This window comes from Thermobia domestica, chromosome 11, assembly GCF_964235325.1.
Source record: "Thermobia domestica chromosome 11, izTheDome1.hap1.1, whole genome shotgun sequence".
NCBI classification, from domain to species: domain Eukaryota; kingdom Metazoa; phylum Arthropoda; class Insecta; order Zygentoma; family Lepismatidae; genus Thermobia; species Thermobia domestica.
Window position 1 is genome coordinate 217,013,836 of NC_137464.1, and position 72,089 is coordinate 217,085,924.

The 72,089-nt window shown below is 37.6% G+C and overlaps 1 protein-coding gene and 1 pseudogene across 1 annotated transcript; both read left to right on the forward strand.

The window, feature by feature from the left end:
• Positions 1-6,469: 6,469 nt before the first annotated feature.
• On the forward strand, positions 6,470-48,502 carry LOC145664735 (multiple inositol polyphosphate phosphatase 1-like). Its single transcript, XM_081731623.1, has 8 exons — positions 6,470-6,760; positions 19,821-19,949; positions 22,012-22,190; positions 24,702-24,818; positions 27,367-27,517; positions 35,467-35,567; positions 37,668-37,777; positions 47,238-48,502. Exons 1-8 carry the CDS (start codon positions 6,598-6,600, stop codon positions 47,728-47,730), a joined length of 1,443 nt encoding a protein of 480 aa, XP_081587749.1. The 5' UTR covers positions 6,470-6,597; the 3' UTR covers positions 47,731-48,502.
• Positions 48,503-57,808: 9,306 nt separating this feature from the next.
• On the forward strand, positions 57,809-59,327 carry LOC145664736 (tubulin beta-4B chain pseudogene; annotated as a pseudogene).
• The last annotated feature ends 12,762 nt before the right edge of the window (positions 59,328-72,089 follow it).

Below are 72,089 nucleotides of genomic sequence, written 5' to 3' on the forward strand. Positions count from 1 at the left end.
ATAGATATACAGTAATCAACATTCGTCATATCAGTTAGTTTTGGTATTGCCTACAAGCGAAATAACTGGCGCCAAAGAAGAATTTTAAAAAAATCTTTGTTTGGTACCAACTCAATATAGGGGGACTGAGATTAATTCGCCATTTTTCATCATTATCCACCACTTACATGAATTTTTACATTAAAATTACAATATTATTAAAGAATTTATTTATAACTTAATTCAGTGATATAGACGATTGAGACCTAAGTCTGCATCTGAAAATAGATAAAACCTCAATTGATGTTAAGAAAGACAAGGAGAAATGAACATAGTATGTGACCAAAAATGTCTATAGAATTAGGTTAGTAAAAAAAATACCTAGTAACCAAATTTGTGATCAATGCATGTTATGGTGTATTAAATAGAATAGGGGGAACAAGATGGCGACGGACATCTTTACATCTGGAGTATCATGCTCCTTTAATTGTGCAATTGTGAACTCGTACATAATTTTAAATTTTGACAAAATTTAGTTTCTTTACAATTTTTATATATTATTACATCTTTTTTATGTCCTGAGCCTCTAACCCCCAAGTAATTTTACAAATTGTGTGAAAACAAATCTATTTAGAACAAGCGAATTCGTCCATTTTGGAACGCGCCATTTTATTCAAATCTACGTTTGCAAAAATAATTAAAACAAATTTAGTGAAGCAGTCCACTGGGCTATAAGGCCGGACTTTCTTTATAAACTTCCCAAAAGGGAGATAACTAGAACTAAATAGAATAGAAAGAGTTTTAAACAAACTAAGTACAAACTAGTACTTTAAATTGAAGATGATATGAGATATAGAATAACTAGGCCTAGGAGGTAAAAGTAATCTTCACATATCTTCCGCCAATAAACGGTTATATGAAAATAAACGACATAGTTTTGTCATTACACAAAAAAATGTGAGTAATTTTCTTATGATTATTAGCTCCCGTTGTAAGCATATGGCCCAGACAGCATGTTTGCTTGCCGCAAGCTTGCCTGCCGCTTTTATTTGATTTTATTTCGCTTTGGCTTATACACAAAAGCTTATTTCTGCTTAGCGCAAGCTGTAGTGCGGGCAACCCACGCTTCACTTGCGAGACGCTTTTCTTTAGATTGAAGTAAAGAGCCAGCGCGCGTTCGATTTTCAGTTGTTCTCAAAAACCACGTGACGCTGACCTCTTAACTTTCGGCGACAAGGTAGTGTTCGCGTTGTTAGCGTCTTGTTAGCATTCAGCTTGAATAAAGGACAAACTTAATTATTTTTTTTTAATTGTGCCGTCTAGTACTCTAGTACTCTAGTCCCATGTACCTATAATGTCGCTCTTTATTTCCTCATATTTCGGTAACCATGAGGCATAACGAATTGTAGTATTTATGTATAAAGCATAAATGTGAGCATAGATGGCAGCAGGTTTGAGCCTACTTATTTCGCGAAAGAATACAGAACTGTTGGAGATATTTTAATATAAACTTCAAGTTTAACTTACAATATAAACTTCATCTGAACACTGTGTTTAAAGTATAAACATTTTTCTGCTTTTTTATATAAAAAGGTAGAAATTTCAAGTACTCGCGGCTAATATAGCGATATATTAGATATTTGTAAGAAGCAACGGTGCGTTGCTTATCACAACTAAAACGTAAGAAGTATGCTTATTTTGATGTTTTGCAGGAGCGGATCGGAGACTTGGGTATTTTCACGGTTGTGCATTTGCTTTAATAATTGGGAAGATGAGGCGACAATATATTGTAGCAAAGATTTAGTCACACAGTTAAATTATGCTCATTTCTTACTGTTTTATCTAAATTCGCTTACTGCAAGCTTCCATATAACTTGTTTGGCGTATGTTTCGCTTGCATTAAGCTTATTAAAGCTTGCCATTGATGAGAATACGCTTATATTGGCTTGCGTTTGAGATAATTTGACTTGTGTTTAACTTGTGAAGACAAGCTTGCCCCAAGCCTTTCCCAGATGTAACTAACTAGCTTGCCACAAGCTTGCAGCAAGCTAATTGGATTGCATAGTATAGCTTGCGGCAAGCTAATTGACCTTGCGACAGCAAGTTTGTGGCAACTTGCAGCAAGTTTAAATTGCTGTCTGGGGGGAGTTTATAGTTTCATTCTAGGTGTATATGTGGATGAATGGTAGGCTACTTTATTTCTCGGTAACTACTGGTTGGATCTGAACCAAATTTGATGCACAAGTAGCCGAGCTGAGTGAGGGACAGGCTTGGCTCGGTTCGCGTTGTATGTGGTATTTTGTTCCTTGGCAACCACTTGCCGCATGTGAATGAAATTTAGTGGTTAATTAGCCCATCGTGTAACGAATAATTCTTGGCCGATCTAGATCAGGAATAGACGCTTGTAGGTGGTACTTTATTCCTCAATAACCACTGGCCGAATCTGAACAAAGTTTAGTGGGCACAACTTTTCCCGCTTTGAGTTTCTGGTTCACCGACTGCATTCTGCTTATTTTTTCTTGTATTCTTGATAGGAAGAACATAATATTTAATCGCTTCCCAAGTAGCATTGATGTTGTCCCAACGAACTTACGACTCGTGTATAGCCCGCTTCCCCCAGTTCTTTGCCACCGGAACTGGAAGAGTCACTACTACTACTACTACTACTGCTACTACTAATACTACTATTACTACTACTCTTCAGTAGCGTAGCCAGGATGTGTGTTTAGGAGGGGGCAAGTGCTGTTATAAGTACATATAGAAAAATTACAAACAAAAATATATATAAACATAAAAACATATAAAAAATTACAAACATCAAAGTACCAAAGTATATTGTCGGACCTCTTTGGGGGGCGGCCCCTCTGGCCCCCCTTCCCTACGCCACTGCTACTACTACTGCTACTACTATTACTACTACTCCGACTACTACTACCACTTATATCGAGAACAGAACCCAACCAACCCCTGCGGGGCTCCTAACCCGTTCCTACTACTACTACTACTACTACTAGTATTGCTATTAACTACCACCACTATTACTTCTACTACTACTACTACTGCTACTACTACTACTACTACTACTACTACCGGTAGTACTACTTATACTAAAGCCTCCTTACCACAAGATTTACATCTTAAATCTTTATAACATATGATTCCGATTCATTATGAACTAATATGAACCGTTAGAATCACTATGATTCGTTAAAAATCACTGGGGGGAGCGGGCTATATTCAATACGAACTTACTGTTCCCCCAACGTTACAAATGAAATTTTTCAGTTTAATGTCCCACGATTATGTCCTTTAGGCTAAGGGAGACGGATGATTAAGGCAAGTGAATGATGATGTAGAATTGGTGGAATGAAAATGTGGGAGGAAATGGAAGTACCCGAGAAAACCCACGGAGTCCACTACTAACTTACTTGACCGGGAATCGAATCAAGGACCCCTTGCACTACAGGTAAGCACTTTACCACTGAGCCATTTAAGAAAGAAAGATCAATCCATTATTCCTCAGTTTCCTGAGTACCCAAGTTTTCCTCGCATTGGGATTTTTAACCCTTACCAAGGTAGACAGAGACACAAACAGAACGAGTACAGTTAAAATTCTAAAGGCTCTCCCACCTGGAATCGAATCCGGGACTATGTGTACACCAAAGGCCCACGCGCTAGCCACTAATCAAGCGGGGAAGGTTAGTATTGTGTCCCGAAATTTCAATAGAGAAATAAGAGCAGAGCTGAATTGCTATTGAGACGCTGAATCAATTTTAGCTAAGGAGTTCGATTTACTAAAACTCTTAAATATTTACTCCGTTCGTCCATCCAGGAGACAGAAATACCTCAAGAACTACACCGTGGGAATTAAGCTCGTTGATGAAGGTGATAAACAAAGCGAAATGGTAAAAATCAACCATTTCCGGTTTTCCGCTGATCACTATAGAGCGAAAACGTTAGTATATGGCGAGAAGCGGTTTCAGCAATCAATCTTCTCAAGAATACATTTCATCTCCAAACTCTCTACTGAACCCGGAAGTAATAGAAATCCAATACAAGTTGTGGTTTCCATATTGATCTACATACACCAGAAACAATAAAAAATAGAAGCGTTTTATAAATCGACTTAGCATTATAAGAATAGGTACCATCGTATCTCTTAATCCTCTATTCAAACTGCAAGTAGCAAAAATCAACCACTTCCGGTTTTAACGTTGATCATTACAGAGTAAAAACTGTAATAGATAGTGAGAAGTTTTTCTGCCATTGATTTAACGTCCTGAGAATATACTTTGTACACTCTAATCTCCCTACTAAAACCAGAAGTGGTATAGATCTACTATCACTTCCGGTTTCAATATTAATTGATAAAATATCAAACCATTATTAAATTTTAAATATAATAAAAGCGATTGTAATTGCAACACTAAGGCTTGTAAGTAGGGTTTGGAGGATGAGGAGAATCGATTCCCGGTTGGAGAACTCTCAAATTTGAATGCATTACGGAAGTTCGGATTCCACATTAAACTGTAAATCCAAGTCTTATATAGCCTCGGTGCTGAAAAAGATGGTAAAACTCCGAAGCAAGCAAAACAACAGACCATCGAGTTTTATTTTTTTTTTAAAAAAAGTAAAGAAGAAAAAAGAATGAATATGTATCTCCTGGGATTTAAAAAATGAACTAGAAATATTAAAATTTTAAATTCAATTCTCTGTTCGTCGCAGATCTGTTTGTTTATTTGTATCGAAATAAGCTATGAAAATTTCATGATTGCCATTATATATATATCAAAATAATTAAGTAAAAGTGTAAGGGTGATGAACCTCCCTTAGCTACCTGTCCCGACTTAGCTACGGATCTTTTTTGATAAGGCACACTCAGAATTTTTTGTTGGAAGTTGGATCCAATAAGGTAAACGCGCCTGAATTCGGCATACCTGTGCTTAAATGTTGTGAAATAAGCGTAAGATGTCATCCCTGCGATCGTGAATAGAAGTGGCAACATTATGGGAGTGTCTTTTCTCGTGTCAAAAGTGCGGTTACAGTAGATGAGTCATATGTATGGAGAAAAGAAATACATTGTTGTGTGTATGATACACTCTTCGAGAAAAAACACATAATCTTAAGGAAAACATAAGACTGCAAGTTATTTTCCTAAGATTTTTATTAAAGTTAGGTTTGATTCAAGCAAATAGTAGTACTTTAATGTTGTAAAGGAGTTTCAATCAGTGCGTTTTGTGTTCTTCTGTGAGGACAAAGGTTGTGATGGAACATGAACGGGAGATTGTCGAAAACACGAGCCTTTATTTGTAACGTGAACCGGATTTCGACAAGGTTGTCGAATTCATGCTCAGTAGTGCAAATATAATTTTAACTGAATATCTAAACGTACAAGTATGTTCAAAGTCTTTCATAAAGCTATTTGTTGCATAATTCTCCGATAGTTGTAATCTCAGGTCGACATGAGATGTCGAAATCAGGTTCCAGCATGTCGAATTGAGGATCATCGAAGTAACTACTCAGTTCAGAAAATTTAAGTTCTGTTCTTTTGTCCGTCTGATTATTTCTGCATAATAATAAAACAATATTTGAAGCTGAGAAGAGATTACTATTACTAAAAATGCAGACTTAATGTTTTACATGGATATAATTGAAGCTGTCGAATTCAGGTACCGCAACTGTCGAAACCAGGTGAAGTGTGTCGAATTCGGATTCCATTGGCGAGTTCCAGTTTTATAAAAATTTCTAACATTAACACTTGAGTCTTGAAGTAACTTTTAGTATTAATAGGGACTGTACAGTTCAAGGAAAAAATGGACCAACACCGACCAATAGTATGGCCACAATAGGCGATTGATTTTTTAAAAAAGTCCTTAACCTGTCGAAATCCGGTGCGTTTACCTTACTACAAGTTTTGGGGGTGAGGTCTAATATTATAAACCACTACGTCTATGTAGTATTGAACGGGTATTATTCTGTTACCGAAAAGACTATAAGTAATTGCAAAATACTCCCATTTATATTTTCAGAAAAAGAAATGATAGATTATAAGAGAAAGAGTATAGATGAAGTGTAAGATCAAATTTTCATGCTACATAAATCATTTTCCTGTTAAACAAATATAATTTTATTGAGAAAAGGTACAAATGTGTGTTGTTAGGAAGTTCTTTTATTTTCTTTTTTTTCTTTTTTTTTTAATGGGAAGGAGTGCGGACCCGGTAGACTCCCCATGCGTGCGCCTCTGCCACACGATCATAACGCTTTTCCACTTAGCTACTACCGTACTTTTTTTCTGTCGTAATATCATTAGTTTACCAACACATTTTACGTATGATTACATACTCTAACAAAAAAAGTATAAGTATTTATTTAACCCTAAAATCTGTAAAAACAATTCCTTAGTGGAAAGTTATGGGTCCTAAAAACAAATTTGATTTGACGTCAGTCAATTGGAAAGCAGATGGCGTTGCTAGTAACCAAAATCAAACATTGCATTGTGTGCAATTGAGCATATAAGGTAGCAGGGGTCAGAAGGAATCCAGTAACAGTTTGGAATCGTCTTATCATCGTGCTGCAGGTTGTAGAGGGGAAGTATCGTTGAGTGATTTTTTCTTTATTATGATTGTGTTCGCAATTGTCTTCGCTGTATTATGTGAAGGATACGTAACTGAGTCAACACAACACTGCTACGCCGATGATAAGGATCCCTACTTGTTTCTAGGGACGAAAACTGCCTACAATTTCGTAAACAACAAGGACACCAAAGAAATAACTATTCCAGGTACGTTTTACCTTTTGTCCAAGTTGAATTTGCAAATATATTGTAATATACATAATATGGATTGATACTTTTAATCGCAAGAGAAGGATATAGCTTACCTACTCACCATTTTACCATGGTCAAATTACATTAGTTTCAAAGTATACATATATAGGATTCACGGACGTCTGCAGACTTTTCGTAGGAGGGGGCAATATTGGTATTTTCCTTTTTAATATACATGGTTCGTTTGCACATAGGGGAAGAAAAAGGACGTGGAAAAGTCATCCAAGAGCTGATTTCTATTGTATCATCCCCGTATTCATGGCTTATTTTTCAGCAAGAACTCAAATGTTCTCGTATTTTGTTATCAACCTAATATCATGTAACAGATATTTTTATGACAGAAATTGTAAAGAGATAGAGAATATTGTTCATGCCTGAACCTTACTTAAGATAGATTCTTTCGACTTCACAGAAGGGACCATAGCCCCCTCCTACTGCCTTTACCACTTGTGCATGTCCACAATAGGATTAGTACAGTACCGGTATATCATTGTTCGACACTTCAGCATAGTATCAATTAACTTGTTTCATTATTACCAATGGTTTGTAAACATGGCATTTTAATCCTACAAGTACACACTGGAATCGGTTGGATTCCGACCACGTTTTAAATTTAGGCTAGACTAGACTGGTAGCCTAGACGGGTAGAAGCTTCCAGAATGCTAGCCCGTTCACCTTTGGTGTGTTGAGGTCCCTGGTTCGATCCCACCTCGTGTCAAGTGAACTTTGTGCTGGACAAACACCGTGTGCATGGGTTTTCTCGTGGTTCTCCCGTTTCCTTCCACTTTCTTCATTCCACCATTTCATTCATTTCTCTTCATCACAGTCTCCAGGACCGGCCCTAGGCAATTTGACGCCCCGTGCAATGGCATAATTTGCTACTTCCCCTTTCTCTAGAAAGAACAAATCTTAAGAAGCCATGATTTTAAGTATGCTACCTTATGAAGAACGAAGGAGAGGGAGAGTGCACTCGCACTCAGAAATATCTAAACACTACAAATATCGTTGTCTGTTTTTTCTTTAATAATCTATTGTGCTAGTGAAAGATAAAGCAAACACACCTGCAGAGGAAAGAAGGTAATCCTTTTTATAGAATCCAATAAAGAGCTTCAATCTTATTACATCAGTTTGCAGTTCCAGTACAGGTAGCTATTTTATCTTTATTTCTTGATTTTCCTTCTACAACCGTTAAAAAGGTTATAGTTAAGAAGAACTGAAAAACTAAATAGAACGGGTGTTCGCTGCTGTTCGATAATTGGGCTCTTGTATTTTACAACAATCAAGCAATTCACTCTGGAATTAATTTGACCATCTGTTTTAGCACTATCCGTGTGACAAACTAATGCAGCCTAAACATGATTTATGAATGTGATATTCAAATAGGATGTCAACTTAATAAATTTAACTGCCGTAATCATGAAGTCTGTTTCCAAGAAATATTTATTTTAAATAATATAGTAATGAGAGATTTTGTCGCCCCGTGTAAATGCACGTGTTGTGTATATATGGTAGAGCCGGCCCTGACAGTCTCCTTTAGCCTGGCGGGCATAACTGTGGGGACGTAAAACTCAGATTGCATTTTTTTTTATGCTGTCCCACACACATACAGGTGGGTTGGTTCCTTTCTTTATTCAATTCACGTGTGACTCCAAGTGACAGCGAGTGAAGGCGGATTAGTAGCCAGGTTGACTATTAGGACTCGATGCGGACGCGGACCAGTGTTCTAGAACCCTGCGTGGACGAGAGTCAATTTAAATTCAGTCCTCAGTCTCAGCTTTTGAAATCTTGATCATAATTTATGTACGTGCTAAATCTTTTAAATTTATGCTATGATGTTACGAGCGGCATATCTGTTTACATATAACATCTGCAGCACTACACAGTTGGGTTTATTTGGAATCTAGCACCATGGGGGCATGGGAGCTTAGTCGTAAACGCTTATCCCTCGTGCGTGGGGTCCTTGGTTCGATTCCTGGCCAAGTAAGATGTGGTGGACATCATCACAACATCGTGCTAGTGTTTTTTTTTTTTTCGGGGTGCTTGCGTTTCCTCCTATCTCATTCCACCAATTCTTCCATCGTAATTCCCTTCCATTAATCAAAGTCTCTCTCAGCTTAATTGAGCATAATCGTGGAACGTTAAATGCGAAGATTTTATTTAATTTCGAATCTTAACACCGATGTAGATCTGCACTTTTTTTTTTTTTTTTTTAAAGCAGTCGTGTTGATTGTGACAGGGACAAATAGCCTACATACTGCTCTCCGTTTATTTCGTTTCTCGATTATTATTAGTCCCTTATCGCCTATTGATGTTAAGATTTCATTTCATTGAAATACATTTTACCTACACTTTCAAAACGGAAATAGTATTTTATTGGTTCGGTTATTATTCATTATTTTCACTGGATTGCCTATTTAAAATGGTGGCTCAGTGACACTGCGCTCATGTCTAGTACGAGGAATACCTGAGTCAATCTCAGGTCGTGAGAATTTGTTTGAAAACGTCGGGGGGGGGGGGGCTTGATTCTGCCAATTGTTTCATACTCATTGATGTTCATTAATATGATCCGTCTCTTTATTCACAGAGCATAAACGTGAAACGCTAAATTAGAAAGGATGTCGCTTTGATTGGATTGTCCCCTAAAAATGGGTTATTTAACTATGCATTAGAAGATAGAAATGATTCATTGATCCATAAACCACTCTTCCTGTTTATCGTATTACGTGTTAAAGTAATCCAGTGCGGATTATTACAAATTTCTTAACTGTGTTATTTCATGTTTCTTATATCCTCAATCTCTCTCTCCAAACTCTCTTCATATTTGAATTCCATATACCTAGTTCCAGGTATTTCATATTGAAATTACTTCTCCTAATAATCTTAAGCATATCGATTAACTCTTTGCAGCACGGTGTTACTAAAACTTTATCTAAAAGGTGGTATAAGTACCACCATGCTGCAAAGAGTTAATCTCTCTGATACCGGATGACTTGCATCTATTGTGAAGATCTGTGTTGCTCAAAGGAGGACACGGCAACTCAATGATTGAGCGCTTACCTTTGGTGCTTGGGATCCCTGGCTCAATCCATGGCCCAGTTAATTTGTGGTGGACAACATCGTGTCCGTGATTTTTCTCGAGGTACTCCCGTTTTTTACATTCTCATTCCACCAATTCTTCCATCATTCATTTGCCTTAATCCGTCTTCCTTAGCCTAAAGGGCATATTGTGCGATCTTAGAGATATTTCATTTACATCGCTCAATATCCTCTCCCCCGTGTCTTTCTAAGATGAGTCACAAGTTTGGATACATCCTTTTAAGTTAGCGAAAAAATTATCAGTCATTTCCAAAGCTTGAGTGCGAGTCTCCTTCCTTGAGTGCGAGAACATAGAATATGACTGCTATAGCGGCAGGTTAATTTCTTTTCGAAAATCTTCCCTGGGCTTCCCCAGAATCAGTTGCTCTGTACATTCTGTAGAAAAAAGTATTTTACGTTTCAGAAATTTCCAAACTTGATAGATTTAGACTTCAATATATATAGAGTTGTGCTTATATTTATTATTATTAACAGAGGAAAATCATATTCACGAAGAAATTAAATGTCGACTAAAAGCAGGGAATTCGTGTTACTATTCGGTTCAAAATCTCTTGTCGCGAATTCTGTCGAGGAATTTGAAGCTTAAAATATATAAAACGATAATCATGCCTGTTGTTCTGTATGGTTTCGAAACATGGTCGCTTACTCTGAGGGAAGAACATAGACTGAAAGTATTTGAGAACAGGATCCTGAGAAGAATATTCGGACCCAAGAGGAACGAGAATGGGGAATGGCGGAAGCTTCATAACGAGGAACTACATAGTTTATACGGTTTACCCAACATTGTTAGGGTCGTCAAGTCTAGGAGGCTTAGGTGGGCAGGTCATGTAGCTAGAATGGAAGAAAGTAGAAACGCCTTCAAAGTCTTGACTGGTAGACCCATAGGAAAACGACCATTAGGAAGACCTAGGCGCAGATGGGAGGACAATATTAAGATGGATCTCGCAGAGATAGGAATACAAAGTAGAAACTGGATGCAATTAGCTAAGGATAGAAGTCAGTGGAGAGCTTTTGTGAACGCGGCACTGAACCTCCGGGTTCCATAGGCCATAGAGTTAGTTTTATTATTATTATTATTATTTACACGCGTATCGTGTAGAATTGACAGCAATCTGTTTTATCAAGATGTTTCTTTTTACGAAAATTGTAGTGCATCTTGGCGTGATTTTGAGACATTTGAGTGTTCCTACAGTTTCATAGGTATTTTTTCGTGTGTAAGTGTATAGCGCACGCGCCTTTGATGTGGGAGACCCTGCTTTGATTCCCGGCAAGATCTCACGTGGTTAGGATCCCTCCTCAAACTGTAGATCCACGTCTCGCATAGTCTCGTTGCTGAAAGGGACGGTAACTAAAAATAAAATAGTATTGTTATTGGCAGAAATTACTGTTATTCAAATAGCAAGTACAGATACTTGTAAGTTTAATGCAAACATCTTTTTTTAAAAAAAAACAGTGCTACTTGCAAATTAATACGAAGTTGGACCATCTTTTGACCTCATAATAGCTCTCATGCGACGTGGAATGAAGTGTAAGAGGTCGTGACTGGTAGCAAATGAAATATTACACCTAGGGATGCGCACGAGACGAGTCGAGACAGGATTTTCCTGACAAAATTCGAGTCGAGACATCACTTTTACAGCACATTTTCGAGTCGAGACAGCCACAAATCTTGTCTCGTGCGCATCCCTAATTACACCATTCATCATGCACTACATCGCTGAGAGAGGAGAAGGGCGGAAATCTGGGCGGATTCGTGTCTTCAGAACAGTTCACAAATGTTCAATTATCTTCAAATTCGAGGATTGCGCAGGCGATGGGGACGAGCCAATTTCTTCCCGATGTTCCACAAGCCACACCACAACAGCTTCAACTATGTGAATGGGCGCATTATTCTGTAATGTGGAGTCCTCGTACAGGTAGATCTGGACCACAAGATGAATACGCTCCCCAAAAATAGCGACATAATCACGGGCTGTGATGTGATCGTAAGCGTCAGCACAATATTCGCTGAAGACCAGGATATTACGACCTACAGCATCACTGAGCCGCCATATTTCTTGCTTTGGTGGAGACACTGCTGATCATACTCCTAATTGGACATCTACCAAACACAAACAAGACTCGTAGTTTTAAATAAGGTAAACAATAACTTATTCGATTATATAATACGTTTCTAGTCATCAGTACTCCTCGTTGCATGTTCGCGGCACTATTAGCGTCGTGCTAAAGCGTTACGATCCCTTATCAGCGGTTTTGCGCCCGCAACCTGACTTAACATGTCTATAGTATGTAACTAGCAGCAGACTGTGATTATCGAGATAAGCTGTAGATGCTGCGTGATTTCATCGTTCACTTACGTTCTACGATTGAGTGATAATCCGCTTTAATCTTCGGCCGAACCTGTCACTGAAGGTTTTCTTCCGCCCACCGTTCTTCTTCGCCGATATGGTTTCTCATCACTTTTGCAGTCCGTCATCACCTTGGACACTTCTTTGCGACACACCAAACACACCACTTTCGTCACGCTCGCACTACCTAACCAAGCGCCAACAATTTCCCCTCTTTACAAATTAGAATGTCGTTCTATTGCTTTTGCACCCATCACCAGCAAGAGCCCGGTGCTGAAGTTGCCATCCGACCGTTGACAACCCAGACATCTGATGCGTTTCCAAATCTAGATGTTTCCGCTAGGTTCATAAGTACGAGGGGGAGTCAAATGAAAACCTTAATTATTTTTTTAAATATTATTTATTGGTCACACAGGGTACACAAGTAAATTACTTTTCAACATAGTCCCCTCCTCGTTCAATGCAAGTCCGCCAGCGCTTCGGAAGAGCCTGAATACCTGCAGAAAAAAAAGTCTTGGGCAACGTCGCAACCACTCGTGCACCGCGTTGCGTGCCTCTTCATCGGAGTGGAACTTCCTGCCGCCACTCCTTGCTTGCTCGCTTTGTTTCAGGCTGATGGTAATGCACCCATGTTTCGTCACCAGTGACGATTCGTGACAGGAAGGCATTACCGTCACGTTCAGCACGCCACAAAAGGTCTTCGCACGCATCAACACGTCGCTGTTTCAGTTCAGGCGTCAGTTGTCGGGGCACCCATCTTGCAGACACCTTATGAAACTGGAGAACATCATTTACAATATGATGTGCCGATCCATGACTCATGTGTACACATGCTGCAATTTCGTCTATTGTCACACGGCGGTTTTCCAAAACTATGGCTTCAACGGTGCATGTGGCTAGTGGGGCTGCCATTTTGGAACTGTTGTTGCGCCGGTGTTTGTGCATCTGCCAGCTACTGCCACCTAGGAGACATCCGGCATACTATCGTAAACAGGCATGCCAACTTACAGCTCACTGGCGCCATATGCGGATTTTTATTTCTACTTTTATGGTTTTCAGTTGACTTACCCTCGTATCTGTAGTATAAAAATATTTTGGAAGTATCTTGTGACTTCTAGCTTTGGAAAAGCTCTTTGACTTAATTTAAACTTACTTGATTTTACATTTGTCCCCTAAATCGGTTTTTCCGTAGTTGTATTTGCTATCGTACTTCTCAAATCTATAGGATATTCCCATTCCGTGCAATTATTAAATAAAATAATTAAGAATAAGAAGCTGAGTACACGTTAAAATTTTTCAATGATCTTGTTCCACTGTTTGGGGGCCTCGGTGGCTCTGGCTCATTGGTAGTATTCACCTCTTGTGCAAGGGGTCTGTTGTTTGATCTCAGGGCGTGTGAGATTATAGTGCAAATCTTGTTCGTTGGGCTCTCGTTTTCTCCCACACTTTCGTTTCACCAACTATTTCATAATCGCTTTCATTAATCATTCATTTCCCTTAGCCTAAGAGCCATAAACGATTAGCGTTAAACTTAAAATTTGAGTTCATTTTGTTTCACTTTTCATGTTGTTGGGCAATTCTAGAAATTAAGAATGACAAACGTACCCTACAACCATACTACGATCTCAGTAAAGACTGAAATTTGCCTGATAAATAATCCCGTAGATGCATATAGCCTAACACCTGTTATAACGAGGGGTCCCTGTTCTATTTCTTGAGTACACTCGATCGAAAAAGTGTAAAAGCTTTTTTAGGGCAGAAATCCTGAATGAGGCTTTCCTGAGTTTTCCTCATTCCTACCAGGGAAAAGCTGATTGGTATCTCACATAATAGTTTCAGTCCGCTTCCTTCCTTCCCCATTGCTTTATTCCTCCCCAATTCCGCGGGCATTCGCGACGAACGTTACCCCCTCATACGTAATGGGCTAACATGGCCATAGACGCAAAGCTCAGAAATCACTCTATGAAGATATGGACTATCTGAAGTCAATGGGCCTTATGCAGAGTCATTTTGACGCGTCATTATAGTCATACTAAAAAGTCCGACTAACATATGTTTCCTGCAGTAGTCAGGCCTTTAATATGACGCTAATCATACGTCAAAACGAGTCTGCATAAGGCTCAATAAGATTGAGGAGGGGAGGGAGAATAAACATGCGTGGCCTAGGAATCTGTAGTTTTGTTCTCCACGAAACTCGACTGCGTGAATCGGGATTTATTGGAGTTCAAAACTATTCTAATCTCTCCCTGGTGTAGTGATTCAACGCCTTTTCGATTTCCACCATACTGAGTTTGTGTGTTTCCTTGAAACATTTTCTCTAGTAGTTAAGCAGAGCAGAGTGTATACGAAAGTATGACGTATATACGCCTAATAGTCCAACACATTCTCTCCTTAAATTTAAGAAAGAACGAAAGTACGAGGGCCACTATTTATATGTTGAGCCTTGGCAACACGTTCAAAAACCATATTATTGGAGGTTTCTCAAGAAGATTGGAAAAAATGCTTTGAGAAATGGTTCGAACGAATGCAAAAGTGTGTTGATCATAAAGAATATTTCGAAAAACAATAAATCAATTTTCAATTACAAATTACTGTTTCTTTCAGTTAGACTCAAAATATAAATAGTGACCCTTGTATATACAGGACTAGCTATACACTGTATTTTTTGAAAGCGATCGACCATGTACTCACGAAAAGATCTAGCATTACATCACTGATTAAGAATATCGGAAAGCCACCATGTAGCAAATTCTGTCACTTTGATATTCAATAGTTCAGGAAAAGACGCAATGAAGTTTTCTCTTCTCTCTTTGTGGATGGAATTTCCAAAATTGGTACGATATAACTACTTTCGGTGATAAAGGTGTTCACCATTATTATTATTATTATTATTATTAGTAGTAGTAGTAGTAGTAGTAGTATAATCTTCTATCGATCAGTATCGTGGATAGTATGAGACTATTTAAAAAAAAAAATCCTCTGACCTCTAGTTAAAGAAACTCGTTGACGTGTTTAAATTTACTGACCTCAAACTTATCTCTAGTAACTTCTCCCAAAGTAAAACGTGTTTCATACTTTTATTCTTCGTATCAAAAACTCATAAATCGTAACCAGCGCCTCAAACTACAATAATTGCAAAGTGTATCTTTGGCGTGAGAGGCATGTTTCGATTCCCGGTGAGAGCTCATGTGGTTAGGATTCTACGTTAAGCTGTAGGTCTAAATGCCATATAGCCTTGACACTGAATGTACAGCGGGGGACACTTCTAAATGGTACACCTTAGCCGTAAATCTCCATATGGCTGTACCATTTAGAAGTGTCCCCCGCTGTACATACCTCTGCACGCCAATTATCCAACCAACCAACTCAAAAGTTTTAAATTAACACACAACAAACGCACACATTCTACTTTACTATGATTCATATCTTTAAAAATCCACTATCTACCCCAAAGTTTTCCGCCAATATACCAGGAATAGGGATACGTAAATGTGCTTTTACTCTTGAGTTCTCTATCTGACTAACAATAAAACATTCTCACGACACTCCAACGTGAGAGTAAATTTATCATGAAAATTGTTTTCATAAGGTTAATACAAAATGACACAGATGTTAAATGTAAACGCATTTATAATACTCGCTTCATTGATCATGTTCATACAAAATTTTCTACTTGATGTGAGATTCGTGCATATACCTGGCAAAACTGACTGCATAAATAAACAAGAGAACGCAACACAAGCTCAAATGCTCATCTACGGGAGAATTCGCACAGCTTCCTCTATGTCGACTAGATTGTATTGAAATGTATAGGCTCCTGTGTTACTCCATTCTTCTCAGATACATGTAATTTTTCAATGCTGTTTCGCAAGTCTGAACTCTGGTGCTTGGGGTCCCTAGTTCGATCCCAGCTCGCACCAAGTGAACTTTGTGGTGGACAAACACCGTGTGAGTGGGTTTCCTGGGGATTCTCCCGTTTCCTCCCACTTTCTTCATTCCAACATTTTCATTAATTTATCATCATCAGCGTCTCCTTTAGCCTAGCCGGCATAATTGTGGGACGTAAAACTTAATTTTATTTCATTTTCGCAAGTCTGAAATTGTGCGACTCGGACTCACGATATAAAGACAAACGGAACAGTATTTGCAATGTCTCGCGTTACATTTGTAAACTCGTGATTCATTTGAAAACAAAGTTTTATAAAACTAAAATATTTTAAAAATTTATTCCACATTCATTAAGGTACATAGAAAAAAAATAGTCTTCAAATTAATATAGGTGTGCGCACGCGAGTATGGATATAGATGGGAGCAGATTGTTTGTCTAAATCACGAATTTACTTGATTTCCAAATGCACACTGTTTCAAGATTTTTTAGATTGAAATTAATGTAACTTGCTCCAAGAGCCGCCAATGAACAAGTGTCTTTCTCTTTAGGTGAATTTCGAAACTTACACGGATGGTGCTTTCAAATTAGGTTGACGAGTCCATGATTTATTTCGTAATTGATTAGGTGAAACATGGCTTATATTTTGATCTTAATATAGGTGGTTTAATATAGTCGCTAACCTTTGGTGCAAACGGTACCGGGTTCGATTCCCGGTGAGTACACCAGATCGAAAAAGTGTAAAAGATTTAAGCCAGGTCTCCTGAGTTTTTTCTGGATTTTCCTCATTCACACCGAATAAATGAAGAGATGGTAACTAACATAAGGTCCCAGGATGATTTCTTCCCTTTCTATTCCATTATTTCTCCCTGGTTATCTCGGTAGTGTAATCGCTGAGGAACGTCACCCCTCATACATGATGGGCTAACATGGCCATAGATGCCGAAAGAACAGAAATTTAATTCCTAATCCTTAATATAGATACGTATTTTGTGCTATAGATACTTTGCTGCTTCGTTAATTAAGCTTTCTTTTTCTTTCTTTTTTTTTTTTTTTTTTTAATAAAGTTGCATTTGAAAGAAACGGATAACCAATTCCGTACATAGTTGAACCCATAAAATAAATACAAAAGATTTCTTTTCAAAACCCTTTCGCAATGTTGAACTTTGACAATCTCCTGTTAATTTCCTTTGGTTGTTGCATCTACCTCGACTGTCTCTAGGCAGACGGGAACGCGCCGTTTGTTTGTCTATAAAGATAACGATGGTCAAAACTACACGTAAAAACAGCGGTTCATCACGTATTTACAACGGAAAGTTTTAGAATAACCTCAAAAGTAAATAAACAAATCTATTGTGATTGCATTTATCATGAACTTCGTCTGATGATATTTGAGAATTAGGCCACATGTTTTGATTACCGTGTATCTAGCTTCCGTGTGCTTTTTTTCTAAGTTATATTTTATAGCATTGTTCGTTACATGATTTGTTTCGAAAGTAAAAATAATTGTAGACTTGGAGAAACAGGAAATGTTTGGGCTCCGCTTTCCGCAACAATTGATTAGAAAATAGTTCTGGATTCGATTCTCGGTGGAAATCCAGATGGAGTAATTCTTCTGAAGAGTGATGTCAAGCAGGGGTGTCCAGTGAAAATGGCAGTGTTGTCAGGCTCCGCGCTATGAGGAAGAGATAAGTAGCTAAGTCCTCCAGGAAAAGCTACGAATTTACTATTCTAGTTGATTCTTGGTTCAAAATATTTACAAATTGTGAGCTATGATTTCCTAAAACATATTTACAAATGTGTAGAATTAATTGGACTTGTAGTGGGGATATCACTTTTATTGATGTAAAAGTTGCTTTGCGCAATGATTTATTCAATGTAGATATGGAATTCTTACCTCCTTGACTCGCCACTTTACTTTCGTCCTAGGCTCAACAGATCGACGGGATGACTTTGGTGTCAAGATAGGAGTATTCATAAGATTAAAAAAAAAAAAAAAATACATGAGTATACACAGAGGCTAATGGAAACTGTGATAATGAGATTGATGATAACCATGGAATGAAGAAACTGAAAGTACCCGAAGAAAACCTACGTATACGGTTTCTCCATCACAAACTCCAGTTAGTGAGAGCTGGGATCGTACCAGGGGCCTCATGCACAAAGTTGAGCAAAACCAACGCAGTCCTAAGAGATGGTTGTGATGGAAATATGATCAGTGGAACTTTATGAAAGCTGAGAAAAATTATTGAAGCATTCAAACCAGTTAACGATCAGTTAAAATGCTATAGCTTATACAAACACGATTAGGGCTATTAAATGTTTGAACCGTTGCACTATTTAGAAGCAGGTGTTACCTTCGCGGGGCATGTCATGAAAATTTAGGATGACACCATGGATGATAGTCATAAAAATTATTCATGTTAATCTATTTACTTTTGTATTGCTTCTCCCTTCCAAACGTTCCTATCAAGCCAGTCCATTCTTATGGAATGTACTGTTTGATGTACCGGTACTTTAGATATAAGAATGAGGCATACGTCTTGCAATATTCTGGTACACAACATACCTGTATTTACTACAGTGCAATGAAAGTAGGATAACATTCAAAGTATAGCCTCTTATGTCGAGCTATCTGCAGTCATTCTCCTGCCAGTTCCTAGATTCCACGTTGATACATCTTGTTCTTAGAAACATAGAAGACAGTCAATTGTAGTTTCCACCTCCTGTTGGTAAAAGCATCATGATTTCAGGAAGTGCGCCATGAACCGAAACAAGTAGTAATCCGAAGGGGCAAAGTCAGGGCTATATGCCGGGTGTCATATCAGTTCGATGCTATCAAGTTAGATTTTTTTAGTTTTTCGAGCCGAGTGTAGTTTTGCGTTATGTTGTAGCAGGTTGCACTTTCGGTTCAGCAATGTAGGATATCTTTAGTTAGCATACATTTGTTCCAACTGTTCGCCATTGATTGTACAACCATTAGGAGCGAACTGGAAGTTAAATTACTCCCTCATAGTTCCACCACACATCTTCATGACTTGATGCTCAAAATGGCCCTGTTTGACGACCGGTTCTCTAAGTTGGTTCTTCCACAACCATTGTTTTTGCATATTTGTATTTAAGAAAAAATAAATCACTTTACGTTGTATGTTGACCAGCCTTTCAGGAAAAGCAGATTTTGCAGAAGTTGTCAGCACACATCCACTTTTCTGTGGGCCAACTTGTCCCACAACGCTGCAACTCCTGATAAAGGTGACACCCTCCTTTCATAAAGTGATTCACTATAGTGGACTGAGGGACATGGCGAGTTGGTTTAAATCTTCATGTGCTTGTGAATTGATTTTTGTTATCCTAGGGTGATCGGGTACTTTATCAGTTTCCTACTTTCGTAATTCACCAACTCTTCCAATATTCATTTTGCTCCGTGTTAATGGCTTTCTGTGGCTGGACCTGGGTTCGATTCCTAGTGGGTGCACTTGCTTTGGATAAAAACCCTAATAGTAGTTGGGATTCCGCTTTAAGCAAGTAAGTTTCTCTATATATAACTTTACTATTGAGCAAGGGAGTTAAAATCCAATCAATCTGCGTCCATCTTTCAGTGGTATCTATATCTGCTCAATTTAGGCTACAAGTTACAATCGTGAGAAGTGAAAAATTTTATATATATTATTTCATTTTATTTCAGGATGCATAGCATCTAAATTTTGGTTGCTTAGCAGACATGGTACACGCTATCCCAGTGACAAGGATTTCGGACAACTTCAGGAGCTACCAGTGTTAAGAGACGAGATACTGCAAAATCACAGACAACACAGTAAGTTTGAATTCCAATGAATTGTATTTATTTGCATTTATTATTATTATTATTATTATTATTATTATTATTATTATTATTATTATTATTATTATTATTATTATTATTACGTTGACTAAGAAGTATTGATACTTGTAAGATCAACGTTGAGAACAATTTGATTTTTAAAATAACATTAGGAAAGCACATATACACAGTTTTATTCGATCTGCCTTTTCTCCGGCAACAGCATGGTCCAGTCGGTGTAGAACTTCTGTGCTAACTGGTCAGAAAATGGTGAAACATGATTTTCACAGGTTTGTTTTAAAACTAACTTAACACCATTCAGGGAGTTCTGTAGAGATCAAAACTAATCTAACGGTGCCAGGTCCGGGCTATACAGTGGGTGTATTAAAACTTTCCAGCCAAGTTGCTGCAATTTCTGACGGACCCCCTGTCTTAAAAATGTTTCGGGTGTGGTGGCGTCAGCGTAATCTACATCCCCTGTGTGTTAATTCCAGGTGTTTCCTTTGCTAAGTGCAATAGCGCTAATTGTCGATAATATAGGTCTGAGTCTTATCGTTTTGCCCAGTGACAGCAGTTAGTGATGCACAAGGTTTTCTCAATACCACCAAACAAACAGTATAACCTTGCTGGGCGTCAGAGTGAACTTTGCCACAAACTCTAAATCATCTTTTCGCTTCAACAACGATAATTTTCGCTCATTGTTGTCGGAAGCTACTCATTTATCACTCGTAATCAACCACTTCAGATATGGCTCGAGTTATGTTATGTTTCAATAGGTAAAAATTCGATTGAGTCAATGTTTTTGTCTAATCATGTGGCATCCAAAAATCGAGATTCTTTATGAGCGCCGAAATCGAAGCAAATTTGTAAAAACAGCTGAAATAATTGACAAGGTTGGGGGGGGATATCATTTTCAGTGATCTATAAGAAAGTCTCAGGGTAATATTAGACTTCACGGAGGGTGAATAAGGAGACTGTTGTCCAAATAATGACGGAGGATTCAAAGAAACAAGCTGTGTGCACGTTTCGTGCTCCATTCCTTAACGAAACATACTGGAAAGAACTTCATTGCAATGAACTGATAACCGTTGCTGAAAGGGAACTAAATTTGTTACCACACTCCACATACTTACCCGACTTGACACCCTCTGATTACTTTTTCTCCAAATTAAAAGCACGACTCAAGGATTGCTTGTCGAGAATTTTTTTTTCATAACCAGAAAGCAGTGCCTAGGACCTTGAATTCCTTACATTCCAGAACTTCATCCCACGCATTCCTTGATTATGTAAAGGTGTATGGACAAAGGTGGTTTATACTTTGAATAAACCGAAGTTGATTCCACCAATTACTCATTCATTTTTACATGTCCAGTATAATTTCCTAATTGTTGCACTACGTGTGCTACATATTGTAAATGAATATATATATATATATATATATATATATATATATATATATATATATATATATATATATACGGTCTTATCTTTAAAAGATTTTTTTAAAGAAAACTAATATTTGAAAGAAGCAGTATTTATGAAATTAGTTTTATTTTGAACAGTAGTGGCGTGCGTAAGACTAAATTCCCTGGTTTAACTCCCCCTTTGAGCAAGGTATTATGCAAACATAAACATTCACCATATTACGATACACCTGAAATGATACAATCTGGGAATTTCAAACCCCTTCCTTGCAGAAATTTCGCGTACATTAATGACTTTGAGTGGAAAGCATAATTTGAAGGAAAAGTCGTGAATTAAACTGCTTGAGATCGAGCAACTGTGCATTAATACATCTAAGTTGTAATTTATTTATTTTTCAATACATAAAGTTGGTTTGTAGGAGGAGGAAAGAAAGACTTTCAAAAGAATTGATTGCTCTAGTATAAATGTTTCGATCAAACAGTTAGCTTTCAGTTAAGTAAGAGTAATTTTATAGCTTTACAAGATTGCTTTTTATTAAAATGAAATGGAAGTTTAATAAATCAATTTGAACATCCGTAAATAAAGCTAACTTGTGTACTGTCCTAATAATTTGAGGTTGATTTTTTTGTAGGGGGACACTTGTGTCTATCTGATTTGGAGAATTTGCAACGTTGGAAATTTGACGTGACAGAGGACAAGATGACTCGTCTCACTGAGAAAGGAAAATGGGAGCTAAGTGAGGTCGCAAGAAGATATCAACAAAGATTCCCGACGATTCTACAGAAGAACTTCAGTGAAAATCTTTTTGTTGTAAGTTGCTAAATTTTCTATATTTAGTTAGTTTCTATAGTATAGAAGATGTACAGTCCGCAGCAAAAAACCTTCAACATGAGCATGTAAGTTTGTGAAACGACGAAGTCTTTTGCTCCAAAATAAGTAAGTTCTAAAATAAGTAATAAATAAGTAGTTTCGAAATAAACCTACATGCTCATGTTGCAGGTTTTTTGCTGCAGGCTGTACCTTTAGACAGGGAAGGGGATTTAAACGAAATCGTAGACTCTTACATTGAGGCTCTGGTGATGCCCCAAATTATAACAGGGTAATGATTAACACCTCGTTGGAAAGCTTTTGGAACACTGATTCCAACGAGGTAACACTTGTGCAATTCTCTCCCTATTCCTACAAGAAGAAACAAAAGAAAATCCCTTTAAAATAAAATTTGGGGGGTTACTGTAACCCTTACAGTCACTCTGACAAAATGAAGCTGTGTAGGCAATACACTTGTGACAGTAATATAATAAATGGTAGCCATTGCTGCAATACAAAGCGAGATAAAAATTCAGAAAAAAAAAATCCTATAAACTCCCTGTATTTCATTTTCGAAGGGCTGTTGCACACCTTCACGTCGCCCTGACCCCCTACCATAGTGTCACGTTATATGCACATCTTTATTATTATTATTATTATTATTATTATTATTATTATTATTATTATTATTATTATTATTATTATTATTATTACTGTCCCTAGAAAATACAGAAACAAGAATTACTTCTAGGTCAATTTAGTGAAAAGATCTCTTGTCTCATAGAAACGCCCAGAAAATAAATGAAATTTACGTCCAAAAACTGATTCAAAAAATTGACCAACTTCGCCCCTCCCCTACACCTCCAGTACTAGCCAAAAGTGCTTTTGCACAGTATTAACGTGTAGTGGAATGGATTAGTGCATGTATTACTTCATTGCTTCACATACCAATTTTTATGACTACCCCAAAGGGAAAAATGCCCCACGAAAAAACTGATCCACAAAACACGAAATTTACCCTCCCCCTCTCCGCAGTGGTACCCCCTACATCATAAAGTGCATATCGACAGTAAGCTTTATGCTTCACGAACACATTGATACCAAAATTATCTTCCTAGCTTAATTAGGGGCTGTTAAGGTTTAAATCCTTGATACAGCAATTACGTCTTTCGCATTCAAAACATTTTGACAGTGGCGGCAATGGTCCAGTAGATCCCATGGTATGGGAGGAAAGGACCTCTTGTAGTTTGTACGGACCTCTCAAGTAATTGGTATCCTTGACATTAGGACACCTTTTGTCCACCCATAATCGTTACACAATTTAAACGATAAGCATTTTTTCCTCTTCTTTTCAATGATGCAGGGGAGTTCAAACGTACGATCAAATTTTTAACACTTCCACGTTTGATGCAGAAAATATTGTGCCTGATTCTTTTTTGGGTGGAAGTTAGATATACCACAAACATGTATGTCTCCATATGTCTCGGAACATTTTATTTTAAGATTTCGCTTCCAGAATTTATTAAACGATTAGCAATTTACATATTATCCATAGTAACAGAGTGAAGCCATTGCTATGAAGTTGGTCCCTATACCATCACTTGCAAAGCCAGCTTAATATTTCTACGAGCAAGAAAAATATTTTGCAATTAATGTATTTTTAAAAAGAAATATTTAAAAATGCTATGCGCATTATTAAAATAAAAAAGAATTGAAAAGAAAAGTTAAAGAAATTATATCACTTTGAACCGTAAATGAGTAATAGTTGTTCTTCAAAGTCAAAATTTAAAGAATGCCCTCAGCGGGAAGAATCACTGGAGGCTTCAAAGCAAAATGAGGTGAGGGTTTTCTTCTTCGAGTGCCAATGATCTATCACTTTGTTCATAGCCCTGCACCGACCCAGTCTCCGTAAATTTCTTGATTAGAAATCTTACGAGGTCGAAGGACCGACATGCTTCAAAATCAAACAAAGTTAACCTTTCACGGTTTCCGTGTACTCACTATGCTCACGAACTATTGAGTATTCGGGACATCTTTCTGACGTAAAGAATTTCAATCGTTCAAGTCGTTGAACACAATGAACAATGAAATGCTAGATACATTTAATATTAGTAGACAGCTTGAGATTATATATATATATATATATATATATATATATATATATATATATATATATATATATATATATATATATATATATATATATATATATATATTGTATTATGTCCCGAATGCTCAGATTTTTTTTTAGCACACTAGAATGCCTTGCGGTATACATTAGTAGCATTGTGTTGATTTTCTGAAGATTGTCCTTTTTCTTTCAAATTTTCCTCTATTTAATTTATATCTACTCATTATCTCAAAATATTGTAGTTGAATTCGTTGGCGCAAGTCTACATAATGATTTGCTCAAATAACCTAGATTCTAACACTTATTATACTCAGGGTGATATACAAATGTTCATTGTACTAGTAAGGAAATACTTTATTTTATTTATTTATTTTTTTTTTCAGTTCAAACATACTGACGAGGAGCGTACAAGTGGAAGCGCATATGCCTTCGCCAAAGGTCTATTTGGGGATAATCCATTCACGATACTTCCCGGAAACAAAAAGGATCTCACCATAAAGGTAAGGAAACTTTTGTCATGAGATCAACGTAATCCAGAAAATATGAAAGCATGATATAGAACATTAATATCTGGCTTGTAGTTTGATAATGCTATCAAAATTTAATAGTTTTTTTTTTATATATATATAGAAATTTAAATATTTTCCTGATCAGAGTATGCACTACTTTATTAAAATAATTCGTAACAGTTTCCATAACGTAACGTTATCTTCTTCAGCCGTTCCTTCGCATACGCATGTTCATATTAATATAGGTAATAGACACACCATAATATATATATATATATATATATAATTTTTTTTTTAATTTACAGTTTCATTTTAACATAACAGTTATAATATAAAACTATGGTAAATAATAATTATATTATTGTTCTCATAGTCTGTTTCTACACATATATTGTTAAATTGTCTTGCATTGTTAAATTTGTCTACATGCTTGTGTTGAGTTCCTTTTTCTAGTATAAACAATTCTGTAATCACAATTGTAAACTTAATAAACAATATGTTTTAAAATATAAAAAATAGTTTGGATTTAATATTTAATTTGTAACATTTTTTCCTGACAAATATGTAAAGGTAATGTAAAATATAAAATTTTGAAATTAAACTGTAATTTAAAACATTCTTATTGTTACATATTATAAATTTAAAATTGTAAAAAAGGAACAATTGAATATTATGATGTCTCTATTACCTACATACCAAGTAACGTTTGAGGAAGATAACGTTATGTTATGAAAATTGTTAGGAATTATTTTAACTAGCTGAACCTGCGATCTCTACACAGCGCATCATTCACATATAAGCATGAATCATCTTGTTATTCCTCACAACATCTGTACACGTGTCGCCACGTTTTGCCTAATTCTAGTTTCGCATAACCAATTATCTGACACTTTTATGAAAGATAAATAAGATTTGAGTCCGCCATTTTAGGCGAAAATTCCATAAAGAAATCCAATAAATTTATATATATATATATATATATATATATATATATATATATATATATATATATATATATATATATATATAATGTGTGGTGTGTCTGTATGTAAGAGTCCGCCCAAGAAACACAAAGATCACTACTATGGAATATGCATGTTAGATTCATTATTATGCACTCCAATTAACCCTTATCCGGGCAATCGGGGCCTCCCAGGCCCAGTAGCTTCATTTTTTTTTCTTTCGAATTTCTCAATAACCATAAATATTTCGATGACATAAAATTCTGAATTATTCTATCGTTAGTCGAAGTTAGTCATGAACATATCGAATTGGTAAGGCTAATAGACTTGGTTAGGCCCTGTTGCCCGTCTACATAACAAAAATATCTTGCCAGGACAAGGGTTAAATTTGATAGTATCACGCATATCTTCAACTCCGGATTATCCTTAGCTACTATAATTAGAATTTGTTCAATTTTTACACAATTATCGAAATTTAAATGAAGTCGGGAAGGTAAAGAGTGAAGATTATAAAAACAGGAATCTAAAAACTGCGGCCTCACATGTTTCTATAATTGTGCGGGCGTCTCGGGTGCAATGGCCTGTTTCAAATTTATCCTCGTACGTGTTTCTGCACACAAGATAACGGAAAGTGTCAAACAACCTCTGCTCGGGAGGTATCACATTCCTCATGTTTGTATCCTGTTTTCGAATAAAAGGTGCAATCATTTCCAGTATTTTACCAAATGAAGTTAAATCCATTCGTAAATAAGTACACAGTCGAACCTATCTAAAGCTCGACTATTAAATTTTGATGACTAAACTAGACCGTTTCTTGAATCACTCTTTCATCCACATCCTCTTCTTCCTTTTTGGTTTCGCGGGTCTTCCTGCTTCCAAAATCACAAGCAATTACTATCGCTAAACAAGCTGCTTCAGTGGACATGTTTAAGCGATCAAACTCACAATTGAACTGAAGTGTGTGCAAACAGTTGAACCGTGTATGGCCGAGTGCTTGCGCAAACAGTGTTTGCACAAACCGTGGATCGTCTATGGGCCCCTTAACCGCTTAACTTAAAACCACGAATTATTACGTTATTTTTGTTTTGCCCTAAAATTATGAACACGAATATATTCGTGCAAAGAAAAAAGATCTAAATATTAATTTAAACGACGAATCCTTACGTTCGCCATACGCAGCTGAGTGTATGGGTGTTCGCTAGATGTCGGTAAGATTCATTTAACTATTTTTGGCTAATATTTTGCATTGAAGGCCAATGCTTATTGACGAAATGACTAAATTGAAATTGCATATTTACATTGTACCGAAAAAAATATAAAATTTGGAACGACTTTTGCGAAAAAAATTATAAGTTAAGCGGTTAAGAGTTGATTCAAAATCTATTCTTGCCATGCTGAATTCATATCATAAAACAGTTTTTCTTATTAGCAGTTTTCCCTCCATGGAGGCCACTAGATCAATATATAACCTATAACCTAACTTAGATCAATAGATCAATATTGAAACCGGAAATGGTTGATTTCTTCCCAGCGCCGTAACTTAGATTTTTTTTCTCATGTGATTTCTTTATTTTCAGTCTCACAACAACTGTACTAGATGGCTGGAAGACATTGAAAGAAACCCGGAAGCCTTCATTGAGGCCAAACGCTTTGAACAAGGAAGCGTAATGCAGTCTGTTATCAGAAATGTTAGTCAAAGACTGGGCTTTAAGGATAATTTAACTTATGGTGAGTATCACCTGAAAATTATACATAATTTTGCAAGTATGTAGGTCCCTGTTGTATGTGTCAAAGTTAGAAGATAGAGAATAACAATGCAATCTAATTGTTTATTTATTTATTTATATATATATATATATATATATATTGTCAGAAGCCGAAATCAAGAATGCTTGAGGAGCATGTGGTGGACGTAAATCAAATCCACACTCGCAATACTGGTGAGCTGTAACGGATGAATTCCTATATTCTTACGTTTGGCATGTCAGACCTACCTGCCAATCTTGCGTAACAATAGTGGCGCTTAAAGCTGAAACCCTACATTCCTTTCCTTTGCGGTGTTTAAAGTGGCAGCATTTTTGGCAGCTCATCTACGTCATTAGTGTTTGTCATCCGTGACAATTGTTCTGACGCAGCACATGATCCAATACAATGTATGACGCCGCCCAAGTGTACAAATTGTAAAACAGCACACCCAGCTTGGTCTTATGAATGTGCGAGTTCCAAGACTATAGAGTAATTCGCTAACTTATGATCATTGAAAAGACTTCCACCGCTGAACCCAAGCACCGCATAAGGCCGGCGCATACTTTCAACTCTACTCTTTCATCTACTATGAAATCTACTCGTTCACCTCGAACACTGAATGTTGTCAGCGCACAGACGTGTGATCTTCCTGTTGTGCCAGTAGTGAAAACTACACGGCAGCCACCAATATCTACTGCTACTCAAACCATTACTGCTGGAGAAATTCTCGGGTATTCTGCTCAGCGGTTCTTGAACCAACAATGCTTACAGTACATCACTTACGTCAAAACGAACTAAAGAGTGTACTACTACAATCGAAGTTCACAGTGAACTCACGAGTGGTTAAGCGGTTAGAGCAAGCGTCTTTGGAGTGGAAGACCCGGGTTGGATTCCCGTCGGGAGTTCACGTGATTCGGATTCCACGTTAAGCTATAGGCTACATGTTTCATATAGCCTTGCTGCTGAGAGAGACGCTAAGCTCAAAAGCAAAAGAAAACAGTCTACATCGGACAGTGCAGTTAAAATATGTTAACCCTTTCACAGAGGAAATCGACTTTTGTCGACAGAAACAAAATTTCCTTAACATGCGAATGTCGACTATAGTCGACGTGTTAAAATTTGTTTGTCCGTATCTTGGCTTTGTCGAGAGTAGTCGCCAAAGTTGTACCGTTCATTTTTGTTTGTGTTCTATTGTTTTCGATAAACAATAGAAATCACACAGAAAACCTTTGGCGACTACAATCGACAAAACCAAGATACAGACAAATTTTAACACGTCGACTATAATCGACATTCGCAGATTAGGGAAATTTTTTTCCGTCGCCTTCCACAGTGAAAGGGTTAAATCTCAACCTGTTGCTCTACCCTGCTCCTGCCAAGTGAAATTTGTGGTGGACAAACACCGTGTGCGTGGGTTTTCTCGGAGTTCTCCCGTTTCCTCCCACTTTCTTCATTCAACCATTTCATTCATTTCTCATAATCAGTCTCCTTTAGCCTAACCGGCATAACCGTGGGACGTAATAGCAGTACTCATCACTCTCTCACAGTGGTACCTCTGTTCTGGATGGTGTGGTGGAGGACGATCTTGATAATTTCCTTCTTTTCAAAGGTAAGAAAAAACTGAGAAACACTAAGTTCTGTCCCATAATGGCTCTTCTACAATGGAATATGAATGGTTCTTACGCTGACTTACCAGTTAGAAGAATTTAAATATCTTCTATCATTCATCCTGTATTTTTTATTTTCATGAAAGTCGCCTTACTGCTACTCGGCCTTACACACTGTTTACCGCCATGACAAGAATGACGTTGGTCGTGCTGCTAGTGGAGTAATATTTGGAATATAGGACAAATGTCATTCCATTTCCATTTAGATGAACAGCGATATCTGTTCGAGGTCCTAGCTTTTGAACTTCCCTTGTACTGTAATCTTTCTGTAACCGTTACGTTATACAGCCTGAGGTTTTTACATCAGCTGAGCTAGATTACGTATATTGTCCACTCCCACACCCAGTTGTTCTTGTAGGGGCCGCGGTGGTTTAGTGGTAGAGCGTTCATCTCTGGTGCTTGGGGTCCCGGGTTCGATCTCAGCACCCGCCAAGTGAACTTTGTGGTGGGCAAACATGGTGTGCGTGGGTTTCCTCGGAGTTCTCCCGTTTCCTCCCACTTTCTTCATTCCACCATTTCATTCATTACTCATCATCAGTCTTCTTTAACCTAACCGGCATAACGTGGGACGTAATCAGATTTCATTTGATTTCCAGTTCTTGTCGTGGACTTCAACTCTTAGCATGAACTGGGGGGTTCTTCTCTACCGAACTTCGAGGTCAATAATTTGTAAGTCTTTCGACACTTCACACCTTGTCTTATTAAATTATTGCAGTCAACACATTTTGCCACTGCCACAGGAAAGTATTTACATCTATATCTTTGTCTGCAAACCATGACTTGCAGTTACTCTTCAGTAGCGTGCCTACCATGATTTACGTGTCAGCTATCACTTTCCGATCATTCTCATTGGGCTATCTGCTTTACAATTGTCTTATGATCTCTGCCGTGTAAAGGGGAGTTTTCTGACATCTTTGACTTTGTATTAGTTCTCCTGCTTTCTGTTTATCATCTCTGCTGCTGAAGCCTCGAATTTATTGTTAGACGAGGATTCTCAAAAGCTTATTATTTCTTGATGGTTGGAAGAAATACACACAATTATTCTTGCGCGACGCCGAGAACTTCACTTTCTGGCACGGTTTCATCGTCTTCGTGCCAGGGCACGCTACTTGATTAAACAAAGGAAACAACGTGGCTGGCGCGACTATGTCTCTAGTTTAACTGCAGATAGTTAAATGAATTTTGTTGGTCCAAAGTTCGTCTTCAGGACCATTTGTTCCGTCGACATTTCTGCACTCATTGCGCAAGATGAACTGATTACAGAGCAGAAGCAGATTACCAATGGATTGGGCCAGAATTTTCCTGCAATTTCTAGTTCAACTAATTATTTGCCTGACTTTCTACTAGTAAAAGCACGAGTAGAATGTTGGCCTTTTGCATTTTGCGTTACCAAATAATGAAGATTACAACTTCACTTTTACTGTTGCTAAACTTACCACTGTTCTCACAGCACTAAAAACACTGCATCTGGACCCGACTATATTTTGTACTACGCTTTGCAATCTTCCTGCCTGAAGCTTATATTTTTCCAACTTTTCAACCTGGGAAATTGGGTACATTCAGCTCCAGTTATATGCTAATTATGAAAATTATTGGAGAAAATGATTAATGCACACTTAGTAATTTCCAAATACAGCACTAAGTGTGCATCAATGATATTTGGAAATTATCACCTTGCTTTCCAATCTTCAGTGTGATTTCTGAAACTTCTATTCCACTAATAATAATCTTGTTCATCCTTGAGAGTGCAATCCAGGATGCTTTTTACCACCGCAAACACCTGATCGCCATCTTGTAAAGGCTTATGACACCACTTGGAATTGCATGTCAACTAATTCTTTGTGTAGTACGCGTCCATATTAAGATCTATAATATCAAGTCCGACTATGATTCAAAATCTCCGACCGCTTCTTGCAAGAAAATGGTTCCATGAGAAAGGATCTTAAGTGTGACTCTGTTGTGATGATGAATAGTGCCATGAGACAGAAAGCTTCAATTCATAAAATGTATGTGGATGACCAATCTTTTGATATTCCTCTGATGTGCGTTGCCGCTAGGTAATTACAACTCTGAGCAGGCTTCTACACAGGTCAACGACTGAATTTATTTTCTTCTTCGAGAAGACTTACGTTACTGCGCATATCATGCGGATTTTTATCTAAACCATATATGCTTGCCTTTTGTTAACAATATGCACTTTCTGGGCCTGCAGATTGATCACCACTTGTTTTAGGCAGTCCATTTACTAGAGCTCAAGTTTGTTGACAAGCACTCCATCTTCTGAAAGTTTTGTCGCATATTTCTTGGGGTGCTGATCGCATTGCCCTTCTAGGACTATCGTACCCTAATCCGCTCAGTTGAACTATGGATACATTGTTTATGGATCTGCTAGACTTATCAGGTTGTATCAACTGAGTACTTCATCTTGACATACGTTCGGAGAATGGTACATTCCATATAAGTCCTATTCCGAGCCTGTATGTTGACGCGAATGAGCCCTCTTCGGTTGATGATCTACTATTTTGCTAATCTAAAATCTACCTTAACACCCTTCATCTACACTGAAAACTGGAGAGCGCTACCAGATCTTTCAGAATTCGCATTGTAGACTCTTGGCTGAGAGTCAAAGTTACTTCCTTTTCGCCCCCATGGGAAATACTTCGTCCAGCTTTTTTTTCATCTGGTAAAATATGAGAGACTAAGGCACAAGTTCTCATGAATTTCAACAAGTTTGATTGAAATACACTAGTTTCGAGACTTGAATATAGTTTTCATTGGCAGTTCCAAACATGCCGATTCTATCGCAATTTTTTTCTACACCTACTCATAGTTATGATTTTAAATTCCAGGCATTTTCTTCAGTGTTCACTGCTGAGCTGGTTAGGATTTACGAACTTTACGTTAGGTCTCTGTAGCTAGGCGTTGAAACTGTTGGGACTCTAACAAGTAAACCTTACGTTTGGGTGAATCGAGTTGCTGATTGAGACACATATGAGAAAGTAGTACTAAATGTGGTCAGTATTTCAGTGAAGTTTTAGGTGCGAAGCTCCAGGGGTTTAGGAGATACAGCTACCAGAACATCACATGGAAGTACAGAATAGTCTTCATACAGTTGGAGGTAAACGCTCTGTAAGACCTCTTGTAACAACAAAAGATGAATAACAAATATATGGGTACATATTAGGACTAGGGGAAAGTCATATAGTAAGGGTATACCTGACGGCGGCCATCTTAAAATCCGCCATTTTGAATTAAGGTTAAGTTTTTAAAATAGGAATAGGGTCATGTGATACATGATTTAAGGCGCAAATTTAATCAGAAGAACAATGGTGACGTTAATTTTGATTTACGCGCAATTGGTAAAAAGTTACAGGGAAATTAAATATTGTTGCTGCATATGTATTAGTCCATTACCCCACCTTATAAATTGTTTTAATGATAATAATTAAATAAAAAGCAGATGGATAAATATTAGATATATGGTAAGAGTTGCCTTGATGATGGCCATATTCAAATCCGCCATTTTGAATCAGACAAAAGTTTAAAACAAAACGCATAACAGTGACACCTTATTAATAGCAATTTTTACCATAAATCCAACTGTATAACCATTTTTGCTTTATCATTAACCAGCACTTGTTATCGCATAAACAAGTTGCTAATGTAAGGAAAAATGACCAAAGTGGAATCGAGTCATAATTGAACTTGGGTCTTTCTTCCAGAAAAGTCCTCAATTAGTACAATCAATATGTAGTTCAGAAAAGAGTGCATGACTTGCACAAATGCTCTGCACCTGACAAAGGCAATCGAGTTACACTTGACACATTTGTCGTTAACAATTCCGTCAAAGCAGTAGTCGTAAGGAGCGATCCATTTAATTTTGTGCTGGTTAATGATAAAGCAAAAATGGTTATACCGTTGGAATTAAGGTAAAATTTGCTATTAATAAGGTGTCACTGTTATGCGTTTTGTTTAAAACTTTTGTCTGATTCAAAATGGCGGATTTGAACATGGCCGCCATCAAGGCAACTCTTACCATGGACCTAATATTTATCCATCTGCTTGTTCTTTAGTTATTATCATTAACACAAAATTTACAAGGTGGGGTAAAGGACTAATACATATGCAGCAACAATATTTAATTTCCCTGTAACTTTTTACCAATTGCGCGTAAATCAAAATTAACGTAACCATTATTCTTCTGATTAAATTTGCGTCTTAAATCATGTATCACATGACCCTATTCCTATTTTAAAAACTTAACCTTAATTCAAAATGGCGGATTTCAAGATGGCCGCCGTCAGGTATACCTTTACTATATGACTTTCCCCTAGTCCTAATATGTACCCATATATTTGTTATTCATCTTTTGTCGTTACAAAAGGTCTTACAGAGCGTTTACCTCCAACTGTATGAAGACTATTCTGTACTTCCATGTGATGTTCTGGTAGCTGTATCTCCTAAACCCCTGGAGCTTCGCACCTAAAACTTCACTGAAATACTGACATTTAGTACTACTTTTTCATATGTGTCTCAGTCAGCAACTCGATTCACCCAAACGTAAGGTTTACTTGTAAGTACTCCAAGCAGCATCCTTGAGCAAAGCAAACATCTTTGTCCAGCAAATCCTCCTATCAAGTCATAGATGTCACAGGGATTTCAGGTAAAACTGACGAGTTTCCAGCCATGTTGACATAGCGCGTAATGAAGAGGCAGACCGTGCAGTGAAAGTTGTTGCATATAAAGAGAGCTCAGTCTCCTCATTACTGGTAGTTCGAATGGGATCAGGCTCTCAACAATAAATTGCATGTATTGAAACCTGTATTGTGTGTCTGGGACACAAGTTTCAGATCTCGCCAGAAGGAGGGATCTAACTTTACTTTGCATTGAACATGAATAGATGAATTTCTACTTCGTGGCGATGACCCACCAATAGTATGCATCCTGTGTAGCTAGACAAAGTATTCAATATCTAATTGTGCATTCTCATCACGTTCAACTTCGGGCGGGCTTTGGCGTATCAGCAGGCTTACCAATCCTGCTCGGAGATGACTACGGAATGATCTCTAAGTGGTTTCTTCGTTACCTCTAGGTCCTATTTAGTGTTTATAGTTCTAGTGTATAAACACTAGATTGTCTTGTTTATAGTTATTTCTCACTTCCTCGTGTGCGTTAGTTCCCTGCTTGTCATTAATGGGTTCTTCTTTTATAGTTTGTGACAATCTCTACATGCATTTGACTTTCATCTTCCATACTAATTTGAGTCTTTCTTAGCCCTTACCGCCTAGCCCCGTCAAAGTATTAATATTCTTCTGTGTTATTTGTGCTTTTGTTGCTATGTTTGCATGTTTCTATCTCATTGTCTTTCGTGACACTTGACTGAATTGGAATCCCTGGTTCGATCCCAGCTCGCACCAAGTGAACTTTTTGGTGGACATACACAGTATGCGTAGGTTTCCTTGGGAATCTCCCATTTCCTCCGACTTTCTTCATTCCACCATTTCATTAGTTTTTCATCAGTCTCCTTTAGCCTTCCCGGCATAACTGTGGGACGTAAAACTCAACGATTTCAATTCATTTCATTTTGTTACTGAATGTTCAATGTTGAGGGGTGCATAAAGATCTTTATAACATAACCCACCCAATCCCCCTCTTACTCTTCTATGGTTGTCCTATTCTTAAGTCGTGTAACAGGAAATCTGGCTTTTTGTGCTTTATACCCAGCTCCGTCTGGGTCGTAACATTGGATTTAATAAATATAAATACGTGATATAATCTCGTAATAATAATTTTTAATAATTGCCTATTTTGTTGCAAATATTAAAATATTCGTGCATTTAAGATACTTGTAAATTTGTATTCTTTTAATATGCGAAAAAAATTATTTATTTATCCAAATATATGTATCAATGAATTTGCATAAAGGAAAAGAAAGTAGCAAATTTTCGATTCCCTTAAACTGTATAGTATAAACGATACTTGCGTGAATTTTACCAATGATACCTACTAGACAGTCTGTACCAGTGTTACGTAATTGGCTCAGGACTACCGTTCATGGGTTTTGTCGCAATCCTGTTTCCTCCTATTCTTCTAACAGATTCTTCCATCATTGTTTCCTTCCATTAATCATCCCTCCTTTAACGTAAAGATTATACCCGTAAGACTAGAAACTTAATTTATTAATTCACTTCATAATACACAACTGCATTCTTATTTTCTTTAAAAATAGTTGTACTATTCGAAGCTTTCGTTTTTATTTTTCAGAGAAAGTTCAATCAATGTTTGATATGTGTAGATACGAGATAGCTTGGAATATTAACACTTTTGCTCCCTGGTGTGCTGTGTTTACTAAAGAAGAATTAAAAGTAAGTATTTCTTTGTTAATGCTTAGTTATATTAATCTTTGCCTATGATGCATGCATTCCCCGTATTTCTTTTAAGCTTTTTTTACTAACTTGAATAGAATTTCCATACAAGTTCGCGTTACTGTAGGTTTGTTGGGTAATTTTTGTTTACTCTTTCGACATAGTTATTATTTAGTCTCCCCCTTATTTCCATGTGGCTCCTGTTCTTTCCTTCCTTTCATTCTTGATTAATTGTTGGTAATAATACTAGTGAACTAAGACTTTTTAAAATTAGATACAATTCATGTTTTCAGGTTATTTTTGGGACATCTATTTTATTTTGACTATTTCAACAAATTTTGTCAGCCTTCCTACTAACGCTCAAATCGTAATTAAAATAAGCAATAATCATCTCAAATGTTAAGGATTTTGAGTTAAAGGGTGAACAAGAAATTGGTAGGCTGGTAAAACTATAAGGATTGAAATGTATTTTTGAAGTTTATTTCTGAACTGAAATAGTACATGAGAATGAGGACTCCGTACAAAACAATTCAAGTAAGGTTGGCGTTCTGAAGGTTGATTTGTACTAAATTTCCCGTAGATTATGTATCACCCTCCGCATCAGGTCGAGTCCTATAGTTCACACAACCTCTTGGCTGATATTTTTGGCACTTTGGAGACGTCCAGCATACTTCGGTTTACATAAGGCCCAAATTTTCTATGGTCCGCGCTTGGGCTACATTAGGCGAATATCTCAACGAAGGGGATGCCTTCACTACGAAGAAACCCGACGACATTCTTGCCGTAGTGCGACGTAGCAAAGTCCGGCCAAAACAAAACTTTGTCTCTTCGGTGCCCGGATAAGAAAGGAATCTGTTTTTCAAACATTCCGAGAATTACACTTTGGAGTTGATGGTGCCTTCAGATATAAAGGGCTCTGAAACTGTTCGCTTGCTGTCTATTGCTTGCCACACCAATATTTTCTTGAACTTGCTCCGCCTCTTCGTTTTTTCGTCGTATCGCAGCGCAACTGGATCAGAGGCATGGAAATACCTCTTTCTGGAACTTCATCTGGCTCCCAGTGCACATAAGTATCGCCATCTACTACGAGGACTTTGCGCAGGGATTTTTGGTAAACGTAACGGCACCCTGACTTCGCAAGCTTCTTCTGGCCGTTGATGTATTCCAACTTCTTTCTGCTTTATAAACTGCAGAGTTAACTGCCACAGCTTGAACTTCTGTGCAGCACGGCGGGTCGACAGCGACGAATCCCTGTTGCTGAAAGGGACGTTAAAATAAACTCAATATGCAACATACATTGATATTTTTGTTAATATTTATTATTTGTTATTCACAAGCTTTCGGCTCGTCGGCAGTCGGCAAATTGACTCTGAACTCCTAAATATTAGCGTAATTGATTCTGAGACTCCTTACGTTTATAATAGAATAAGGAATATCTAAATATTTTCGGCTAGATATTTATGCAACCCGTAACTTTTAAATGTTTTGAAGTTTGCATATTAGCATTATTCACAGGCTGCGATGTTTTAGTATTATAAATAGGATATCTTTATCTGTAGTAGTAGTAGTAATTATTATTATTATTATTATTATTATTATTATTATTATTATTATTATTATTGTTATTATAAAATAAGAAATTTCACATCCAATTTCCTTCAAAATTATTCACACACAATACAGTTTTTTTTTCATCTTGTTTTGCAGTCTCCTTGTAATGTATTGTGTGGCAGAAAATATGAATTATTATGTGCTAAAATACTTTTTACGTATGTGGATTTTTTTTTTACAAGAAAAATTAAACTCGAAAGAGCTAAGTTTTCCTTTTGATACTGAAAGTATTAAAATGCATTGGCCAATTGAGTTAATTAATGCCTCAACGTCCGTTAAATATAGCCACACATACAAAATTAACAAAGAAAGGGAACTATGGAATGCAATATTAGATTATAATTTAGTCTAGTCTGCTGCTTCGTCAATTACGCATAATCTTGAAGTTGCATTTTGACATTTGATTCAACATATAAGTTAATATTTATCAGGGACATTATCAGAAGTTATTGTGTAATGTTTAGTTTTTTTTCTTTCTTTTTACCGCAGGTAATGGAATACATGGAAGATATAATTAATTATTATGAATCTGGATATGGCCACAAAATGAATTTGGAGCTAGGATGTCCTCCTATACGAGATTTTATACAGCGTTTTCAGTAAGTAAAGTCTACTTAGGATGTAGTAGATTTAATGGAAAAGAAATTTGGAGTAGTGTGGACTATGGTGGTCAAAGTGAGATTTAGGTCTATATAACAGCACGTCTTTCTGGTTCTCGTTTAGTTATTCAAATAATATATTATGCATATTGGCACTGAACTTCATATGTGAATGTGAAATTTAAGTAGACACAAGATAATACCTCAAATTTCAGAATTTTCTCGTGAAAATCAAAACTTATATTAAATCCAAATTTTCACCTCACCTGTAGTCACCTTGAGCGTGCATGCAATGGTACCAGGATTTTTTCATTATTTGCAGCATTGCTGGAAGTCTACTAGTCCTGCTTGCAAGATGAGAGAAGACGAGAAAAAGATTTTCTAGTCTCTCTCTTTTATAAAGAAGTCTTGTCTTGACGCTCGAATAATTCCTTCTAATCTCGTCTTGATTCTCGAAGAATTCTTTATAATCTCATATTGATTCTCGAAAAGTAGCCTTTTTAATCTAGTTTTGTTTAAATTTATGTACATTTTTTTTCTAAATTTCATCTAAAAGATGTCTGAATTCTTTCGATTGATGAGAGACCCACGAAGTGTATAACATTTAAACCATATTTATTGAGGAGGACAGTGTGATGAGTTATCTATTTTAAACTTTGATAAATGCTCTTCCTACAATCACTTTATCAATTTACAGTTTTATACTAAGTTATGTAACACTAAAACAGTGAACTAGTGTTGCTTAAGAGCAGGGACGTCATTTACGGGGACAGGAGGCGGCAATTTGTCTTCTAAGAGTTTAAGGAATAATATTTTATCGATTGTCTACTAATATACTAGTACAAAACGTGAAAGTTTTATGTCCTTGGTGCTTTTTGCCCCTCTCAAGTGAAGTCTGAAATGACGCCCCTGCTTAAGAAACTCAAGAAGTTTATCTCATCTAGATTCTCGTCTCGAAAACGAGACTAGAATTTTCATCTGTCTCGTCTCGTCTCGTCTCGAATTTTAAAATTCACTTATTGTCTCGTGGGCAACATTGAAGTCCACCTTGAGCGTGTTCAAGAACTGTTGCATCTGCTTCAATCCCTTCCTTGAAGTTAAAATGCCACTTTTTGAATTGAGATTTCGTTTTTGAAAAGACGTAGGAATCACCAGTAGTTAGATAGGGCAAGTAGGATGAGTGGGAAAGAGTGATCATGCTCTTTAACAGCAAGACAGTCATAACAATAAAATTTGCTGCAATTCTTCTCTTGTTCGATTTTTCCGTTAGAATGTGTTGACATATCCCGTATGACAGTCCAACTATATTAGATATTCATACTTAACATAGATTTCTACTTGGTAGCGAAGACCTACCTTGTGAGCAACCTGTGGAACTAGATAAAGAATTCAACACTTGCTCGTAGATTGTCCTGATCATACTCAGCTTCGAGCTGACTTTCTCATCACCAGACTTACCAATAGTGCTTGGAGATGACACCGAAATCCCTCTCAAGATCTGTTTCTTCGTCGCCTCCACGTTCTACCCGCATTTTGATTATCGTAGTATAGTATTATACTTAACTCATTTCTCACTTCCTGCTGTATATTTGTTCCCTGTTTGTTGCCAGTAAACGCGCTCTTAAGGTTCAAGTGACATGTATTTGACTCTTATCTCTCATACCAACTCGTGCTTGCCTTTACCTTTTACCCGACAAAAAGATTCACATCCAATTGTGTTCACAATTTGTCTTCGTCACTGTTAATATATTTTCTGTATACTATTATCTTCTGTAACAGACTGGTTACTGAATTTTATACATTCACAGGTTCAAAAAGACCTTTGTAGTAAACATACTTAATGCCAATCCCTCACTCTATTATAAATATCATGGATTGCCTGTCTTCTGTCTTTATACATCACTTTCCTGAGTTGTGCATGATAGTGGTCGATCCGAATATTTGTCATCCTCTATGTTCTTCCGGCCATCTTTAAAACCCTCAACCCATCAACTGTTCTTACTTGATTTAAAGCTTGCCCACTAAAACCTCTTTCAGCATTCGATGGGTTCAAGCTGCAGTTTTCTTTAGTGGTTCCCCTGTTTCTTCTCTTCATTCCACACTTTCATTATCATAATCAGTCTCCCTTAGCCTCGATGCGTAGTTCTGGATTTTTTTAACGTATATTCAGAAAGTTTGTAAAAGGTAATTACTAGGTACCCATAGTTCCTACCTCCGACTCAATATATCACTACAAGCTTCGCATGAATAGTCCTTATGCGGCTGGTAAAGTGGATATTTTTCTTAAGCTTAATTCGGCAGATCTATTTTTTCTGATTGTAAAGTACTGTTTGTAGTGTTCTTTGCTTTTGTTGGTCAAATCTACAATTTAAGATAGTGATAATCTATGAAGGTAATTTGATATGGTTTTATCTAAAAGCAAATTAGAAAACTAGAAACAGAAAAAAAAGGGGGTAAGTGAAGATGTAGACGAGCGAATTAAGTTAGATCCGTAGCCGCACACATTGGTAACTCACAATTTTACTTTCTAACATGAAAAAAGTCTGATCTTTTTTTAAGAAATAAATTAAAAATCATAGGAACAGTTTTAAGTACTACTATACTTCGAATGCCATAACAATTAAACAATGATTAGAAATGAGAACCATTTAAAAGTATTACAATTTATTGTTCGCGAGGGAAGATGGTTGATCTGCCTTCGTGAAATCTTACAAAAAAGTAATTTTCCTTCTATTCGAACAAACCGCTTTCTGACCAATTGATAAATAAATGAAAATAGGTTTCATTTGAAATATGTTAATTCGCATTTGAAACTGAATTCGCATTTAATCACAGTTCGGATTTTAAATTATATTGGAGTTCAGGATGTACACAACGGATGGGGGTGTTTTTAAGCCCCCTTTGAGTAATATATATTAAATACTCATTTCTCTCTCTATATATATATATACTGAGCGAGTGAAATCTCTTGCCATAGGCCAACTCGGTAACTATTGAAGATATGAAAAAATGATAAAGGAGCATTTTGATTGCCAAGTGTGGGTTGTCGATCTAAAATGGTGGAATTTTCGTAATCGAACCAATCGTTGAAGCTCGACACTTGTATAGCACCCAATAATAAAGAAAAATGCAACTTTGCCACGTCAGTGAAGGATAAGATCAGGTTTACTATACATGCTAGTGAGAAGAAATGTACATACCTAACGCACTCACGGAACTTTCTTCCAGACAGAACAGTCCTGGGCACTATGCCAATAGGTGCACAAATTGGTGTTCCTCCTGCTAGTGGCACAGACTGATACGGAGTCGCACACGCCAGTGTGTTTGGGGTGTTATTGCTCTACACACTTTCCGAATATTATTCTGCAGCTGTTCACGGTTCTGGTTTTATTCCGATACACAACGGATTTGATACCTCCACAAGTAAAAATCTAATGGCGTGAGATCAGGTGATCTGGGCGGCCATTCAACGGGACCCCTTCGACCAATCCATCAGCCAGAAAGCACCTCGTTGAGCCATTGTTGTACTGTGAGGCCGTAATATGGCGGTGCTTCATCGTGTTGGAAATAAAATACACACCGCGATACCAAAGGCATTTCATCCAAATACGGCTGTAGTGTGGTGTGCAGATGATGTAGATACTGGTCCGATGTTAACATATCGGGCAAAAACATGGACCCTAATATGACGTTGTCGTGTATTCCACACCATGCATTCACTCGCTGATCGGCTTGATTGTGCACTTCAACAGCTGTGTGTGTGTGGTCTGTTGACTGTACCGTTGAGGGGGGGGGGGAGTAGTCTCATCACTGAATAGAATGTCAGTCTCTAGTATAGGATGTGTTCATGACCGATGAAACCACTCAGAACTGTTCGTCTGTGTCATTCGCATGTAACGCTTGTTCCAAATGTATCTTGTAAGAATGATACTGTTCAGTGATAAAAATTCTGGAGACTGATTTCTGAGATCTGGACGCCTCTTGTGCAATCTTCCGTGTTGGTCCTTCAGGACTAACTGCCACCTTTGCAAGCACATCAATAGGATGTTGCAGTTCGTCGTCGTCCACTACGGGGCCTGTCCGCCACTCTACCTGTGGCTTTAAAGCGTGCCATGAGTATCGAAATGAGTTGGTGGGACAATGCTACCTGATTTAGATGATGCCTGTGATACTCTGCTGCTGGTTCCCGTTGACTCATTTCAGCTGCATGAAGGAACACTATTTCAGCGTTTTCTTGCATTGAATACATTTCACGTCCTCAACACACGTGTCACAGGTGAAATCGATAACTCAGAACTACGCTCAATTCATCCAGAGCGGTCGCATTAGACACCCCACGAACAAATAGCCGAGTGGCACAAGCAGCTCAGATTGCTATGTACTAATTCCACCACTGCACTCTGGTGATAACGATCAAATTCACTCAGACAAATTATCTATGTACGTACAGGTTGCGACCTTGCCAACTTTGTTCAAGTGTATCACAGACCACCAGTTAATTGGATTTGTTGACCCGTTGTTTCTTCTTGAGTAAACAACACTGTTATACTACTCTGACAGACCTTAGTGCGTAGTCAATAGCAGCAACGCATAAACCAATGGCTAGACCCGAATCACAATTTACATAATCATACTACTACTACTACTACTACTACTACTACTACTAACCATATAAAAAAGAAATATACACAAGCAAACACCAGTGATAGACAGTTACATGGACACAAGGAATGACACGATCCAGTCATCCTGACTGCGGTTTTCCGTGGTTTTCCGCAGTCCCACCAGGCGAATGTCGGGATGCTATCGTCTCTACACTGCCTAGGGCTGCTGCCTTCCCCACTCATCTTACCTAACAGGGCCGCTGTGACCTCGGCGTTTGAGGCCCGAACCATTCCCTTAGGCCTTTCCTTAAACACATACCTAAATCAAATCAAGGGTAGGACCCGGCCATAGAAAGATGCGACTTCAGTTGGGATATTGGCTTCCGCACGCTTACCTCTCACAGTAAATCTGTCAAAAAACGACACTACTTTTCATTTGTTTGTCTTCCTCGTATACCTCCTCTCCTACCCCTACCCCCTTGTGGTGCTGACACCACTGTCGTGGGCCCTGTAAATAAGCCGGCTCCTTTGTTCTTTAATTTGCTGCCCTTTCTATTCTCCTTGGCCCAGGGTATTTCACGCTACAGATTATTTCATTACATTTTGTCCTCCACTGATGTGGCAACGTTGCATTTTTCTTTATTATTGGGTGCTATATCAGTGTCGAGCTTAATTGCACTATGTGGCAACGTCACAAATATTGAACCATAAGCAACCCATCAAATAGTTACATCGATTCTTTCCAGATGGCAGTTAACGTTGATATCTATTGACACTAGCGCCATTTATTAGCGTAACAATCGATGTAACTGCTTGATTCATAGAGCAATACTAATGGTTCCAAGTTAATCTGCGACATTGCCACATAGTGAAAGTTTGATTCTCTATAGCGGCTGAAGACTGCCTCGGAGGGTATATCATTGCCTAGTATTTTCGCTTTATTTTGGCCTAAAGAATGGTACTGTGTTGTCCGTGGGCGCCCATTTTTAGTACACCCGATATACCGTACTTTACGAACACAATATTTTCTTCGAAAAATTGCCTCCAAAATTCAGGTTTCTTATACTCGAAATTAATGTAAATATGTCCAGTGTTTGATTTAAAATTCCCGCCAGTCTTAAAAATGGAAACCTATCTCTGTCAACATTGGATTCAACTGGCAGTAGCAGTGCACGGATGCGATGAACAGGAGTTGTCGGGATTCACAAGCTTGCTAACACTCTCCCTCCTGCTCCGCCATCACAAAATTGCTTAAATCGCCAAAAAATTGCTTAAATCGCCAAAAAATTGCTTAAATCGCGAAAAAATAGCTTAAATCTTAAAAAGAAATTGCTTAAAAATAAGCGTGTTTGCACACGATATCGACAAAATCGGCGGAAGCCCCGATAATGTCGGTGCCGGTGTACTTTGCACACATCGCCGACAATATCAGTGGAAGAACCGACAATATCATTGCCGGTGATGGTTTGCACAAGTGAAAGAGAGGACAGGACGTGAAAGAGAGATGAGTCCAGCTACCAACGGGAGATATCTTCTTGCCTTGTACTTACGACGTAGAAACAGGAAACGTAGGTCATGAAAGCTTTGGGTTCATCCATTATTGACTGTGCGTTATGTAGAAGGTGCTTTTTACACACTATATGAGAAACTACGCGAAGATGATGCGAAATTTTTAAATTACTATCGTATGTGCTCACTAACTTTCGATTTTCTAATAGAAAGAATTGGAAACCATATTCAGCGCCAGAATACAGAAATAAGACCCTGTATTCCACCAATAGAAATGTTTGCAGTTGCAATAAAGTAAGTCTGTTATTATAAAGCTTTAATAAAGTTACTGACTGACTACTTCTAAATTCTTCGTTTTTTTTTTCTTTATTCGCTTCCCTGTGGTCGGTTTACGGCAGTGTGACCACCCAGCAAAAAAATTTCGTACTAACCTAGGGAGAAAAAATACTAGATCTGGGGAAAAAGTACTAAAATTTTATCTGCTCCCGTTTCACCCTATTTGACATTGTACGATATTATGTAATTATTAGGTTTCCGGCAGCTCCCCCGAAGCAAACAAGAGATGTTGGGAGCAAACAAGAAATATAAAATGGAGTTATTGAGGAAATCGGGTTTTAATTCGTTAATAGCCTACTGTTTGAACGGATCACCAAATATGTAATAAATATTGTTTACTGTGGTCAATTTATTATAGTCTTAACCCTTCGTTCTTTAGCACTTTTGTACTTCCTATTTTCCCCAATAGAACGAACTATAAGTTACAGCAAAAAATCAATAGAAATGGATCTGTTTCCTCCCAACACATTTAACAGTGAAATTTTCATACATTGTCAATTCCTTTTTCTCTCCCAAATGTATTTATGAAAGAAAAAGAAGAGAAAAGCACTAGATTTGTTGAACGCACTAGAACATTAAAATATTATAGAAGTTATAGCGCTGGTTTCATTGGTGTAGGGTTGCCAGATGTCCCGGTTTTCAATGAAAGAATTAACTGTCCCGTAAAACGCTTTCGGGATGCCTGTTTGTCCCGGCTTTCGTTCTTCAGATTAAAAAAATCAACCTGAAATAACTAGTATATCTCGCCTAAAAACTGAAGATTTGTGTAGCCAATTAATTTTACTAAACAAATAAGGTGTTTGAAAATCACATCCATTCTTTCGTCCTTTGGCTAAGAAAGTTCCAAATGAGTCATTTGTCCTTGATAGCTTTGCAAAGAGTGTTTGTGCTGGTTTCGTTTCAAAATAATAGTAATTCTACTTGTCAACAAATATTCTATTCAATCATTGCTTATTGAGTGGGTCCGGGAAAAGAAATCTGAACACAACTCTGAAAATAAAAGGAAGTAAGAATAATCAGGATTTTTTTCCATATGCTATGTTCACAGTGTATCAAACTTTCAAATTACGCTTAAATTAATTTCTAGAATGTAATAAAATTTAAATGCATTAGTGGATTAAAAATGATTCTCTCTCTCTCTCTCTGATTGTGAGAACAAAAATAAAAAGGGAGTAGAAAATAATCAACGGAAATATTCTAAATGATAGCTGTCTAGAGGGAAATCAGTACTCTTCAGATTTCTCACATTTTATACTTTATTTAATAAAGGGAATTAGCTACTCCAAAACAGATTGTAATAATAATAATAATGAGCTCTTCCGAAGTTGTTTGTAGGACAAGATGATGATAATAATATTATACAATTGTAATAGAAAAAATGGAAACAAAAAGACAAGAAACGAAACAAGAATACACAGCTCCTTGTCACTCACTCTCTCTTCACCTAAACCTCTGACCGGCCGACATTTTCTGCCGCATGTGCATCCAATCATATGAAAACATTACCCCCGACAAAATCGAGGGCTTGGCCGACAGCATCTGCGTGTCGGAAGATCGGCTGATAATGTCGGTGGCGTGTGCAAGCTACGATTTGAGTACATTGAAGTCGATTCCAAAGCCGACATTATCGGCGCTTGCACCGATATTATCGTTGTCGTGTGCAAATGTACTTAACGTGCATCTTACAGTCGGTAGCGTCTTACAGTTCGTAAAACACGGTGTAGTATAATATACACTATAAAATATGGTGCTGGGTGGATCAATGGTATGGTAGACTGCTCACCTCTGGCGCGTGAAGTCCCTAGTTTGATCCCAGTTCTTTCTGTGGAAGTCTTTAAGTTTAAAATATTTAAAATGATAGTTCTGCTGTCGGTCTGTAAAATTGCGAGACAGTCCTTACTTTGAGGAAAGAACGCAAAGTATTTGAGAATAGAATACTGAGGCAAATATTCGGGCACAAGATGTACAGGGACACTGAAAACTTCATAACTAAGTACTGCATAATTTATACGATTTACCTAACATTGTTCGGGTCATTAAGTCTAGGAGGTTCAGGTGGGCAGGTCAGGTAGCCCGAATGAAAGAAACTAGGAACACTTTCAAATTTTTAACTGGAAACTTGATCAGAGAAAGACTATTAGTAGAACCCAGTCGCAGATGGGAGGACAATATTAAGATGAACCTTGCAGAAATAGGAATACAAAGTAGAAACTGGGGATCTTTTGTGAACTGAATTGAACCTCCACGTTCTATAGGTCATAGTTAGTTTCTATTAAATACAAAAATCCTTTAATAATAATAATAATAATAATAATAATATGGGTGTTTGACCGAACCAACTTGAAATTTTGCGTGCGCCAGTGGTACCAAAGGATAAAAGCTCTATTCTTAAATGCTGTTTTATATGAGCGTGCACATCAAGGTGATACCAATATTTATATAGGGTTATTCAAAAAGCGTGCCGGTTTTGTTACATCGCTATGGCTGCCTAACAGCCACACTGTCATGAACCACTGTTTTGCTCAGAACTACGACGATGCCCAGGACTTTTAATGTTCTGTGTTGAACCAGTTTCAACGAACTTTTTCGTAAGTCTGCGAACTGATGATTCATTCGGTGCCTTATTTTGTCCTAGAACAACGCGCGAAGTCGCCTGACAATTGCTGCATATCCTTTCTCCGTTCTGATAAAAATATTTTCATAATTATCACACGTTGCGATGTAGTAAACTGGTCCACGGGTACACACAGAGTGAAGAAGTGCGAGAAATTCAGACTAAGGCGACAATCGGAAGGTTTGTGGTTAGAGCAACAATACAAAATAATGTCTGCAACTGAGAAACAAAAAAAAATTGCCAGACGATCCAAAACCGGTGCGCTTTTCGAATAACCCTTTACGTACCACATGGCGTGAAACGTTCGACTTAAGTCTTACCAGTTAAAGAAATCCATACATTTTTACTAGTTTAAGATTGAAATGTTTAAGTCTTTTTATATTTTTTGCTTTTACAGGAGTGATGATGATGAAATAGGGTTCTTCTATTTCTCCCATTCGACAGCTACTCGCACTCTTTTGTCTCGGTTGGGAATTGCCAAAGATAAGGAAAAGCTTCTACATAATAACTATTATCAAATGCAAAATAGAAAATGGCGGACTTCTTTTATTGGTGCATTTTCTACGAATTTAGCAATTGTTTATTTTACATGTCCTAAAAGTTATCCCAAAATTATGTTCTTCCTTGAAGAAAATCTAATTGACTACGAAGGCTGTAACAATGGAATATGTTCCTTTCCTTTTATTGAAAGCAAATTTAGAGATGTTTTAGAAAATTGTGATCTTCCAAAATTTTGCGAAGAACGTGAACAGAGAATCAATACTTCGCCGTATCTGTTAGTTTCCCACACAATTAAAGCAATTATAATCACCATAATGTTACATTACTTTGGTACTCGATATGAAAGTTTATATTCAAAAGCTTTACAATTGTATCGTGGAACAAAGTAATTTAATAGCAATGTATACCTTTTTGTAGCTAATTGTGATGGTTTACAAACATGTCAGAAATCAGTAACATTATATATAATCTGGACTCTTAAGTACCGCATTGTTTGATTTTTAGTCTATTGTTTCGTACAGGCAAGATTTTCCCTTCCATTTTGAAATTAGACTTTCCATTTTTTGATTAAGCTATTTTGTACAGGAAAATGCTTTCCCGTGTAAAATAATGGACTGAAAATCATTCATAATACCTGCAATACAGAATCATTTATAATTCCATAGATTTTGAATTGTGTGTGAACAGCTTGGAGCACAAAACGAATTTATTTTAACTTTTGTATATACTATTATTCTATGCAATGTTGTATGTATACGTATATATTTAAGCTTCTTTATTACATAAAAATATATATTAAATTTTTATACTTCCATGTATAAACGAAATCTTTTTATATCATTTGTATTAATTAGATGTGATAAAGTTATATATAACCTTTAGAGTGCACAATTATTTTATTTGATTGGTAATGTATTTGATAAGGGATTGTTACTGTTGAATTTGTTTACATGTTAAAATAGTACAAATGAGTTAATGTACTATATTGTAAATAATTGTTACTTACCGTTTATATATTTTTATAATATTTTACATACTTATATAATTTTTACATTAGCTATTTGATATCTTCATTGATTCTTATATAAGTAAAATATGTTATTCTTGTTCGAATGTCTATAAAAAATAATTTAAAAATAAATAAATCAGTAATGTTCATAATATTTTTATTTTATGTGTTGAGCGTTCAATGTCACTGTTTTTTTTTTTTTTTTCTTCAAGCACATTTACATATATCTAGATGTCTTGATTGTGGCGAAAGAACTTTCGCCAGACTGTGCAGCTTCGGTTTCGATTTTTATTCTCACATTGTAGTTGGTTATCCAGTTTTCATGACTTGTGAGCAACCACTTCGTAGATGACTCGAGTTCGTTACCTCCTTGGGTTTTCTCGGGGTACTCCCGTTACCACCTCCTTTCTTATTCCACCAATTTCCCCATCATTCACTTAGCTTAATCATAGTCTCCCTTAGCCTAACAGGCATAAACGTGGGGTTATTAAACTGAAATTTTCGAGTTCATTATCTTTAAAGAGAAATTCTCAGTTATAAACTCGATCGAGTAAATATTTGAGTCAATCATGTGGTACCCAAACGTCGAACTTCTCAGACAGTTCTCTTCGAATGGTTTAACACTCTTTGCTAATAATGTTGATCTAGCCTATTGGTAATATCATGACCCGCCTACAGGCTGGTTTTGCTCTAATTTATCAGGATATCATAAACTTTCACTGTGATTGGTCACCTACTGAGAGGAGCATCTTGGACATGCTAATTTCCAGAACTAAAGCGACTGAACCATCTTCTGGTTGTTGCTTTTGATAATGAATCTTGCCCATAAATAGGCCATTTTTTCTAAAGCATCGCCGTAGCACTGCGCAATTATCGAAATCAAATTGTAAAATGTAGCACAGTTTTTGTGCAGAGTTGGCTTAATAGACAAGGGTGGAACTAAAACCAACTTTTACAATCCATTTCAAAAGAAAGAAAAAAATAGCTTCTGTCATCTAGTGTTACCGCTTATGAAAAAGTTCAAACGGAAATAAAAATAAACATGGTGAAAATGTCTAGTAAAGTGCCTCGAGTGATATACTAAAAGTCCCAGTGGAGCACATTTTGTGACATCAACAAAATGACAGTCGCCGTAACAAATTACCCAGATAAAATATCTTCGTTACGATTCAACGTAGAAAAGTAATTTTAGTGTCACTTTAAATAACATAAAAGTTTTTGTACGTAGATGATAGTATTTTCTATAGACACGCAAATGTTTTTACAACACACACATTTAGAGATACACATTTGTCTAAATTCTAAAATTTTGGAAAATATTTTCCTCTTCAGTTTTGAACTTATATATACGACGAGAAATAGAAAAATGTCCTGATAGAAATTTAAGAGCATATGGTAATTCTTAATTTACCGTATATAATAAACGAGTAATTCAATTTTGTACCCAACGATTTACGGTCGAACATGCTAATGATGCTCCTTAATTCAGGACGAGTTCCATTGCTTAATGAGTGATGTCCCCGTCATGATTGAACATAATTTTGCTGTCATTTCAAACAGAAACCTCAGGACATTTTATGCCGGGAAATATTTTCTCATAGAGCATCGAGTATTCTCTAAGCCTAAAAGTGCTTATTTTCCTGAACTAGAAAATTCCCTTGAATTGTACTCCTTGGATAGGTAAATTGCACTTTACGTTTTTGTCACAAATTTTATATTTCGTCATCTCCAGGTATGAATTATCTGTGTTCAGATTGACAATGTCACCATCAGGCCTGGAGAATGTCCCTATTCCTCTCTGTCAGAGTTAAAACAGGGAGTTCCACAACATTATCCACACACCACTGACAACCTACCTAATATTTGCTCCTCTGCACGCACATGAGCGTACGCATCCCATTTTACAAGTGATCAATCATAGGAGGTAATTTGGAGCTGGAGGCGTGTATGCTTTAATGGGTAACAGAATATAAAGGTAACCAAGAAAGTTCTCTCTCTTTTGTGAAGGTCTGTGTTCCAGTGACCCTCACACCGTGAGTTGAATGCAAATGAAGATAATGGGAAGGTTAGTTGCTGGTGTGGGTTTATCTAACATACTGTATGATTGTGGCAGTTCAGTTACACCGTGAACTTAGGTAAGAACAGAGTGAACATGGGACCTCCATAAAGCATCGTAAGGGCGTATGCTGTACGAGTTCAAACAAGGGTGAAACTTCGCTGCAGCGGAGCGGAAGATATGCCAAGTCTTTGAGGCTGTCGTGGCTACGCGGACAGTGCAGCGCTGGTTTAACAAGTTTAAGGACGTTGGCGAAACACTCGAAGACGCCCCACGTTCCGGAAGACCAACACATGTACAAAATGATCCTCAGGCAGCACTTAAGGGGAAAAGTACCCGGACATGTACGGAACTGGGACTACAATTCACTGAGAGTGGAGAAACCATTCGGCAGCACCTCCATCAACTTAGGAAACCTCCATCAAGTTGGGTCGATCGGTCCCACATGATTTGACTCCGGGCCAGAAGGTAATGCGAGCAGACACCTATTTCTTTGCTGTCTCATCTGTGGAAGGACTTATTTCTGAACAGTGTTGGCATATGATGAGAAGCGGGTCCTGTACGAAGTTCCACGGCGCCCGCGCCGGGGCAAAATCTCGCCTGTCGAAAATTTCGTCGCCCAAAACCTCGCGGGCCAAAATCTCGCTGGTCCAAAACCTCGCGGGGCCAAAACCTCGCTTTGCCAAAACCTCGCGGTCCTGATCTCGGAACACAGAATCTCGCCTAGTCTTAACTACGCGGGACGTAATCTTGCCTGGGAAGAAATGTCATGAGTATAAAACGTCGTCACGACGATTTCTACGATGTAGAATGTTTTGTATATTGCTATATGTATATATTTTATAATAACACACAATTGCATTAAAATAAGAAAAATCTAATCGTGCTTTGGAAATCTATTCTATATAAAAATGAAAACCTCTTGAATGACATACGTACCTCTTGACTGCCCGACCGATCTCGATGACGTTTGGGCCTGGGATGTATTTTATAATTTCACTTTGACGGCACAACGAAGGGGAGGATTATATATAAACTTAATAACTCTTTAACCACGAGACCAATCTCGATCTAATTTGCCACACAGGTCAGGGATGGTTTTTATAATTTTTCCTGTCACCACAAATATTTTACATACGAGAAATTGGGATTTAATTAAGAACTTATTACTGTTTATTCAAGAAAACAATCTAAATTTATTTTTAAAAAAAAGTAAAAAAAGTTCATCTTTAATATCTTTATCTAATAAAACACCTAAAAAATCACAAAAAAGGAATAGCGGCGAAGTTTATACTAAATCAAATTTACCGTCTCAACTTTTTCTATATAAGAATTTCATTATTAGAACAACATAACCCGTTGATTCCCGGTGACCCTAAAGCACAAAAGTTTAAGGGCGCCGATCCTGCGAGGTCCGGACCCCCCCCCCTTCCCCAAAGCTCATGTAGGCCCCACGTTGTGTTCATAAGTATACAATATTTGGCGTAATTTGAATGCAAGTTGTCTTAAAATCCTCATATATGCCTTCTGTATCTGAATGCCCCCTTCCCCCAAATTTACAGAGAAATCTGCGCCCTTGATGTTAAGTGATAAACTTATTCCTTTCACTTTATATTTATCACATGACCAGGAAGAAGGCTACTGGAACTCAACGTTCGAGCCTACGAAAGCGTCCAATGGGAGGCCGAAATGAAATGATACTTAAATGTATAGCATAGTTTGGAAGTCAAAAATAGTTTAAGATCTGGCATGCAAGGTTATACTGTTTATTTACTAACAATAATAAATTAGTTACGTTTAAAGACAAATTGGTCAAGCTACATGATCTAATGACTATATATTGTTTAATACGTACAAATCATGAATAATTAACATAGTGTTCTGATTCAATTGCATATGCATACATACTGTGAAAATGTAGACATATTAACACAGACACAAATTGCAGCACTATAATAGGAAAAAGATGTTTTGCCTGAAACTAACTGCAAATACAAACGGAAAACTATCATTAGGAAGACCTAGGAGCAGATGGAAGGACAACATTAAGATAGATCTCGCAGATCTAGGAATCACAAAGTAGTATCTGGATTCAGTTGGCTAAAAAATGACAAGTAAATGGAGAGTTTTTGTGAACGCGGAATCGAATCTCTGGGTTCCTTGGGCCATAGTTATTTTGCCTGAAATAGTAGTTTATCGAAACTAACAAATCTAGCCAAAAACTGAAAATAACGTTTTATCTAGGCTAATGGCAAATATACTTTAGTAAATTGACAACTATATGACGTTCCTAATCATTTAAGGTAGCAAGGATATCTTCACTAGATCAAGATAAAAGATAGTAAACCATGGGGAATGATCGTACATTTGTGTTTTGTTAAGTGTTTGCTTCAAGATGTTATCGGATTAATACAATCTATATAAATAAAAATGAAAGTGACTTAGTTTGTGACTTAATAACTTTTGAACCACGCGACCGATCTAGATCAAATTTTCAGCATAGATGAGGTTAGGGCCTGGGATAGTTTCATCATTTCACTTTGACAGTATAACTTAGGGAGGGGGAGAGATATATAGGGTGACTGATAATTCGATGCATTACTTGAAAGGGGATATTCTACAAGCACTTTGAAACATTTTCACCTATATGAATCGGGGGTCACAAATCAATATTTTCTGAGCAATTTGCAGATAGCCTATGTGATTTCTTTGAAATTTGCCAGCTAACGAAAGGTGCGAGAGAAAGGTTGCCCTGACCTACTTCCACATATAGAGAACGATGAAATTTAAATGTGTAATTGGCACCATTGCTGTGTTATAGGTCTGAGCGTGAAGTAAAGTGAAGTGGTCCAAAATCCATTACTGCACCTCAGAAAGCAATGTGGCAACATCGCAGAAGTACTTGCCCTAGGAAATGACTGCCCCTTCCGGGAAGAGGGGAACGAAGATAGTGTGCGTTCAAAAGAAAACGCGAACGATGACGGATTTCATACCTAGGGTCGTGCATATCCAGGGGTGCCCACAAGGGGGGGGCTATGACGCAAACTGCGTCATTGAAATATTTGGGGGGGTTAAAATCTATATAAATATGTTTGATGAGGGGGGTAAAATTAATCGAAAAGAAGATTTTTTTCATGGAAGAACACCTACGGATAGACAATTGGGGGGGTGCGTCATAGACATAAGGGGGGGTGGGCACCACTGGCATATCTCTGCCAATATTCGAGCAGTAAACGGGTGCGTTGTTTTCCAGTAGGCGGTACCTTTTGTCAGTATGCCACGCTCTGGGATTTCATAGAATCCCGCAACGCATGTAGCTGTGAGGCATAGTATACCCTGGTAATTGTGGTACCCTTTGCCTGGAAAGCAAGTAGTAATACCCCATGTTGATCCCAAAGAAAATGATCATTACTTTGGTCGCTCAGAGTTTAACACGAACTTTGGTGGTGGTACGTCGCTACGTTGTCATTGGTTTGACTAGGTTTTTCCTGGTTTTCTTCATTTCCACTACACGAAGGCAGAGATGATACCTTCTAGAAGGCCAGGGCCAACTCCTTTCCAGATCGTAGACCCTCCTAAAAGACCGATGTGGCCCTGGACTTGGAGGTCCGAAACCTTCCTTGAGCTATTCCATTGCATAAATAAATAAATAGCAATCGAATGCATCACTTTAACTACTCAAAACAAAATTACGACAATTGCTATACCAATTGCTGCAATGACAATCTAATGTTATAAGCTCTACAAAGTTAAAAATGTAAACCTTGAAAAGTCATAACAAAATAATACATTTAGCACTGTAGCACTATCAAATGCTTGTGGAAAATAGAAACAGAACGTGTCATGCTGGCAAAAGTTGTCCGCTTCCTGAAAAACAACGCACCCGTTCACTGCTCGGAAGTTGGAATAACAGATGCACGACCCTGGGTATGAAATCCGTCATAGTTCGCGTTTTCTTTTGACCGCACACCATATTCGTTTCACCTCTTCCCGAAAGGGGCAATCATTTGCTAGGGGCAAGTACTTCTGCGATGTTACCACACTGCTCTCTGAGGTGCAGTAATGGATTTTGGACCACTACACCTTACTTCACGTTCGGACCTATAACACAGCAACGGTGCAGAGTTACGAGCTGTACATTACCACATGACCTACATAGGTATGCAGGATTACACATATAAAATTTCATTGCTCTAAGATATAAGGGTGAAATTTTCTCGCACAACTCTCGTTAGATGGCAAATTTCAAAGAAATCACACATGTGCAAATTACTCAGAAACTATTGAGTTGCGATCCCTGGTTCACATGGGTGAAAGTGTTTCAAAGTACTTGTAGAATATCCTCTTGCAAGGAATGCATCGAATTGCCAGTCACCCTGTATATATATAAAAATAATCGAAAATGACCTATAAAAGTGTCGAACCCACAGTCTTCGGGATCGCTGAGATGATCAGTGATACTTCCGATGTCATTTAAATCCAAATTCAGCCCTGCAACTTGGCAATGTGGAGGAGATATATAAAAATGATCGAAAATAACCGATATCAGAAAGCACTTCAGTGATAGTAAAAAGTAAGTAACTGACTAACGAAACATATTACTAACCTTTTTTTTTTAACCCAGCAAAGCGGATAATTGACGCAAGGGATTTTATTGATAAAAAGAAATATGCCGCATTATGCAGAGTCGTTTCGAAGTATGATTAGCGTCATACTAAACTAGTGACTACTGCAGGAAACTTATGTTAGTCGAACTCTTTAGTATGGCACTAATCGCGCCTCAAAACGACTCTGCATAAGGCCCATGATGTTTAGATAATGTTGTAAAAGTAATTTGTAAAAAACATAAATCAATAAAACAAAATACATAGAAGAAAGCAGTGATTATAGTTTCAACAAAAAGCGGTCTTAAAGTATTATGCTGACTATAGCGAGTTCGAATTCTGATTAGAGAATGAGCGTTATATGTTGTTATTTACCCTTAGTCTCATTATCGTCACTTATTTCTCATCGTTTCTTTTAGTATAAAGAACAGAATCCTGGAATATAAAAATTCCAATTAAATTTAAAGACAACCATAATAGAACGGATTCCGTTAAGAACATGCGAGGCAAATTTTCTGCAAGGACAATTTAAGTAAACATTTAAATAACTCTAAAATGTTTTGATTTGCGATTGTCTGGTTTCCGAAATACAGAGCATACACAAAACAATGGTGGGACCTCAAAAAGTTGATAAAATTATTTCCTACCGTAGGCAGTAAAATTTACAATGTCAGAAGCGACCACTGTTCAAATTTCAAATGTGTTAAGTACAATGTACCAACAATTTGAAGCTATTATAAAATCAGAATTTATTGCCAGTTGTGTCTTTTTCTCTATAACTTAAGGAAGGTGGAAGGGATTCAGGTTTTTCTGATACCATCTAACAAGACATCAATGTGAATTTTAGTACAAAAACGTTCAGTAAAGCCTCTCGCTCCCTTTACGCAATGATCGCCGCCCAGGCCGATTGGAATATGTTGAAATATAAGGTACCAGCAAAGCCATTGATTCAAAAGTTTCGTGTCCTGTTCATTTGCACAATCATTGTACCATTAGAGGGTAGCGAAATCAACTTCCATGTAGCACTCACTGAACAACTACGCAGCTGGTGTGTGTGTTAGAATTTCAGTCAACAACAAGGATCGTGGTGGTGTGGCTTGCTTTCAAGCGCAAATTTAATATGAACCCAGGGATAAAAGTGCGGGTGACGCCGTCCCCCAACCTCCAAAAATATATGTACGGGGTCTTCCCAGTTCCTAAGAAATTACAATAGGCAGGGAGACGGCGTGATATCATGTCACTACCTACCGTCCTCCTACCTTTACAGATCCACTTTTACCCCTGTGTGAACCAATCCACAAACAAGTCAATTTTGAAGTGAAATAATAATTTTCTTGAGAAGGGATGTACAGTATCTGTGATCAGACAAAAGGAAGCTCTGCAATTAATCACAATGAATAAGCTTCGGAAAGTATGATCCGAGCTCAACTATCATATATGGATTTTGCCTAGTAATACGTGGGGAGCGTATCAAGTGTCTGTAATGAACTTAATACCACATGAAACTTGATAAGTTGATAAAACTACATCCACGAAATTAGAAGACTATTGTAATAGATTTTGATTATACACGGACTTCAAATCAAGGTATAGTTTTCTTGGCACGCTGTTCATTCCTTCATTATACTGTATGTATATCATGTCACACGACTTGTTTCTACTAGTGGTGGACAAAAAACCGGATTTTCGGTTTTTAGAAAAACCGAAACCGGTTTTTGAAAATTTCCAAAAAACAACCGGTTTTTACCAAAACCGGTTTCGATTTTCTCTAAAACCGGTTTCGGTTTTCTTCAAAACCGGTTTGGTTTTTACCGAAACGGTTATAGGTTTTCTTCAAAACCGGTTCAGTTTTTCACCGGATCCGGTTTTCTCCAAAACCGGTTCTGGCAATTTTCCAAAATTTGTTCTATTTCTGACCAGAATAGTGTGTTGTTGTTCTCCGGAAACCGAATCAGTTTCCATAGAAATAGATTTATGTGTATTCCAAAAGTTTTTACCGAAACCAGTTTCGGTGAAAACCGAACCGGTTTTGAAGAAAATCAAAGCCGGTTTCGGTGAAAGAACCGAACCGCTTTTGGAGAAAACAGAAACCGGTTTCGGTGAAAACCGAAATGTAGGTTTTTTCTAGAAACCAGTTTCCGGTTTTTATTAAAAAACCTGTTTTACCCATCCCTAGTTTCTACAAAGTAATCAAGTTCATTCCAGACTCGGTATAGCATCTCCGCTGTAATTGTCTGCTGTACTTGGTGTTAGTAGTCACGAAGAACCTAGAAATTGCAATTGTGATACTTACTCTTTAACGAATCACCAAAGAAGAAAAAAAGTATCATACACGTATGCAAAATTAACGTTGCATTGTTAATAACAGATTTGGACATCTCGTGATTGAGCTGGTACCTATGTGATTGATTAATTTGTATTTACATTATTTGTCGGGAGGGAGGGTGCATAGAACGAGTAGTAGCAACATTTCAGATTTTGTCTAGGAGGGGCAGGATTGTCTATCGATTTAAGACTTTTCACATTTTCTGTGAGTATATTATATAGTATACAATTTGTTTAAAAAAAGCATGTATTTGCAAACCTCGGGGAGGAGAAATTGTCCCCTACCCTCCCTAAATGACGCTCCTGAATACAAGAGTTATAATTTAAAGTAGCATCAGTTCCGAACCACTATCTTGCGTTCGAAGTTCCCCTATTAGAAACAGAAAGCCCTTCATTTGTTTTTATCGTTAAGAGAAACTTTGACAACAATTTAGATTTAACAATGGAAGTATTATAATGAGCCTTTCCTAACTTAAAATTTCTATGGTTTTATGGTTTACCTAAGTGGGTAAGGAAGGGGAATCCTTTAACTTTCTTGTGCTACTCTAAGTGGTTAGGGGGTTTCTTTGGTACTTTGGATCATATCAACACTACAACTATGAGGGAAATTTTACATCTTCAGCCCGGTCAATGTGGAAATAAAATTGGAGGAAAATTTTGGGAAGTAATATCTGATGAACATGGAATTGATCCGACTGGCTTTTATCATGGAGATTCAGATCTACAATTGGAGCGTATAAATGTGTATTACACTGAAGCTGACCGTGGAAAATATGTTCCACGTGCAATTATGGTTGATTTAGAACCTGGATCTATGGATGGTATACGAGCTGGTCCATTTGGACAAGTCTACCGTCCTGACAACTTTGTTTATGGCATGGGTGGAGGAGCCAATAATTGGGCCAAAGGTTTCCTGACTGAAGGTGCTGAGTTAGTTGATTCCGTGATGGATATTGTTAGAAAGGAAACTGAAAGCTGTGACTGTATACAGGGATTTCAGATGTGTCATTCTGTTGGAGGAGGCACGGGATCAGGAATGGGATCGCTACTCATGACTAAAATCAAGGAAGAATATCCAGATAGAATGGTCTGCACTTACAGCGTCTTGCCATCTGCCAAAGTGTCAGACGTCGTGGTATCGCCATATAATGCAGTGTTGGCGTTTTCTAAACTTATAGACACCACGGATATGACATTTTGTCTTGACAATGAAGCCCTGTATGACATATGCTTTAAAACGCTGAAGTTAGTCACACCAACATTTGGCGACTTGAATCACTTAGTCTCCGCTGTATTGTCAGGAGTCACAACTTGTTTGAGATTTCCAGGTCAGCTAAATTCTGATCTTCGTAAACTAGCTGTTAATTTGGTACCTTTCCCAAGACTTCATATCTTTATAACTGGATTCACTCCTCTTACATCTCGAGGAGGTCAACAGTATCGTGCATTAACTGTTCCCGAATTAACTCAGCAAATGTTTGATGCTAAAAATATGATGGTTGCATGTGATCCTCGACACGGGAAATACCTAACAGCAGCTGCAGTTTTCAGAGGAAGAATGTCCACCAAAGAAGTAGAAGAACAAATGTTGAATGTGCATGACAAAAATAGCAGTTATTTTGCAGAATGGATTCCAAATAGTACCAAAACTGCAGTGTGCGATATTCCACCTCGTGGACTTAAGATGGCAGCTACGTTTATAGGAAATTCTACAGCAATAACTGAGTGTTTGAAACGAATCTCTGAACAGTTTTCTGCCATGTTTAGGAGAAAAGCTTTTCTACATTGGTACATTGGTGAAGGTATGGAAGAAAGCGAGTTCACTGAAGCGGAGAAAACGTTTAACGACACAATCGACGAGTATATTCAATATCAAAATGTTGGCGAAGGTGAGGGCGGCGAAGGAGGAGAAGGAGCATAACACTTGTTTAAATTGTCTCGTATTGTTACGTCATTGGTGTTAAAATTAATAAAGTAGTTTCTGAGGGATTATTTTGGTTATTTTCATGTCTTTAGAGGTTGTGATGGAGAACAATATAAGCTTCTGGCGTGGTGAGCTACGAACACACTGTCTGTAGCCGAGCCGAACCCGTCACTGGCCGAGCTCTACTATACTAAATATAGCAATCTTTATTGCTTAGACCAGCGGTTGCCAACCTTTTTTGACTGATGACATATTTTGCTGAACACCCACGTCCTCGTGACACACTTGTTTGCTCTTTAAATTAATAATAATATGAATTATCATGATGAAAGTCTATACGTTTCTATAAAGAAGCAAATCTATATAGTACCGGTATTGTTGCTGCCGCTCGGGGTGTTGACTGATACAGTCTCTCAAACTTGATCTTAACTACTTGATTAGTAAATTCTTCTTTTTTTTCTTTTTTTTTTAATTCTAAGTAGAGATGCAAAGGCTCGGAAAAAACCGGCTTTTTTGGAAAAAACTCGGTTTTTTCTTCTTCGCTTTTTTGCTTGGGAAATTTTGGGCTTTTTTGAAAATTCTGCTTTAAATTGATAAACCAGATTTTGTTTCACTTCTCTACAACACAAAAAGTCATTTAATTAGTGGTTGATGTCGATAATAATATAAAACCTCGAAAATAAACCATGAATTTCGAAAAGATATTTCAAACAGTTTTACTTCTCAACATATTTACATTATGAATTCCAAAGGATTAACCAATGTATATAATAAGATTTTTTTTAACCTCCTACATACAAAAGTAAGCAGGGTTGGCAAGAGCCATGGTTGTTTTTGAAAATGCCAAAAACCCGTTTTTTGGGGGGAGTTTAAACTAGGCTTTTTTTGGTTTAAACCAGGTTCTTTTAGGTTTAGATATTTTGCTTTATGTATTTATATTACATATTGACAGAAATAAGTTTGTTTCGCCTTGGTGTTACTATGCAACAACGGGGTTATGCTGGAAGAGGTCACATAAGCTTAAAGAAGTCCGGTCAGTAAATTTCTTAAATTGAGAAACTCCCGCCCTAGCCATCGGGAAAATCCCGTCATTACTCCAAATGTAAAACAATAACGGAAAAAATCCTGTTATTGCTTTGCATGTAAAATTTAAAGGTCAACGAATCATAATCAGTACGCTAAAACTGAGGTATTAAATTACAAATTTAGTGCGTACATATCATTGAAAGTACAATCCAAGCTAATGTTCGAAGCTACGTAGGCAATCGATAAATTTTGTCAATTTATATCAGTATATTTAAGCAACCTTGGCTTCTTTATAAAACAACAGGCATTCAGGCATGCAGAAATATACAATTTAGTTTCGTTTCGTATGTTCAGGCTTAACATCCTTACGTAATACCGAGGTTATCAAGGAGAAGACTTTCGCTTAAAGTTACATCCGAACCGCTACTTTGTTTACGCATGAAAGAAGGGTTGTGGTTCGACCGAGAATTGAACATGGGACACCTTGATTAAAAGGTGAAAAGGAAATAAAACTAATGCAGATGGTTTGATGTATGGAAACGTCACCATGAAGTTCACACGATTCGCATGTTTCGTACCTTTTATTTTTTTTCGGTTTAAACCAGTTGTTTATTTAAAAAAAAGAAGAAAAACAGCTGGTGTAAACCAGCCAACCCTAAAAGTAAATACTTCTTTTTAAAAAATACTCAATAAAGTAGCAAAATTCTATTCCATTACTTCAAAATATTCCATACCCTCTTTTTGGAACAAAATAAAATTAAAATAAAACATAAGAAACATACTTAGATTTATATGATACACTTCAAGGCTGCACACCTAGAGCTTTTGGTTTTGTATATTCTTGAAATTCTACAGTTTTATATAAGCACCATCACGGTTTATTCAGTCCTCAAGTTTTCTGTATTTTTAACAAGAGGGATTGAACATGAAGGGTGTGAGATAAGAACATGGTAACCCATAATTTTACTATTTTAAGAAATTAGAAATTTTCTGCTGCACAATCCATTTTGAAAGTCGGAAAGCTGATTTTTCACATAAGTCTATACATGAGGGATTAAACGAAGCGGTATGCGTTGCTGCCTATCTGATGCTGCGTAACTCAGCAATTGAAAATTTGTTAGTTACCATGTTCTTGGCTCACACCCTTCATATCATTATGGAACTCTCCCCACCCCACCAACACACACACACAAAAAAAAAAGGACTACGGAATATATTTAAGTTAAGATAAATACAACTGCACAACAAACATGATTGACTGGAGCTTTTGCGCTTCTATCGAGAAGTCCGGAATTCAACTCAGCATTCGACCATTCTGACAAAACTTTTCTTCATTCCATCTATGAAGTAGAAATCGTGCGTGTACTGTGAGTTGGCTGACTTCATTTCTTATTGTTTTTAAATCGTTATTATTACTAATTACCAGCAGTGACGGTTTTGCGAGGGTTAGGGGGGGCAGTCTTTCGGACTGAAGCCTGTTCCCCAAAATTACGGAATGTCTAAAATAAACGAAATATCTATTAGTTATGCCTTTACTCATAAACTTTAAGCTGCCGTCAAATAAAAATTACGAATGTTTAGAAAAACTAAACATTAGTAAGAAAAAAAACCTCCCAAAATACTTTTCTAAATCCGCCACTGATTCTCAGTATAAAATGATCTTCAAGGTTGTATCCGGAAGATTATCGCTAAATATATAAACGAAACGAAATACAGTACTAGTTATGCCTGTACTCATAAACTTCAAGCTCCTCCCAAATAAAATTAGGAGATTTTAGAAAATGAAACAATCAGAGAAACCCGTCCCAAAGTACGTTTCTAAATCCGCTACTGATTATTTGTATAAATTAGTATTCAAGGTTGTATCCGGAAAATTATTGCTAAATCGTTGCACAGCTACAGTATAACAGAAATGTGGAAGTACGGTTAGACGGATATATTGAAAAACGTACGCTTTGACGGATATATAGAAAAACGTAAGTTTAACTTCTGCGTTAGAAGCTAGAGTACTAAGCTCTTAGAAATGAAACAGACGGCAAACTGAAATGATATCGAGAAGAAAAAATATCGATAACTCAAAAGTTAAAATAAAGTTAAATAGCCTCTAAAATTGCCCTCAAATACTACATTCTTCATGTTAGCTTTAATTCGTAAAACATGTGCTCCATCCATCTTGATGGTGAATTTTAGAGCGAAATATGGCATTTAGGTCATGGAATTCTTATCTAAGTATAGAATATACTATAAGAAAGCTATTTAGATAGAAAAATCATGAAAATGAAAAAAGCCAAAATTTCCAAAATTCTCGTTTTTTTCCCAAAAAAGCCGGCTTTTTATGTGAAAAAAAACCATCGATTCAAAAAAGCCGGCTTTTTTGCATCTCTAATTCTAAGTCTTCGCAACACATCCTATGGGACTACGCGACATACCACTGTGTCGCGACACACCAGTTGGGAACCACTGGCTTAAACGATGGACTACTTTTGCGCCAAACTTTTTCGTACAGATCCAACCACTAGTTGCCGAAAATAAGGTACTACATAGAATGCAAACAGGGTCGAGCTCGGCCATCCGAGCTTCATTTTTATGTAGATTGCGTGTAGGCTAATTGGCCACCAAATTTGGTTCAGATCCGACCTGTAGTTTCCGAGAAATAAATGAGCACATACTCCTGTATGCTTATCACAGGAGCTTAAAAAATCAAACAATTGAATCGGCCATTGCAGAAAGGATACTAATAACAAAGAGCATGTACGTAGATGTCTATCTCATGATTTTAAGTGATAGGATGACCTGAATTTTAGATATGAATGCACTATAAATCAAATAAATCAAACGTTGTCTTCGCTATAAAATATGGCACTAGATTTAGAATTCAGAAGTAGTGATGCAATCAGGAAGATACAGGAACTTGAGTCCCCTTCTCAGTCATGGAGATAACAATATTGTAAAATCCGTGTAGATCTACTTATTAAATTAAATTTTGCTAAAGAAATTTTTGAGTTTCCTGCCAGACAGGGGTTTGACTACGCTACAGTACAAAAGCAGGAAGTCTCCCGAAGTAAAGGGAGTTAAAACTATATCAAAGAGTATTAAACATAATTGAAATTTACTTACTTCTACTCAGAGTAAAATAAGAAATGAATTGACATTAGAAAAAATGAAATCTTTAGTTTTACGTCCCACGATTATGCCAAAGGAGACGGTGATGATGAGAGAAATGATGGAATGAAGAATGTGGGAGGAAACGGGAGAACCCCGAGAAAACCCAGAGTACGGTATTTGTCTACCACAAAGTCCACACGGCGCGAGCTGGGATCGAACCAGGGACCCCAAGCACTGGAGGTGAACGCTCTCTCTACCACTGAGCCACCGTGCCCCCGAATTGACATTAGAGGAGGACGTGCTACTCTGTTGTCACATTGTAAGAATACCACTGAGGTATTCGCTACTAACTGCCAATTTGTTTTTATTTTGATCCGAATACAATGTGATTATTTTAAGGGAACTGATAGATGATAAAAGAACTAATAAATAATTTTATGAAATAAATACTGGTATATTCATAAAGTAACTAATACTAGTAAAGTACATTTTATTATTTCTTTATATACTGATCTACAAAAACAAAAAACGAAAGTAAATTTCGCATGTTATGTCACTCCCAAGTGGCATAGATTAGTGAAGCTTGAATCATACATTGAAAGTAGTGCTACAGTGTGATACATGAAGCAACAGAAAGAAACACATTATCAGAAGGGGAAAAGTGGCATCTCTATACAGAGGCCATAACTTACACTAAAGTCACAGAGGCTCATGATGGCCCCTCTAAAGCTTCAGAAGGAGTGAAATGGTCTTTAGAAAGGCATGTGATTACCAGCAACAGCGATATTATGTTCTGCAAGTTGTCCTACGTTGCTTATACACTTGGTAATGAGTTGTTGTTGTATGTGGTTCTGTTACTACATCAACACTGTTGACAACTGCTGGATTCTCCTTGGTGTATCGTGACACACGCTCTATCGAATTCAAGTCGGGGGAAGAGGCAGGCCAGTCGTTAATGCGACTATGAGTTATCATCCATAAAGATGAAATCGGAGCCGACCGCATCTCTGAAAAGACGCACGTGGGATGAGTACAGCTGCAAAATAAGGTAGGTTGGTGATTGTGTCTGGTTCAAAAATTTGAAGCTCTGTATGTCTTTGAAACATTATGCTTCTCAGCAGAAGAACACGTGGGCAACCCAAATTACCATATTACATCTTCATGCTTTGTAGGTAATAAATTTTTGATATACCTACTAGAAGAGAGATGGGTTGAGTATACCAAATATACCTATTATTTTTCTCTTGGCACAGCTAAAGTTCATGTTCGGTGTCAAAGCCCGGAAACAGCTTGACTTTATTTTTAAAAATCTTGCTTCAAATAGTGAATTGTTTAAAATAGAGGATGTAGATCTATTAAATATAGCTAGGAATTATAATTTGAAAGTATTAGTTACATAGCTGCACAACTTCCCTCACGCTAATGAAGTCTCTCTACTAAAGTTGATGAGCTCTTGAATCATATCGAGGATGCATTACGTATAGTGCTCTCAACGGGTCGGGTCGGGTCGGGTTGAAGACCGACCCGACCCGACCCGTGACCCGAGCCGTTGACCCGATCCGACCCGACTGACCCGAACCATGATTCGACCTGATTGACCTGACCCGACAACCCGACCCGAGCTGACCTGGTTGACCCGACCCGACAACCCGACCCGAATAACCCGACCCGACAAGCCAACCCGAGCTGATCCGATTGACCCGACCCGACAACCCAACCCGAGCTGATCCGATTGACCCGACCCGACAACCCGACCCGTAACCCGACCCGAGCTGACCCGATCCGTTTGAGAGCACTATGGTCACGACACTGGGTGAACGCCAAAATGCACTCCCATTGGGAATTAAACCCGGACCACGTGTACCGAAGTCTTACACGTTAACCACTAGCTAGCTCAAGCGGGGGATTTGTATATGCATCTTAATGATAATTTGGCACTTTTCAGGTTTGATTATTTCTTTTTATAACTGATACCAATGTCCGACGTGGGATAATTTTTTTCTTGCTTTAGTTCTATGTGACGAAATTTTAATTCAAGGTCAGTGTTCTCACTTGCTTGGACGGCAGGGGGTCTTCTCGGAAGGCAGTAGCAAGAGTCTCTTGGCGGAGACAAAAGGAAATCGTTTAACCACAATGATAAGGGTTGAGGAAACAGGAGAACACCTGTGATTTTTTCCAACCCTTCAACTTTAATTCCAAAATAGGTTCTTATGATTCCGGGACCCGTGCCATTTTGATTTTTCTTTCTCGGTAATTAAAACGTATTTTACAGTATATATAGTTGCACGTAAGAAGATACATAATATGAATTTTGTAATTTAAAATTTAAAAATACAGTACGATATTTAATTATAAAGTACTAATTTTATTTCATCACTTTCAGCAACAAATGAAATTCAAACAATTCGCTCCCTGGGTCTTGGTCATCAATACTGCGTCTTATTCTTTGTCTTGCAGTCAAGTCTTGGTCCTGCATTTCGTAGTCTTGGTGGACTTTCATGGTATACAAGAGCCAAGAATGCTCGCCTCCTCGGTACTAATGAAGACCAAGTGTGGTTTTGATTATGGTCTTTCATACTATACGGAAAGCAAGAAAATATGCTCATCGTTACTTGGTGATCACCAAAACAAGGCCAAGAGCAAGATTACTATGCAATTCGTCTTGTATATCCAATCTTTATCTTGTTCTTGTATCGATGTCCTTGGGCTTGGTGAAATAAAATGAAATATTCAGTTTAAGGTCCCTCAATTCTGCACCGAGGCTAAGGGATACGGTGACCATGAGAAATGAATGAAATAGTGGAATGAAGAAAGAGAGAGGAAACAGGAGAACCCCGAGAAAACCCACTACACGGCGTTTCTCCACCACAAAACCCACTTAGCACAAGCTGGTATCGAACCATGGACACCATGCACCAGAGATGAATTCTCTACAACTGAGCCACCGCGGCCCTGCTTGGGCTTGGTCGTCCATATCCAATCTTTCTTTTGGCCTTGCTTAAACAACTTCTAGTTTTGTTTTAAATCCAGACTCCATATTGGCGTAGATATTAATATTACAGTCGATTGGTAAAATCAATCTTCCACATTTAAAAATTAAAGTACACACAAGTACAAAAATAAGCATTTACCATAAAAAAAACACTAGCTGCAAGTGTTCAAAATAGATTTATGGCTTCTATAAAATGAATTGAAAATTGCTATTTTTAATTAGGCAGCTAGTGAAAAACAGCAGCTTTCGACTCCAGCCGAGTTTAAGCTCAACCTAAACTCAGTTGACCAAAGTGAACTGACCCGACTGACCCAACCCGATAACCCGACCCGACCCGAGCTGACCCGATTGACCCGACAACCCGACCCGAGCTGACCCGAATGACCCGACAACCCGACCCGAGATGATCTGACCCGACCCGTTTGAGAGCATTCACACCCCAAGAAGACATGTAACACGGGAAGGTCCCACAAGTTGTCGCTCAAATCTGATTGCCACATAGCACGTTTGATAAGCACATCATGAGAAATGAAAATTAGCAAAATTTAAGGTGCTATGGACCAGAAGGATAGGAGCTACGGTGCTTCAAAATTTCAATATCCAAAAAGTTATGTCGTGCAATTATGTACATTTAAAGTAAATATATTGAAAACCGTTATAGCAATCAAAACAAAAGTTGCACAATATAATGAGAACAAAATGCAATATCGAAAACCATAGACAGAGTTGCCACAGGTAAAGCAGTGTTGCCAACTCAACATAAAATATTTTGTTTGAAATAGCACCATATATAAGGTGGTCAACAAGTGGGCCTACCCCCCCTGTAGTTTCAACAGTATAGTGTTAGTTATGGTAGAATGTCTGTATAGAGTTACCTTGAAGTCTTAAGAGTCTTAAGAGTCATAAACATCGGTATGATCACCATCCATGTCGTACGTAACACAGCTGAATTCTGCGCCAAGTTCTCGCAGATGTTTTGCGGAGATACTCCGGAGTGACAAGGGTGAAGGCGTGTTCCACGGCACAAAACAAATGAACATGGATAGCAATGTTGCCATACAATGCCAAGCAATGTTACCAAACAAATGTAGGTAAAATCTAAAAGCGTCAGAAAACACCAATTAGGAGTACGCCCACTTCCGGACCACTCTGTACATGTGTGCACAATTTAAATGCACTGTTATTACTAAACATAAGAGTGAAGTGTAGTGGCACAGTGTTGCACATTGTTAGAGCTACGTGTGCTGAAAAAGTTCAATGGAGAAGTCTGATATCTGACAATAGATGGTAACAAAGGAATCTGGGTCTCTACTATGAATTTAGTTCAAATGCAGAACACCGATGGTATAACATAGCAAAATATCAGCAGTGTCACAAAATATTGATGCATTTGAAAAACGTAATTTAGTGATGCCATTTTTACGTCCTGTGTCAGCTCCGAAGCTATATAGGACGGGACCTATAGTTTAAAGTTGGGTCCGAACCACTATGAAAGAGAAAGATAACACTGGAATGTAAGGTGAAAAGTACAACAAAAACATGTCCGAGGCGAGATTGGAACACGCGATCCCTAATATATCGGTTGTCTATCCTTCTAGACCAGACGGCTATCCGGGCCGACTAAAAACGAAATGAGGTAGTAATAACAATAATTATATTTCCAATATGAATATGGTAATATTACAGTGTACAAACATAATCATATGGTACGTAGGAGAGGAAGTAAAAGAATTGTCACTTAACACGAAAAACACAAACTAAGAAAGTACTCTTCCAAATATTGATAAGATAATCGGGAGAACCAGTTTACAGAATTAGAAAACACGTGTTTCTTTCCCCGCGTGTATTATTTTGTTTTCGCGAGTTGTCTACTTATTCACCGGGGCTACAGAAGTATAATGCAAAACTCTCACTTTTTCTAATGCATTCCTTTGTTACCAAATGTTGCCACATATTAGATTTCTCCATTGAGCATTTTCAGCACACCTCCACCTTGCCACAAGAGCTATGCCGGAGGTAGCTTCGCTGTCAGAGTGCTTCCCATGCCGGACAAATCTTTAGAAGTAGGAGCCAGACGAAGACAGATATTATGGTAGATATTATGGTAGTGGGCAGCAGCTCTACCATTACCACACTGAGGCTTAAGATGATTGACATCGGCAAGGCTCAGATGTGGACAAAAACAGGCAAGGGCTGGAGATACAATGAAAGGATAATAATGCTGAAGATAGCAACCGAACATAGGAATATGACGATAATCCAAATATATATTCCTACATCAAGCTACAAAGATAAGGAAGTAGAAGAAACCTATGAGCAAATAGAAGTATTGATGAAAGTTCAAGGTCAGGATAGTTTAATCATCATGGGTGACTGGAACGCAATAGTCGGCGAAGGCAAAGAAGAGAGTGTAACTGGGAATTTCGGTCTAGGAAAAAGAAATGCGTAAGTGCAAGATTAGTTGAGTTCTGCAAAAGCCATAATCTGATTGTTACGAACACGCTCTTCGAACCACCACTAAGAAGATACACATGGACAAGACCAGTAGACAAAGAAAGATACCAAATAGACTATATGCTTGTCCGACAAGCGTTTATAAATCAAATCAAGAACAGTAAGAGTTACCCAGGAGTAGACGTTGACTCAGGCCATAATTTATCTTGTAAATTATTCATTGTAGCCTTGGAAAATTCAAGATTACTAATAAAACTCCAACTGACCAAAGCACCTTCGTATTGATACATTATCCTAAGTTAGAAAACAGTTCGGTGCAAGAAAGAAACGCACAGACCATTAGATACATTATCTTAATGTCTGAGGAAGGTTATGTTACATAACCGAAACTGTAACACAAATATATAATCTTAAAACATATATACTGCTTTGGTCAGTTGGAGTTTTATTAGTAACCATAATTTAGTTTCGATGAAGAGCAAACTCCGACTAAAGAGGATAAGAGTGTTAGCACTAAACAAAAGATGGAACGCAATCAAGTTAAGAAGAGATGAAAACATGAAAAGTTAATTTGCAAATGCGACAGACGAAGAGACGTCTAAGGTAGCTTTAGCAAGTGATGGCATTGACTAATCAAGAACACTGATATTTCTTTTGTCATGGAATACACTGGGCTGGATCAAGATTGGAATGGTCTCTTATCAAAATAGTCTCAGTTGACCTGAAAGCATTTTGCCCAACCCATCTGCCGGTCTTGGAACACTTGCTGGAAACCGTGGTTTGACATCTCTAAAGGAAACGCAGCTTTCCCCACTTCGGAATCTGAAGAATCAACGTTTCTTTCTTAGCTGCTTTTTCAGACAGGGGAAAAGTCACAGGGAGCTAAATATGACGAGTACGGAGGATGTGGGATTCATTCAATGTTTCTTCTATACAAATGTTGGGTGAGTGAGATGAGGTTCATACGGCTTTTTGCACTTCCTTTCTCGCTCAGCCACATGACAAGGTTTCAGGGCGTACACATTGCTCTTGCAGGCGATCATAAGGTGTAAATTTATGTGGATGGCGTTGTTGACTGTCGCCTGTAATATGTAGCATTTGCTGGCCATTGTGGCATTTGCTGGCCATTATGGCATTTTCTGGCTGTAGGGATTTTTGTAAGTCGCCATACTTTGAACCACACTGAAAAACGACTAGGTCCTTTTCACGGAGGGGGGCTTTTCTAGCTGCTCGCGTTGGAGTGGCGGCCATACGACTCTGTACCGTATATTTCCGTATAGTATGATTCACAGTGGCACTACTGCAGGGCGCAAAATTTCAAAGTCAGACGCAGTTGCCAATACAAAAATAATAGTCGCCAGTATCTCTCACGTACAAATTATGAGAGTTCTTTCTCTCCCGCCTTCGGTTTGACAAAGAAAGAGATTATATCAGGGCATAAAATTTCAAACCCAGACTATTAGATTCAGGATAATCAATTTTGAAGTGAGTTGATTTTGAGGTTATCGTCCCGTTCAGCAGCGAGGCTATGTGACGTGGGCCTACTGATTAACGTGGAATCCGAATTACATGAGATAATCAATTTTGAGTTGGAGAATCCATATACATGTAAAAACATCTTAATTTATGACTTCACGTTTGTGTAAGATCTCTCTCTGCACTGAAGTACCAATTGTCGATTGCAGTTTTCGGATTGCAGTCCTTAAGTGAAGGGCCATTGATGGAAATTGTCAGCAAATCATCCAGTGTGTTAGTTTTCAGTAAATTCCTATAAGCAATCTTAACTCTGTTGAAACTGCTGAAGCCTCTCTCACATGAAGCGGTACTCGTAGGTAAAACTGTTCAAAATGTAATAATTGGAAACAAATTTGGGAATCTAATAATCAAAAGAGGGGCGAATTACAAAGTTGTGAAGACTTCACTTTCCATGTCCGTTCTGAAGACTTCACATTTTGTATTTTGCCTTACTCCATGACAATTATTTTCGTGCGAAACAGAAACTGCGCAGCCCTGTTAGTTTAGGCAGAAACCATTCCTACTAAACGATAGTGGCCAGCTCTAATTTCTAGTCGCCAATGACGACCTGGCGACCGGAAATTTTTCGCTCTGCACTACTGTATACATAAGAAAATTATGCATTTGTCACATTTCTACGATGGCCGATGCCGTGAACTTAACGTCCGAAAGGCTCACAATAAACCTGTCCCAAAATCTGTTCAGTTTCGGCACTATCACACTGCTCAACTACATGACTAACAAGATAGTGTTGCTTGCTTCGTAGCAATTTCACGCCGATGGGTTGCGTATATACGGCACATATGCACATAAACTTTGGCTCAATAAAATGAATGAACCTCTGCTTTTCTGTAATGTCTCTCCTACAGACACACCGATCTAAATCATTTTCATTCTTGCAATTGTTTCTCTGAAGTTTATGCAAAGCTTAGACAATTATTTCAAACAAAAATAAATAAAATACATAATAAAAAATTATCAGAAAATACGATTTATATAATAACAGTCAGTGTGACAGGACATACCTTCCCATCAGCAACTGTGAACAAGTCGTTTTCGCAAACTTTGCGTTTCGCTTTACTTCGAGCGGTGTGTCTGAGCGCTCCGCTCAGTAACCTCCTGAATTTCACGTTAGCTGTCAAAACTTGACTGACAACATTGGCAAGATGAAAGTTTTTGATGAAGACAAGAAAGGATCGTGTACAGAAAATTCGTAATTATTCAAGACTAGCAGCGTTCACCCCGCTTCGCTGCGGTCACCCCGGAACGCAATAAACTTTGTTACTTAGATAATTTTTACTTTTTCGCTTTCAAATTGCAGTAAATGTTAACATTATATCGCCTGTCATTTATGTTAACCCGCCGAGTGACACGGTCATGCGGGTTGCATATAAATACGTTTATTTTTACCTATGATGAACTAATAACAAAGGATTTGTACGTTATGGACACTTGAATGGTCAATTATCTCAAGACACTGGTAATTAAAAATTAAAGTGATATGATAAAAACCATCTAGGGTCCAAATCCTAATAACCCCCCAAAAATAAAAGAAATTGGTTCAGCCGTATTAGCGTGATGAGGGAACAAAGGATTTGTACGTTCTCTTTTATAATATAGATCTCGAGAGCTGTTACTTCAGAAGTGTTAGAGATAGCAAGTTTTATGAGAATTAAAGATAAGAGAAGAATTAAATAAAAAGAGCGGCGTGCATGCATCCAGCCTACTCATAACACGA

Excerpts from the sequence above, each read along its gene's own strand:
- LOC145664735 (XM_081731623.1), top strand. The coding sequence starts at position 6,598 with ATGATTGTGTTCGCAATTGTCTTCGCTGTATTATGTGAAGGATACGTA. Across the intron at positions 27,518-35,466 it reads TAAGGATAATTTAACTTATG|AGAAAGTTCAATCAATGTTT; the intron begins GTGAGTATCACC and ends TTTATTTTTCAG. Across the intron at positions 35,568-37,667 it reads TTACTAAAGAAGAATTAAAA|GTAATGGAATACATGGAAGA; the intron begins GTAAGTATTTCT and ends TTTTTACCGCAG.